The sequence below is a fragment of the Nelumbo nucifera genome, chromosome 5 (assembly GCF_055504915.1).
Source record: "Nelumbo nucifera cultivar China Antique chromosome 5, China Antique-T2T, whole genome shotgun sequence".
Taxonomy (NCBI): domain Eukaryota; kingdom Viridiplantae; phylum Streptophyta; class Magnoliopsida; order Proteales; family Nelumbonaceae; genus Nelumbo; species Nelumbo nucifera.
This window is the reverse complement of record NC_142653.1, coordinates 33,060,637-33,132,725: the sequence shown is the minus strand read 5'-3', so window position 1 is coordinate 33,132,725 and position 72,089 is coordinate 33,060,637. Positions and strand designations below refer to the sequence as shown.

At 38.4% G+C, this 72,089-nt stretch overlaps 3 protein-coding genes and 1 long non-coding RNA gene across 6 annotated transcripts; 1 reads left to right on the top strand and 3 right to left on the bottom strand.

Moving 5' to 3' along the window:
• Positions 1–3,055: 3,055 nt before the first annotated feature.
• Positions 3,056–4,195, bottom strand: LOC104599931 (uncharacterized). The gene is made up of 3 exons (XR_016076670.1): positions 4,139–4,195; positions 3,953–4,031; positions 3,056–3,550 (listed from the first exon to the last, which is right to left on the bottom strand). It is a non-coding gene; the product is annotated as an uncharacterized LOC104599931 (long non-coding RNA).
• Positions 4,196–5,520: 1,325 nt separating this feature from the next.
• LOC148791384 (uncharacterized) lies at positions 5,521–6,590 on the bottom strand. The gene is made up of 3 exons (XM_088889026.1): positions 6,495–6,590; positions 6,309–6,387; positions 5,521–6,137 (listed from the first exon to the last, which is right to left on the bottom strand). The coding sequence occupies exons 1-3, from the start codon at positions 6,498–6,500 to the stop codon at positions 5,677–5,679; spliced, it is 546 nt and encodes a 181-aa protein (XP_088745152.1). The 5' UTR covers positions 6,501–6,590; the 3' UTR covers positions 5,521–5,676.
• A 29,323-nt stretch (positions 6,591–35,913) lies between these two features.
• On the bottom strand, positions 35,914–40,834 carry LOC104599933 (uncharacterized). 3 transcript variants are annotated; one of them, XM_088887338.1, is made up of 6 exons: positions 40,690–40,833; positions 40,209–40,300; positions 37,508–37,603; positions 37,270–37,366; positions 36,395–37,121; positions 35,933–36,293 (listed from the first exon to the last, which is right to left on the bottom strand). In XM_088887338.1, the coding sequence occupies exons 3-5, from the start codon at positions 37,520–37,522 to the stop codon at positions 36,919–36,921; spliced, it is 315 nt and encodes a 104-aa protein (XP_088743464.1). In that variant the 5' UTR covers positions 37,523–37,603; positions 40,209–40,300; positions 40,690–40,833; the 3' UTR covers positions 35,933–36,293; positions 36,395–36,918. The 3 variants fall into 3 exon arrangements, 2 of the variants coding, with proteins under 2 accessions (XP_088743464.1, XP_088743465.1); XM_088887339.1 differs by lacking the exon at positions 40,690–40,833 and adding an exon at positions 40,373–40,655; XR_016076092.1 differs by having other exon boundaries at positions 35,914–36,293; positions 36,615–37,121; positions 37,508–40,300; positions 40,690–40,834.
• A 16,731-nt stretch (positions 40,835–57,565) lies between these two features.
• Positions 57,566–63,098, top strand: LOC104600155 (terpene synthase 10-like). Its single transcript, XM_010262998.2, has 7 exons — positions 57,566–57,806; positions 57,905–58,169; positions 58,293–58,680; positions 59,628–59,846; positions 61,756–61,894; positions 61,993–62,244; positions 62,378–63,098. Exons 1-7 carry the CDS (start codon positions 57,570–57,572, stop codon positions 62,669–62,671), a joined length of 1,794 nt encoding a protein of 597 aa, XP_010261300.1. The 5' UTR covers positions 57,566–57,569; the 3' UTR covers positions 62,672–63,098.
• The last annotated feature ends 8,991 nt before the right edge of the window (positions 63,099–72,089 follow it).

Genomic DNA, 72,089 nt, shown 5'->3' with positions numbered 1-72,089 from the left:
TTTACAATGAGGGTTGCAATGTATGACATCATGATACATGTAAGGGGACTGAATTGGAAACATAACCTTGTTGGGAATAAGTTGGAAACATCTCACAATCACTCCATAATTGTAGGGGTGTGTTTAAATTTGAATTTTAATTGAATAATAAGGAAGATTTAGGAGAGGTGATGGGATTTGAAGAGATTTTCTCTCAACTAAATTAGGAAGTTCATCAATAGGATGAACTAATTAAGAGATGGGAGAAATAAATGGAATGTTTTCTCCTTTGAGTTTAGCTAATGAGCTTATTCATATGGTAACGTTCAAGAAGGCCCCAATCGGTCCCTTGAACATGAGAGCTCTAGAGTGGTTAGACTCGAGAGGAGAAAAATACTAGAAGGAAACCAAGAAAAATAAAACTCCATACTAGTACACTGATCTTAAGCAAAAAGGCGCACCAGAAACATATATTTTTCTGTTGATTAAGAACATGGCTGCAAGATAACTGATTTGGTTGGATTTCTCATCAAACAATAAGTAAAACTCATGGCTAGGGCTTCTAGAGGAGGTAAGATGATTCACTATATTTATTTACATACTGTTTTAATGGTTCAGTATAACCAGAGATAGATTGGACTGGTTCTCACTTGGACCATGTCGAATTGTCCTTCACATCCCTCAGATCTAAACAATTGGGTTTGGACCTTTTTATTATTTGTCCTTAAAAATCTACAGACAAACTGAACTGCCAAAGCTAAGATTAAAGAGAGATTTGTCCTAGTAAATAAATAACACGAGAAGAAAGGGTATTCTTAGATATCTTTACTGTCGAAGATGAGAGATTTGGGTTCCTTAAGGTTTTGCTAGAGTTATTTTCAGTTCCTGCTTGGCAGCAACCTTTCTTTTGGGCTTGGAGGCATTCTTGGGAGTTTCAAACCTTTTGACGGGTTTAAACCCGAGGCCCGAGCCTAAGCCCGAAATTCGACAAGATCATCAAATGAGAGAGAGAGAGAGAGAGATCTGGAGTTTTCTGAACGAGAGTATGGGACATCGCCGGAGAGATGATACCTGGGGAGACTATCCAACAAAAGAAATTAGGCTTAGAAATTTAGGATATATATTATTATATTTTTTTAATATATATAATATTTTTGGGCTGAGCCAGGGTCGGAGCAAACTTTTATGTGAAATCCCATGTTGGGTCCAAAATTGAGTAAGGTTTAAATAATAGGGCCCAAATCCAGGCCCATGAGTCTAATAATACATCCAAAACCAATCGTAACCGGGCTGTTGGATTACCAGCCGCGGCTAGAAGGTGAAAGGTGAACAATGTTTTTCTTGTCGTCCGTTTCATTAGTCGCTGAAATGACTTTTGTTTTGGTAGAGAAGGGAGGGGACAGTGAAAGATGAGTCGATGATGTTTTTGAATAAATTTAATTTTAATGTTTTTAGAAGTCCGCCCGTTAACTGCATCATTAACGTTAAATTTTAAATAACATACGTTTTTGAAGTGACGTGTTGACTTTTGAATGGAAGTTGCTGATTTATGCAAAGACCACGGATGTTGCAGATGCTCTCTCCTCCCTTTTGGGTCATTTTGCCGAGTTCCTTGGACATGGTTCTCTCAAGCGCCCTAGTATACTCTACACGCTAGGTGGGTAGCTTATCTACTGAGTTTGACCAGAAACTATAGATTTGCGTCGCCTATTTGCTGAAAGTACAAATGGAATGGTTGATCATTCATTGGATGAAGTTTATGATACACCAGATCCGGCTCGACCCCCTCCTGCATACTTTTAGCTCCCGCCCTCTTCTTCCAACCAATGCTTGCCATGGCCAGTGTTGGGTCGAACGGTGCAAGAGCACGTAGAGACACCGGCTAGTGGAAAAAACCTAAGTAAGCGCTTTAACCCAATGTTTTAAAAAATGATCTAGAAATAGAATCGTTCTGTTCACTGGTTTTTGGGTTGATGATCCAATTGTCTGATTTGAATAGATATAACAGTTTTTTATCAAAGACCGGATTTAGGATAAAACGGAATCAATTACCTAAACGATTCTTAAGTCAAATGGTCCAACCGTCCAAATCAATGATAGTTTCAAAACCTTACTTTCACCAATCAACCACCTTTCTCCCTACAATTTCTTGCCCTAACTGTTATACTCTTCGAAGCTCTCTGAACTTCTATCAACGAGCAAGTAAACGCCCGGATCCAATTCTGGTAGAGATATTTCTCCTCCAAGTACTGTTTTAGAGATTCAAGAGTCTCCAGTGCAAATGTTGGATGCTGAAAATGAAGAAGAGAAAATTAATAGAGGAGATGATGATGATGATCGCCCTGAATTTAGATTTGTTGCTTGTGTACACCATCTGCTTGGACTTTCTGTATGTCATTTTACTTTTCAAAGTCCAAACAAGTTAAACATCAAATCTAAATCCTGGAAAACATGAAATTATTCAAATATAAACAAAATTAAAAAAAAAAAAAGAAAATGCAATTTCTCATTAAACAAAAATTAAGATCTGAAATAGTCTAAAGAAAGAGACGTTGACGATAGAGAGTTTTCAGTACGGGTGCGAATGGACTAGATCTTGATTATAATTCGTCGAATTTCTATTTTTCCTGATTCAGATATCCCTCTCGGATTTTTGAAATAGGATTCATTTAAATACTGAAACCTCCCTCCTCTCATTTTGAAAATAGACTAAAACTTCTGCCATCAAATAAAGACCTCCCATCCTAAGACGTCAAATGTGTTAGGATGTGGTTTGGACGGTTTTCGGGCTGAATGGTCTGACCATCCAAATCAAAAGCGGTTTGAAAACTATAATTGGAACAAATACATATTTTCCAAACATAACCTAGGTCCAATTTGATTTATTGAAATAATAATGAAGATATATCATATATATAATAATGAACAAAATACCTGTTGCCAATGAAATGGACTGAAAATTTTCAGTTGGTATAAATTCAACCAATCTACGGTATTATGTAAGTGATGGTAAGGCCCTTGATAATTTGAGGAGGAAGCATGCAAACATATTCAACGTATTGTTACTTGACCCGTGAGTTGATTCAAAATTATAACATCAAAAAGTAAATACCAATTTAGCAAAAACATAACATCACCACCACCACCACCACACCACAGTTATTGAATCAACACAACTTACCTTACATGATGGAGCAAGGAGTTGGGTTTATTTCGTTAACTGTTACTTGGACTTGATAAAAACAATACCCTGGTGGACATCTATTACAAGGGCAATCTGATGGTGGTGGTGGTGGTGGTGAACATTTCTTTTCTTTTTTATCTACACAAATAATACAACAGCATCCTGGTGGACATACGATGGCACAAGTACAAGCACAACAAGGGTGGTGTGGGCATTTCTTTTTATCAGCTGGCTTCTTAACTTCTTCTATCTTGTCCTCTTCAATGGTTACCAAGACGGTGTAACCAACTTTCTTCCTCAACATGGTTGTCAAGCAGGTGGTATCAACTCCATCCCCCACTACCACCAATTTCTCCTTGGAGTCATCCAGCGACACCGAGATCACTCCTATATAACCATATGTTCACATCACTTTATTAAGGGTCCATTTAGTTCGTAGCTGGAATCAGAATCGGAATTGAATGATCTATTTTTATAACCCACTTAATTTAAATAGGAATGAACATGAGAATTGGAATCATCTAGAATGGGATTTCATTTTCAAGGAAGAAGGAGAGAATAGCCTTTCCCTCAAATGGGGGAGTAACATTCCACTAAGAATGGGAATAGGGTTCTGATTCCACCCAACCAGATCACCATTCCTATGAACCAAACGGGTCCAATTCTGCTTGTGATTATATTTTAATTTCCTACATGTACAAGGCGAATTCTGACGATTTGGTCCAATGAACAGCCCGCCTTTTGATATGCAAAATTCAAAAGTGGATCAAGTTTGGAAGTGATACACACCGTATGCTTCTGCAGCGATCCTCATGGCCTTGTGCCGGCAGTCGTCACAGTGCATATCCACCTTGATAACGATCTTTTGCTGTTGCACAAGCAAATCAACACCACAAAATTAGCACAGAATAATCGACCAATTCAAAAAGCAAACTGGGATATGATAAAACATCAAACACATCCGTAGACTACTACTTTCATATTTGCCCGTCTCAAAAGAAAACCAGCCTGTTTTTCCAGTGAAGTGAAGGTACTTAAGCAATCTAATTAAGGGAGTTAATTCAGTTTATATAGGGAGTTGTAGTCTTTATTTTTTATTTTATTTGTTGCTTCAAGGGGTTAGACAACGGGGGGGTATATAGCCCATTCAATCCCAAATCTCCACGGCAATCAGCAAAAGAGACCTTACCAACCAACCGATTGTCACTTTGCTATCTGTTGAATTATCAATTAGATTCTTTCTTACACTCAAATGCGGTGCCAAGATATAGGGTAGTATTATTAGCCACTAAGATATATCATATGGTACACCAAACCCAGCTACCAATTAGGACGTACAGTTGGATGTTGGTAGCCTCATCTCATGCTCAGTAAGCCGACACCAAGTAGCTAGTGCAGATATAAATCAGCCATTTCTTCTGTAAAACACTTGTATATATAGACATGAACAAGGCCTAGGTCATGTATAGCTAGATATAGTGATCAACCATCTGCTTTACGCCTTTAACACAAAAGATATTAAAAAATAATAGTAATTAAAAATGAAGAAATATAGAAAAGATCATGTAATATTATTTGAAAATCGGACCAGAAAATTGGGAACGGGTCCGTTTTTCTCCAAAACCATTGATTTTAGTCAACAAACCGCTGAACCGTCCAGTTAATGGTTCGAATCGTTCGAATAGTTTTGACCGTTTTTTAAATTTTTTAATTTTTTTTAATGTTTTTATCAGAACGGGCCGGGTGTTTGGATCGAATGGTCGGACCGTTCGAACCAATAACCGAACCCCTGACCGGTTCAATCACCAGTTGGGTTTCAAAAACCATGATAATGGCGTTCATATTATATTTTAGCGACAAATTAAAACGTGTCTGGCACTGGTGGCATTTTTAAAATACGCCATTAAAGATGATCTATAATGGCATTTAGAAAAACGTCACCGATATAATCGAAATTTGTTGTAGTGATCCTACCGACCAAACAGTGGGGTCTGGGGCTTTTATAATTGCAAATAGATTAGAGAGGAAGAGTAGTGTATGCGTAGAAAGCAACATGCAGCGACAGGAATCGAAATGGGTATCCCTTGATCTGAATTTGATCTGCTAATGATATCTGGTTTGAGTCGAACTTTGTCGTTTGATGGTTTCAGATCACACTCGACTCGGATCAAATTCCAATATTTTCCGGCATCATAGCCAGAAAACTTAGAACCAATCAACCGGCGGTGTTATAAAGCGGCAAAAAGTCAAAAGAGAACTGCGATTATTAAATGCTGTGTGATTATCAATCATATTAGAAAATTACTTACTTGACCTATATATCAATGATTTATTCTCTCATCACATGTCCAGCTATAAATGGCACATTATTCAAGTAAAATGTTACAACATAAACAAAAAAAAAAAAAAAACAGGTACATTACAGACATCCCACCGTCACAACCACAACCACCACCTCCTCCTCCACCACTACGGTTATACAAGTGAACAGAACAACCCCCCAGTTGAGAATATTACATGATGGAGCAATTAGGTTGGGTTATGTCGTTAACCGTCACTTGGACTTGACAATAACAACATCCTGGTGGACATCTATTATAAGGGCAAGGTGGGGAAGGCGAGGGTGGTGTGGGTGCTGGTTGTACCTTTGTATGTATACAAATAATACAACAACAGCCTGGTGGACATGGCTTAGGGCAAGGTGTTGGTGTTGGTGGTTGTGGACAAACCTTTTCCTTTTTACCAACACAAATAACACAACAACATCCCGGTGGACATACGATTATACAATTGGGGCAATCGTCTGGTTTTGGTTTCGTTTCCGGTGGCTTGGGGGGCTTGACCTCCTCAATGGTGATTAAGACTGCGTAACCAACTTTCTTCCTCAGGATGTTGGTCAAGCAGGTGGTGTCGACTTCATTTCCGACCACCTCCAATTTGTCCTTGGAGTCATCAAGCTTCACCGAGATCACACCTACATAGTACATATCAATCAACGTCCGGACATGAAAAGCTTACTGTTTTTTGCTTTTTAAGCACTTGTACTTGTGATGAGAGCATATATATGAACAATTTAGTCTTTTTTAATCCATCTACTTTGATATATAAAACACAGAAGTAGATCAGGTTTGGAAGTGATACACACCGTATGCTTCTGCAGCGATCCTCATGGCCTTGTGCCGGCAGTCGTCACAGTGCATATCCACCTTGATAACGATCTTTTGCTGTTGCACAAGCAAATCAACACCACAAAATTAGCACAGAATAATCGACCAATTCAAAAAGCAAACTGGGATATGATAAAACATCAAACACATCCGTAGACTACTACTTTCATATTTGTCCGTCTCAAAAGAAAACCAGCCTGTTTTTCCAGTGAAGTGAAGGTACTTAAGCAATCTAATTAAGGGACTTAATTCAGTTTATATAGGGAGTTGTAGTCTTTATTTTTTATTTTATTTGTTACTTCAAGGGGTTAGACAACGGGGGGGTATATAGCCCATTCAATCCCAAATCTCCACGGCAATCAGCAAAAGAGACCTTACCAACCAACCGATTGTCACTTTGCTATCTGTTGAATTATCAATTAGATTCTTTCTTACACTCAAATGCGGTGCCAAGATATAGGGTAGTATTATTAGCCACTAAGATATATCATATGGTACACCAAACCCAGCTACCAATTAGGACGTACAGTTGGATGTTGGTAGCTTCATCTCATGCTCAGTAAGCCGACACCAAGTAGCTAGTGCAGATATAAATCAGCCATTTCTTCTGTAAAACACTTGTATATATAGACATGAACAAGGCCTAGGTCATGTATAGCTAGATATAGTGATCAACCATCTGCTTTACGCCTTTAATTAGGGTCGTTTGAAAACATGAATAATTATCCTTAAATATGTGAACGCTGAGGAAATAAGAAGAAATTCAACCTCTTTTGTTTTCTCGTTGTCTTTTTTTTTTTTTTCTACATCATTCACTTAAAATTCTCTCTCTTATACGTCTCCCCTAGCTATTAGTATGTATTAAATATACAAAATCACAGATTGTGTCATGGCCTAATTGGCAACTTGTGACCCAGAATCTTCTGAAGGGAAAATAGTGTAACACTGAAGTAAATGATTTGAATTAGGACATTACATGCATTCTTCTTTGAATTGATTTGTGTCTAGATGTTCAGTATATTTTTGGCATTACAATGGCATCATTGAGCTGGTTTCTTCATACCTTCTTGGCCTTTTGTATCATTGACAGATCTGTACCAACCGGGCAATTGGAATTTGGGTTGTTAGCGCTAGCCTATCAAGTTGATTATCATAACAACCTTCTATTAATTCTCTTATTATATGCGCATGCATGGACAACATTTTTTTTTTATATTACTTTGGAATTAATCATTCTGGAAAAGTTCATCTTAATACAAAAACAATTCTTAGATGACCGACCCTGCATGACTTAATTATTAATATCCCATGTGGTGGTTGGGATTTGGGATGAGAGGGAGAGAGAGTAAGTCGATGTCACGTAAACCAATTACCATGGTGATTGGTGAATGAGGTGACTTATAAATTTATACTAATTTTATTGAAGAATAGAGACGTTAGGTTTGTTTTATATTGTTTATTGTTTAAAACATGCCTTGCAATCTTGCAGATAGGGGTGTCAATTGAACTGGATTTGGTCCAATCCGATCCAGTTTAATGGATCAGATCCTATCTAATCCATTGAATATTTTGGATCAATTTGGACCAGTCCAATTCAATGTTTGGACCGTCCAAATTCATTTTGATTTAGATTACCCAAATTCGGTTCATTGATACATATATTTTTATCTTATACTAAGGGATCAGATACTGGCTTAATCCAACCCAATTCAATATAAATTTATTATGAATTGATCAAGTCCAATCCAATCTAATAAATATTTTGGACCAAATTGATCTACTACAATATGGTCTTGTTAGTCCATCTAATTCATTCAAATTGATTTTAGACTGAACGGGGTCCAATCCAAAATCGGTCCATTGACACCCTTACTTGCAGATTATTGCACTGAAAACGAAGTGCAGAAGCCAAAAATAAGAGTGTGTGATGTAGATGCTATGGATCTATCAAAAAAGTTGGCTATGTGGACCGGTTTAGTATATTTTCTATTCAATATTGAAATTGATACTTTACAATATAGTATATAAATATTGAAATTGGTATTACCACCCATCCAAACTAAGAGTGATTAAATATGAATTGAGCGGTTGATTAATTAAATCGACTAAATCAGTTTTATAAGCTATGAATTATTAGTCATGTCCCAATTAAGGGCAGAATATTTGATGGATAATAACTCTTTTAGGCTGTGTTTGGTTAGAAAGAAAAAGGTGGGGAGAAGGGAGGGAAAGGTACTTAGGGAGGTTTGTAATGACAAGTTGGTTTCATTACTTTGATACAAATTAAATAGAGATAAAAATACAGAAGATGACAAAAGGGGAAGAAGAAAATGTGGATTTGTTGCCTCAATTGTGGCGACCAAACCTTTGCAATGGAGCATTTTTGCCGCTCTTCTGTTGAGAAAATAGAATCTAGGAAGAATTTAATTCTTGGAAAATTTCCATGTTTGTCAAACGACCTTGAATCACTGGATGAAATTCAGAAAGCCCATGAATGGTTTGGATGGGTATAGGTTTCCCTACCGTTTTCTTCAAATCAAACACCACCTTATAGGTTTCCCTACCGTTTTCTTCAAATCAAACACCACCTTATAGGATTTGCATGGTGTTGATGTCATAAAAATTGCTAACTTGGGCTTTGGTTTTGGTTTGGGCATTAAAAAAAACTCCATTCAGTCCATTCGGTTGAGGTATCGGAATCGGATAGCCCAAACCTGAACCTTACCCTTGCACCACTTCCATCGCCATTCAGTTGAAAATTGAAATCAATAATCTTCATAAAGATGGGCCCAGTCAGTCAGGTGCACATTATTAGGGTTTTCAACCTGTTGCTGACCCGGCCAGTTGAAGTTCAACTGTTGAACTGCACAATATGCATGTAAACTTTTTTTTACCATGGTAACTTTTTGAGATCTATATGTTCAAAGGCGTCTTTTCCCGCTATTTTCACTTAAAAGACCCCTTTTTAGTCTCAAATCTTAATTTTACATTTTTTACAAATAAAAATTTAAAATTAAATTAAAAAATATAAACTAAAGATAAAATAATATTTATATATACATATATAAAAAATAATTATATATTATTTTATTGATATAATGCATGTTGATACAAACAAAGATTGAACCAGGAGGTAAATTGGTTCAGCCTCCGGAGCCGGTTTTAAAACATTTCACAATAAACAGATCTGGTTTGTTATTCCGTTGACAGTAATGCACACCAGCAATCTTAAGGGGTGTCCCACATGCTTGAAAATTTGTCCCAATTTTTTTCAGCAACTTTAAATTAGGGTACATTGTTCAAACCACCTCTAAAATTTCTGATAGTTACATCCTGTCAATTTGGTTCAGTCAACATATAATATGTGAAATGACTAAAATTGCCCTGTGCATATGCATCCATTTGTTTTCTTTGAGAACAGCTGAGAACCTTAATTATATAAATGTAAAATCGTTGTGGTTTCAACTCGTCAATGACCTTCATTTCTTGAGAACAAGCTGAGAATGTTAACTGTTTCAATGACGTTGTAGTTCCGTCTGTATTTAAGATCTAATGTGCATCATAAGTATTTTTGTTAGAAAAAAAAATCCTATGGAGTCAATTAAGGATAATTTTGGTATTTGAAATATTAATAGTATGATATTATAATTTTTTGGGTTTTTAAAGTTCAATTCACTTTTAGAGTGGAGTTAAGATTTTTAGGGGTGGACTGAATCCTGTCCGTGGATTGATGTTAAATTTATGAATAAGATGCGATTTATAGGAAGGCTCTTAATAGATTAAAAGGGAGCTTCAATTCAAATTTCTGAGGTGGATTGCAGTCCACTTATCCCTATAATTTTAACGTCATCGTTAATATATACTGTAGATGCCACCGTGTCAGAAAGTTTAGGGAAAGAGTATTATCATTGGCACAAAGTAGAATATAACTCCGTAACTATCTGAAACTTTTGGGAGATTTCATCAATTGAGATTAAGCCCTAATTAGTACTTTGCACTGTTTTGGGATTGGGTCTTCGCTGATTCCAGTTTCTCATCCTGCCCAAGGGTCTCAATGGCATATGGCATTGAAAAAATCAGATATGATAAGTTCGGTTCCTAGTAAAAGTTAAAATTCAGAGATTCCAATACTGAGGAAGCAATTTCCATTACCCAACTCCATAAAAGAAATATGGAATTTGCGTAGCAATCCTATCCGAATCCGATGGATAGTCCGAATTGGAAATGGCAACATAATCTTAATGCATATTTCACCCATTCTTGCAGCGAAATCAGTCCAGTCCAGACCCTCCAATCTGAATAAAGAACACCTGATTCGAGAGATGTTTCTAATAAATGCAGAGATATGTATATAGGTGTTGATGTAGCGTTTATTTGGCACTGATACCTGATGGAGGGTGATTTGGCCCGATCTCGTAGTACGGGAACATGTAGGTGTGACTTTGTTCAAGCGATGACTCAGTGTGACAGCACAGCAAGCGTAGCCGCAACTCGGAGGGAAGGTCCCATCGAGTTCAGCCCGACAACTTGGCGGGATAAGCTACTCGTCGGGAGCCGCCTAGCCTGCACCTCCTCCCCGAGGCTAAGGCACCCCAAGTTGCCTCCGAGCTCGGGGCCCCCTGACATTTCTTAATACCCGAGCTCCTCCCAGTCAATCTCAGGCCACTCCTAGACAGGAACACCTCGGTCCGCCTCTAGGTACCCCAAGGTGAAGACACCTCGGGTCATACAGCTTGGCATAGCTTGCCACAGGTAGCTCGCCACTTAAGGGATAGCCCGGCATAGGGTAACTCGCGAAAGAATAGTTCGGCATATCGCAGGAAGATCCCCTGCCCGACCACCGTACCCGAAAAATCTGGGGACAGCAACCACGTCCCTCGTCAGACAGTGTCGCGCCTGTCACCTTTAGAGGGTGTTTTACACCTGACAGGCACGTACCCTGCAATGACGGCCCGGCGCGTGCCACCTCAGCCCTGCTTGTAACGGCTACGGTAGGCTGACAGTGGCGGTTATACCTGCCCTGTCAAAGGCTAGTGGGCCTGATGCAACGGAATTCTATTATCAGGAGCCTACTCTTAAAGAACAGAGGTAACTTCTATCACTCGCGCTATTTGCACTCTTAGGCTTGGCCCTCTCCTTGCTTCTTCCACAGAATACTAACTTAACTGTCGGAGTGTTCTCGTCGGGCAAGCCCCCAGGAATTATTCTTCTTCCCCATCTCAGGTACCTTTCAGGAGCCACGCAAGTTCCAGCTAGGAGTGATCGGATCGCACACCATCATTTGGCGTCGTCTGTGGGAAACGCTTCTAAAAGACTTCCTCTAAACCTTCACAGTTCATTTTTCTCTAAAAACTCAGCGTTCATGGCTTCTTCAAGTAATGTCGAACGTAGCATGGAGATGGATAACACCAGGGAACAACCCCAAGTCCCCATGGTCTGCATTGGGTAGTTCACCATTCCCCTCTCGGTGGACGGAGTCCCCAGCTTGAACGTGCCGCAAGCAGCGGCGCCTGTGGGTGTTCCCCTTCCCTCCTTTGTTGAGACGACCTTTGTTGAACCGACTGTCATCCCTCTGGTGACAAGCCAGGACCGGCTCGATGATTTGATGCAGTGCATGCGAGCCATGCAAGACCAAGTGCAGCAGCTCCAGCAACACCAGCTTTACCAGCAGCAAGTGTTGCACCACGTCTCCCAGTACCACTACCAGCAGCAATTCCCTCAGCTGCCTCAGCCTCAGCTTCAGCCATAGCTCCCTCCTCGGCACCCAGCCTCACAACGAGCTAGGTCCCGCCGCCAGGATGAACACCCTTCTCGCCAAGGAGAAGCCTCCCAAAACCCTCCTAAGAGCCAGGCCTCCTCCCGCGGCAGACAAGAAAGACCGGCCACTCTGGTCTCGCCGCGGGCAGTCAGGTCGGGAGGACCCCAGCTCGCTTGGTCTACATCACCTCGGCAATCAAAGTTCGAACCCCGCTTCTAGAGAACCGGTTTGAGGTCCTGGCTGCAGATTCCAACCAGGATCCCTCTGTCTGCAGCAATCACCAGTGGCCGAAGCTGCTTCTTGCGCAAACCATTCCTGACAGCACGGAGGTGAGCAACACCAATGCGAAGCCCGCCAAAAAGCAGAGACGTCGCCATCGAGCTCGCCGATCCACCACCCGCAACCTGCCCGAGCTCGGAGGCAGGGAAGAGGTAAGCTCGGGTGAAGTTAAAGCTCCCCTTCTTTCTGTTTCTTCCCCCCTGTCTCCCAAGCTCCTGGTTGTTCCAATGCCTAAGGACTTCAAACTCCCCCCTCTCGACAAGTATGACGGGTCGTTCGACCCAAATGATCATGTAGATGCCTTCTAGTCGCAGATGCACCTGGCGAGGGCCAGTGAGTCTTGCATGTGTGTGGCCTTCTCCACCACTTTCAGAGGAGTAGACCGCACATGGTACTGAAACTTGGCGCTCGGATCGATAAGAAGTTGGGTGCAGTTCGCACAAGCCTTCACGTTCCACTTCGTCACCAGCAAGCGGTGCTCGCGAACTGAGGAAAGCCTTCTCAACATAGTCCAGAGAGAGGGAGAGTCCATCCAGGGCTATATCAAGCGGTTCAACGATGCATGTATGCAGTTACCACGCCTACACCCCGCTGTGCGCCTTGCAGCAGCCAAGAAGGGCGTGACGCACAAAGAATTCAAGTGGCACATGGTTTCAACCAGTCGGTGACCATAACTGAATTTCTCAAGCTTGCGGACAAGTTCATAGCCACGAAAGAAGAGATCAACCAGAAGGAGAGAGCCGAAAGAAGAAGAACGTAGCTCAGGGGGCAAAGCCGGGTCAGTCGTTTCGAGCTCTTATAGCGGACCGAACTGATTACACCCCACTGAACACGAAGCGGGCCAAAATCCTGATGACAATCAAGGACGCCCCGTATGTGAAGTGGCCACCCCGCCTGAGGGGGAATTCCAATGAGAGAAATAAGAACTTGTACTGTAGTTTTCACAGAGATCACGGTCACAATACCGAAAATTGTAAGAACCTCCACGACGAGATACAGGAGCTCATCCGTCGCAGATATTTAAGGAATTTTGTACAAAATAATAACAATAATAATAATAAGGCAGGTCAGCAAGGGGAGCATGGTAAGGATGCTCCCGAGTCCAGCAGCAGGCCAGCCGAACAGTCGTAAAGGCAGCCTCCGGAAGAGAAGCCTGTTCGGGGCACCATCCACGTGATCGTGGGAGGCTCAATCGTTGCGAGTTGTACCTCAGCAGTAGCTCAGACGTCAGTTCGCGAAGCTTCCAGGGAAGAACAAAATCCTCCGAAGCGGTCGAAGACAGAAGAACCAATCTTCTTCACGGAGGACGATGCGCGAGGGGTCCACTACCCTCACGATGACGCGCTTGTCATAAAGCAAAGGATCAACAACTTCGAGGTCAGGCGCGTCCTTGTTGACTCAGGTAGCTCGGTAGATATTCTTTTGAAAGCCGCGTTCGACCAGCTTCAGTTGTAGGGAAGTGACTTGATGCCCGCGAACACTCGTTTGGTGGGCTTCAACAGAGAAGAGGTCAGGCCCCTTGAGAAAGTGACAGTACCTGTGAAAGTTGGCACATGGCCCTCCGTAGTCAGACTCAACCACGACTTTCTGGTGATCGCGACCCCCTCCCCATACAACGCCAAAATAGGTCGGCCGATCATCCATGTTCTATGGACGGTGGTCTCCACTTATCATTTGGCAATGAAATTCCCTACAAACCTCATTGTGGGGGTAGCGCAGGGCGACCAGCTCGAGTCCCACAAGTGCTATGTCGCCGCCCTAAAGGGAAAGACCAAGGTGGCCGACAACCTCGAACTGGAGCGGCCTACAGAGCAAGGCGAAGAACGAAACGCACCCACGGAAGAAACAATCGTTGTTCCAACTTCAGCAGCAGACCCAGCTCGGACGCTTCAGATTGGTGTTTCCATCCAGGAACCTCTACGATCCGAACTAGTATGTTTCTTACTTCAAAACTTAGATATTTTTGCATGGTCCGCGACAGAGATGCCCGGTATAGACCCTGACCTTATAACTCACAAGCTCAATACTGATCTTGTAGTTAGGCCCGTTAGATAGGAGAAACGCAACCTAGCCCCAGAGCGGTGGAAAGCGGTCGACGAGGAGATCGCGAAACTCCTCACAGCTGACTTCATAAGAGAAGTTCATTACCCGAGCTAGGTAGACAACCTCGTTCTGGTAAAGAAGGCTAACGGCAAGTGGCGCATGTGCATCGACTACACCAACCTAAACCAAGCATGTCCAAAGGACTGCTTCCCGTTCTCTAGAATCAACCGCTTGGTGGACGCGACCTCAGGGCACGAGTTGCTGAGTTTTCTAGACGCCTATTCAGGCTACAACAAAATCAAGACGGACCCGATAAACGAAGAAAAGACTGCCTTCATCATAGAGTTCGGTCTATATTGTTACAAGGTTATGCCCTTTAGGTTGAAAAACGCTAGGGCAACCTTTCAAAGGTTTGTAAATAAATTGTTTGAGCCATTAATTGGCAGAAAAGTAGAATGTTATGCAGACGACATGGTCGTCAAAAGTCAATTCTCTCACGAATTAATACAAGACTTGCATTCTGTTTTTCAAATTCTGAGACGGTTTAACATGAAGTTGAATCCAAACAAGTGTGTCTTCGGTGTTACCTCGGGTAAGTTTCTTGGATACATTGTTAACCGGCGCGGCATTGAGGCCAACCCGGATAAGATTAAGGCCATCTTAGATATGACACCACCCTGGAAGTTGAAGGAGGTTCAGAGGTTGAATGGCCGCATAGCCGCCCTGTGCCGCTTCATGTCCAAGTCGGCGGATCGCTATCTACCATTCTTTAAGGCGATTAAGAGCATAGGGTTCGAATGGACCCAAGAATACCAGCTCGCGTTTGACGAGCTCAAGAAAAACCTCGCTAGTATGCCAATCTTAACTCGGCCCGAGGAGGGCGATGTTCTAGAACTGTACCTCTCGGCAAGCGACGAAGTGGTCAGTTCGGTACTAATAAAGGAAGTAGATCGGGTCCAACGACCCATCTATTATGTTAGTAAAGTATTGTAGGGAGCAGAGACGAGATATCCGGAGATAAAAAAGCTAGCATACGCACTAGTAATCACAGCTCGGAAGCTCCGCCCGTACTTCCAGGCTCATATTGTTATCGTCCTCATTGACAAACCTCTGAGGCAAGTCTTACTTAAGCCTGAGGTCTCTGGTCGACTGACAAAGTGGGCCATTGAGCTCAGCGAGTACGACCTTCGGGACAAGCCGCGAACTGCTATTAAGGCCCAAGCCTTAGCAGATTTCATCGTCGAGTGCACATTCAGCTCCGAAGTCCCCAGGCCGGTAGAGCACGAGGTCCCCAGTTCGGGTGAGCCCAAAGCTCCCAGGCCGGTTGAGTTCGAGCCCCGTGAGGTAGCAGCCGGTGTGGCATCTCTCCTACTTTGGCCAAGCACGAACTGGGATGAGGAGCCCTGGATCCTTCACACAGATGGCTCCTCGAACCAACAGGGCAACGGAGCCAGAATAGTTCTACACGGCTCAAGTGGCACGAAATTGGAGTACGCGCTACGCTTCGAGTTTGCGGCATCCAACAATGAATCAGAATACAAGGCGTTGATAGTTGGACTAGCCTTGGCCAGAGAAGTAAAAGCCAAGCATATCGTCATCTGTAGGACTCCCAGCTCGTGGTCAACCAGGTCACTGGCGAATACGAAGCTCGTGAGCCAACCCTGGTCACCTACTTAAACAAAGTCAGAGAGGCCTTGCTCAACTTCCAGTCACACTTCATCTGGAAAATCCCGAGGTCGGAGAACGCTAAGGCCGACGCCCTGTCCAGGTTAGCCAGCACCAGCAATATCACCATGAGAACCGTGTACATAAAAGACCTGCCTCGGCCTAGCATTCTTGGGGGGGCAGAGGAGGTCGCTCCCGTCGTTCTAGCAGAGTCGAGCTGGATTGACCCGCTCGTGAGCTTTTTGCTACATGAGATCCTCCCTGCACATCGCAATGCGGCCAGAAGGGTAGAGCGCCAAGCATCCAAATACGTCATAATAGACGAACGACTGTACCGGAGATCCTACACGCTCCTCTACCTGCGATGCCTGCGACTTACCGAAGCCGAGCTCGTACTCTACGACACTCATGAGGGTCTGTGCGATGGACACTTGGGGGCAGAGCCCTCGCCCAAAAAGCACTACGACAGGGGTATTATTGGCCAACAATGAAGGCATATGCCATCGAGCTTGTCAGAAAATGTGACAAATGCCAGAAGCATGCCAATATCCACCACCAACCTGCTGTTGACCTCAAGTATCTCACCAGCCCGTGGCCTTTCGCACAATGGGGCATCGACAAACTTGGACCGTTCCCGCCAACGGCGGGCTAGAGGAAGTTCTTAGTAGTAGCAATGGATTACTTCACCAAGTGGGTAGAAGTTGAACCTCTTGTAACAATCACAACCCGAAATGTCCAAAACTTCTTTTGGAAAAACATTGTGTGCCGCTTTGGGTTACCTCGGTTGCTGATTTCTGACAACAGAAAACAGTTCGAGGACATCAAAATCCAGAACTGGTGCCAAGACATGGGAATCCGACAAAATTTCACTTCAGTCGCACACCCCAAGCAAACGGTCAAGCAGAAGTCACAAACAGAGCCATCCTTCGCGGACTGAAGGCACGTTTGGACCGGGCTAAAGGATTGTGGGCAGACGAGATACCCAGTATTCTATGGGCTTACCGAACCATGGAGAAAATTGCCACAGGAGAGACTCCCTTCAACCGCACCTACGACATCGAAGCAGTTATCCCGGCAGAAATCGAAGTACCTACGCTGCGACTGGAAGCATACAATGATAAGACGAATGAGAACGAGCTACGTACCAACCTCGATCTCCTCGACGAAGTAAGGGACCTCGCGTACATCAGGACTGCAGCTTACCAGTAGAGAGTAGCTCGGTATTATAACGCTAGGGTCAAGAAGTGGAACCTCGGCGTCGGTGACCTGGTCCTGCGTAAAGTTATGGTACCTGAGCCCGGCGCCGGCAAGCTCGGGTCCAACTGGGAAGGACCTTACCGAGTGAAACGAGTGCTCGGGGAAGGAACATACGAGCTCGAAACCCTCGAAGGAAGACAGGTACCTCGGGCATGGAATATTGTCAACTTAAAACAGTATTACCTATAACAACTGAGTAGGCTACGAGCCACTCCCAGAGCCTAAGGGCCAAGATGCCGGGCTAACATGGTCTCGGCACTATAAGACCCTGTCGCCTCTTCGGCACAGGTGAACTCAAGGAGAACGGACTATAAGCCACTCCTCCAGCCTAAGGGCTAAAACGTCGAGCTAATGAAAGACCCCGGCACCACATAAGACCTAGCCACCTCATCGGCATAGGCTAAGTATTTATAATGCCTAAGGTGCATGCAACTTGGGTACGAACCTTGTGGTGCATTACCCGCCCCGGCATGCAACAGGTTGAACCCGCTAAGGACAACCGATGTCAACTCAAACCGGGCGCAGATAGGTCGGGTGCATACCCTACTATGTTACTCACCTCGGTGTACATAAGGCTACCCCTACTATGTATTGGAATATAGTTCGGGGTCACGAAAGTTGAGGAACCCTCACTTCGGGTAATTAGCTTGATAGCCTAACAATTCAGGATAAAATGATCACTTCATCAAATAAAGAAAATTGCACAAGTGTTTAGCGAAGTGAATTCTTTATTATGAAAATTTCATTACAAAAGGTTTTGTTACAAGAAAAAGAAAAAGAGAAGATTAAGTTTGCAAATACAAGAATTGAGCTATTTTGGAGGCTCGTTGTCTTTGCCAAGGACCTCCTCGGGGGCGGTAACCGGGCCAGCAGCCTCTACTTCATCGTCGGCGCCTTCGTCCTCAGAGTCCAGATCATCCGCCAACTGACGCACTATGTCATCGGTGATTCGGGAAGTGGTGATGGCGCTTGTGTCCAGACCGGGGTAGAGGTGTCTAATCAGTCACCGGCTGAGCTTGAAGCCCTTGTGGTAGGCCTCGGTCATCACATCATCAAATCCTGAAGACTGGACATAGTCGATAACTGCTTGAACATTAGTCTCCTTGAGGGCATCCTCGAAGATCTCGGTCTTCTCTTTGAGGTCGGCTTGGAGGTACTCCACCTCACGTTCCAGCTTCCCTTTTGCTTCCTTGAGGCCCTACACCTCGAGCTTCAAGGAGTTCCGGTCTGCCTTGAGACCATCCCGGTCTGCCTTGAGACTGTCTCGGTCTGCCTTGAGACAATCAACTTCAAGCCTCAAGGCTTCTTGGCCGACCTTAAACCCGTTCACTTCAGCCCTCAGTCTATCCTTGTCTCGGGCCAGCTTGCTCTTCTCCGCTAACAGCACTTCAATAAAGCTCTTCTGAGCTAAGGCATCGTTCTGCAGGTAGTGGATCTGACCGCGAGCTGCCCTCAGCTCGGTATGGGCTGCGCAGGATGACTTCTTAGCTTCCAAAGCCTATTTCAGATGCCGATCTGATTGAAAGGTCAAGGCACGCACGACTGAGTTCACCTACAAGAAGGAGACCAGTTAAAAAAAAAAGAAAAAAAAAGAGAAGAGAAAGAAAGAGTCTTTCACAGGGAACTCACCACCATGGTATGAGAAGCAGCCAGGGCACCGAGCTGACCAGGAGTGAGATCAGCCCATTCTGTAACCTCCTTCGGGTACGCGGCCTCCTTGCTCTTCTGAAGACTGCACGGGGTTCAAAATACTTTCACTCCCTGGCTCTCTGAGCTAGACACGGTCACCTCCACCGCATGGGCAGACTCCTCGGAAGCCTTGGCGGTGATATCAGCAGGGCAGGCCCCGGCTGTAGCCTCTATAGGGCGTGCCTCAGGGGCGGCTCTTGTATCACCCCAGCAATGGTCTCGGCAGGCTCAGTGGTGGGCTCTGCTGCTATCTCAGGACCCTGAGGCGCCGTGTCCCCCTCCAGGTTGATGACGGGTTGAGTACAGGGGAGCTCGGGCTCCGGAGCTGGAGCCTGTGGAGGCTGAGCCTCGGCGGAGGCCTGCGGAGACTCAATGCATGCCTTCTAGGCTATGCGCTTCTTTCTCTTCATTTGGCAGAAGAGCCTCTGACCGTCAATCTTCTCCGCTTCCATGGGACCTAGAGTGAAGCTCGGCGTTAGTAATCCCAAAGTAAATATATGGACAAAAGAGTCGAAGTGAAGAAAAACCTACCCGGGCTCAAGCCGGCCTAGATGAGCTTCTCCTCGGTTGTGAAGTCCTTGTAATTTAAACCGAGCTGAGCCCACGACTGGAGTGACTTCTTGGTCTTCCCATCGAGGATGACACCGGGGTCTTGAACGGCCACCCTCCAATCAAGAGGGAAGGGCCACCCCGTGCTGCTCCGAACTACGAAGTAGTCCTGCTTCCAGGCCAGGACTTTACTCGGGAGCTTGTGCATGAGTTTAAAACCCGAGCGGGGAGACAGGTAAAAAGCCCGTCTGTGCCCGGGGAGAGCGCCCGAAGCACTCTTCTTTATGGCCAAGATGGTGCTGAGGATATCTAGGTCAATAGGGAGAGAACGGTCGAAGCAAAGAGAAATGGTCACAACCACATTCTGTATGGAATTCGGGTGAAGTTGATCCAAAGTGATGTTAAAGTGCACCAACACCTCAACAATCAGGGGATGAAGAGGAAGTCGGAGCCCGTCAACTAGTTGCTCCCTGAAGACCACGATCTTGTCAGGATCGTGCTCCCATGGAAAGCTGCCAGTAGGAAGACTGTATGAGTACTCCCCGGAAAGTTTGAACCTTTGTATGAGGTCCTGGAGTCTCTCCAAAGTCATGATGGAAAGGCCAAACTGATCTGGCGCCCGACCTCGGTGGGAGGTGGAGGCCAGATGACCCAAAGCCGCCCGTACATCAGACGGCTGGGCGGCAAAAGAGCCACCCTGAGCCAAGGTACCCACCTCGGGCTCGTCAATGAGGCTATCTATGCTAGACGACATTACAAGGCGAAAAGGAAAGAATATTCAGAAAAGAAAAAGAAGATCGGAGACTCACCACAGGAAACGCGAATTGAACTAGGGGAACAAATCGAGCTAGAAGACCCGAGCTAGAGACCTCAGATGCGAGCTCAACACTGGTGTTGGGGACTTTGTGGTGAAGAAATGACCAAGGGTCCCCCACTATTTATAGCCGCTGCACCCGGGTGTTAACGGTTAGGATGGAGACGATCCAACGACTCTCAAAAAAACCGGCTACGGGTTCCTCGAGGTGAAATTAGTTTAGCGCATTTTTTGGCGTCCGCGAAGACCGAATCGCGTGACGTCCCCACGTAAACTGAACGCGACCCGGGTTCCCTTTGACTGAGCCGGGAACTAAACTAGTTCAGCTGGACGAAATGCGTGATGAAGCGGCATGGGTACCAAAGCCAAATCCACCCGGTGCAACATGAACTCCCAGCGCTGGGTCAACACCGCCAGCACAGAGAGTGGGGGGCAATTGATGGAGGGTGATTTGGCCCGACCTCGTAGCACGGGTACTCGTGAGCGTGACCCCGCTCAAGCGATGACTCAACGTGACATCACAGCAAGCGTAGTCGCAACTCAGAGGGAAGGTCCCACCGAGTTCAGCCCAGCAACTCGGCAGGATAGGCTACTCGTCGGGAGCCGCCTAGCCTGCACCTCCCCCTCGAGGCTAAGGCACCCCAAGTTGCCTCCGAGTTCAGGGCCCCTTGACCTTTCTTCCTCCCAGTGAATCTCAAGTCACTCCCAGACAGGAACACCCCAGTTCGCCTCAAGGTACCCCGAGGTGAAGACACCTCGGGCCAAACAGCTCGGCATAGCTTGCCACAGGCAGCTCGCCGCTTGCTGGATAGCCCGGCACAGGGTAACTCGCGAAAGAGCAGTTCGGCATATCGCAGGAAGATCTCCTACCCGACCACCGTACTCGACAAATCTGGGGACAGCAACCACGTCCCTCGTCAGACAGTGTCACGCCTGTCACCTTTAGAGGTTGCCTTACACCTGACAGGCACGTACCCTACAATGACGGCCCCGCGCATGTCACCTCAGCTCTGCCTGTAACGATTGTGGCAGGCTGACAGTGGCGGTTATACCTGCCCTGTCAAAGGCCAGTGGGCCTGATGCAACGGAATTTTGTTATAAGGAGCCTACTCTCAAAGAACAGAGGTAATTTCTATTTCTCGCGCTATCTGCTCTCTTAGCCTTGGTCCTCTCCTTGCTTCTTCCACAGAATACTAACTTAACCGTCGAAGTGTTCCTGTCGGGCAAGCCCCCGGGAATTCTTCTTCTTCTCCATCTTAGGTACCTTTCAGGAGCCACGCAAGTGCCAGCTAGGAGTGACCGGATCGCGCACCATCAATGCCATTACTCTGGAAAATAGTAACACATCAGTGCCACATCGGAAAAAATGGTGTTCTAGGAAACACCAATCTGTTTGGAACTATTTTTTCATAAAAAACGATGCTCCAAGTCACGCCTTGGAAATCAAAAATGTGTATTTTTGAGCAACACTGAAATTGACGTTTTCTCATATTGCAGCTCGTTGCTTCCAACGAGGACATGATGTGGCAGTTACGTAGACTTCTTATAAGTACTGGTACTGAAAACAGATATGGAGCACTGGCACTAAACAGAAAGTGTTGTTGTTGCTCCAAGAAACATCCTACCTGGCAGCAATGTTTCCAAACAGGAAAACAAAAACACCGATTCTTCCAACCCACACATCAGTAGCACCATCTCCAGCATTGATGCCAAACATATACATGCCTATTAGGTATCGATGTCGTTGCTCCAGAAAACGACAACACATCAGTGCCACGCTGGAAAAAATGGTTTTCCAAGCCACACCTTGGAAATTGGGAAGGTGTGGCTTGGAGCAATGCTGAATTTGACGTTTCTTGGAGCTGCAACTCGTTGATGCCAACAGGGACATGATGTGGCATTGGATAATAGGTACCAGTGCTGAAAACGTTTCTTGGAGCATTGGTATCAAGCAGAAAATGTTGTTGTTGCTCCAGAAAATGTCCTACCTAGCAGCAACGTTTCCAAACAAGAAAAAGGTCCAACGACCACCGTTTTCTCTACACCTAGCAGAAAGTTGACCTAACACGCGAACCCAACCCAACCCAAAAAAGCAAGGTTAGGGTTTCATATTTAGCTACCTGAATGTGAGAATGACCTGATCCAACCCAGAAAAAATGGGTTGGGTTGGGTTGGGACATGGGTCAACCTGCTAACTCGATTGTCAAGTCTAATTGGGACTATTTAGGCATTGATAAAAGTTTCCACTCTTTAATTTTTTCTATTTTGTCTTTACTCTGTAAATTATTAAATGTTCAAGTTTTTTTATTTTATATTTGAAATTTTAAGGTTAATTCTTTAAATTTTGATATTTTCATATAGTTTTTCTTTATTTTTTTAAATTTCAATTATTTTTTAGAATGACTCCAATTGACACATGAGTCAACCCTAACCCGAAAATTTAGGGTTAAGGTCTAGTATTTGACAACCCAACCCAAAATTCAACCCGACCTATAATCAATCCAAAGTATCTTGACCAAACCCAAACCCGACCCATACAACCCAATTGCGAGGTCTAGTTTTCTCAGAATGCCAAACATATACAACGTGAATTCCACGAAATCGGCTTCAGCCTTCAGGCCTTCAGTCACTGCAATGCCCAATTGCCCATTTCAACAGCCTTTATATAGCCTTGTATCGGAAATATCTCCGTACTTATAAACTTTATTTCATAGTGAACAAACTTGCACAGACTGAAGCCGAACTCGGATTAAAGATCGGTCCAGTGTAATTTAGTAGAAATTGGAAGGGTGAAATGGTCTATTTGTGCAAATCTGTGGAGTCCTCGTTGTCATTAGCCGGGCCACATACCGTATCATCTAGAGCGACACCTATCACATCAACAAATCCGACGGACAAAATGGGAACCCAATCCAAGTGCTCTCGTTCGTTCCACTTCTATCGCACCCACCCAGTTTGGGTTTGCCCTCTCTTCCCTCTCTCCATCCCCGAAAAGCTGTCTCTAACTCTAACCCAAACCCTTGAAAACGAAACCGTCGTAACCCAGAAATTCTCTATTTCTAATTCCAGTGGCCTTTCTCCTTTGAATCTTTTCATTTCAATGGCGGAATCACTATCTCCTCATGGAAACCTGAAAGAGTTGACAGACTCGGAGATGGAAGCAGCTCAGCAGCTGATGCAATTAAGCGCAGACACCGAAGAGAGCAGCAACAAGGAAGAGAAGAACCAGAGCCAAGATGATATCTCATCCTCATCCAGAATTAAAGAAGACATATTCAGAAAGGAAGCAGTTGTTTTCCGACGCAAGGAAAGGCGGTTCCGATCCCTTACGTCCATTTACATGTCGACGGAACCTTTACAAGTCGTCGTCCCTGCAGCCAAGAAGATGAGATACTGACTGGGAATGGTTTGAGTTTAGGAAGCAAGAATTAATTCGCGTCTCTAACTCCAATCACCCCCCCCCCCCAAATTTGCTGCGTTGTTCTTTGCTTTTTCTTTGCTACTGATAGACATGACAAACGTTTGATGCATACTAAAGCTGATCAATTAAGTAAATTTCTTACTTAAAAAGTTAAAACCTCTCTCTCAACGAACATAGTCTATATGGGTTTATTACAAGGATCAATAGTCAATCTTTGTGTCACTGGTAATGACTTGACCATTCGTTTATATTGACCATGTAAAGACATCATCAACAGTTTCGTGTTTCAACCTTTTCTCGTAATGGTGTTTGGACATTGGAAAAGCCATACATATGAACAGATTTGGTGAATCAGACAACTTGACCACTTACTCAGACTATGCATGGTAGGCGCTAGAGTTTCAATTCAAATTCAATAGCCAGGTGATCATGGTAGATCAAACCCAAAGTAGATTAAGGTAGAATAAATCCCCGAATTTAAATCATATATGGCCATTCATCTTTAATTTCTTGTTGTTCTTCTGTAATCGATTTTGTGAAGTTAGAAATGACATAGGCTCCCATGCATTTGCTGATGAATTCCCATCCAAGTCACCATTCTTCATCTCTGAAAAACTGATGGATTAGCATCCTTTGATGATGAATATCATCTAATTACCTACAACTAATAGCTTCTTCATTAGTACCTGTTCAAGTACAGCCACTTCAGAAATACCAGTCCAAGGTCACCAACAAATTTACAGAGCCATGTTTAATCACTCATTATTTATTTTATAGATAAATGATTCAATTAGAATAAGAAAGGAAAAGGAAAACCTTACGAAATTTTGATGGGATCTGGACCCAATTTGATTCGGGCTCTATTTCATATTTAAGGAATAATATCGAAGCGCTGGAACAGTTTGGTGGTTACAAGTTGCAAGTTTGTTTGCTACTACACACATGGCTAGAGGGGTTTCAATTTCCTGTATTCATAAACTTCATTGAACTTGATTCGTTCAGTGTTCAAGCACATATAAATTGGTTAATCCTTTTTGTGATGACGACGAAAAGATATTATTATCAGTAGAAGATCCAGGAGAATTCCGGCACGATCAATTTGTGATATTTTTCCAAATACTGATTTCCGTGGTTGCTACTTATCTCTGACTCAATTCACAAAAGTGATGAACAACTGAAGGGTCAAGTCAACCAGTTTCAATCACTGACTTGGCCATCATTCAAACACGTATAGAGTTCAGTCCCCCTCAGATTTTTCTTGGTTTTAAAGCTTTCCCAGTTTCACTTGGGTTTGTGACCAACCAAAGGCCGGAGACTCGAGCATTGTCGAACTAGTTCTGCACCCTCATATATACACGAGCTCTTCTGATCCAAGTCATGAATGAGCTTGGTGATTGATATGGGACTCAGACCATCCAAACATGCAAATTCACAGGGTCTGGTCTCTCAATTAGCACTCCGCAACTGAAAGCATTTGTGATCTGGTTAAGCTACATAGGATATAGATAGGAAATTTGGAATCTAATGGGCTAAATGCACTTAATAGGTGACGCATTATTTCTGATTCATATGGCAAATTGCAATGCAACAGCCTTCGCAATACACACAGCTAGTGACAAAAGAGGGTGTTTGTTTCTGTTAATGTTTATTCAGTAAATGTTAATTGACGGTGTCACATATGCGTTACTTCAGCATTTTCTCTCTCTTGCTCTTCTGCATGCATTGAAAATGAAAAAAGCCAACTTTGGTTTTTGTGCATGCCAGTCATTTGTGAAAGTTATTTTTAAAGTTTCGATAAACGACCTAGCATTTTTTAACTATTACGTTGATGTGGAGCCTAGTGGCGCACGGAATCAAACACATACAAAAATGTTCCAGCTGGGTGGTTTTTCATCTTTCTCAATGATCATTTGTTTCAACTTAGGCCCCGTTCGCATTTTGGTAAGTTATTTATCTAGGTAAATGCACTTGCCTAGGTAATTGTTTCCTATGAAAGATTTACCCAGGTAAATGTACTTACCCATGTTCTTTTATTTCCCATGTAAATAAGGTATTTACTATTTTATCCATAAAAATAGATTATTACAGGGGGCATTTTTGTCCCTTTCAAGTGTTGGCAACTTTCCACAAGGTGGCAACTTTCCCTCAAGCGTTGGCAACTTTTAAGTGATAGCCAGGAAAATAAAATTTCCCTAATCCCCACACAAATCTGAAAAAAAAAAGATTGAATTTTTTTATCAGTGGGAATCAAAATCCCATTGACCAATTTTTCCCCCTCTCAAAATCCAGAAAAAGAAAACCCCCCTAACTTTTTCCTCCTTGGGCTCTGTTCATTTGCCATTATGTAGTGGGGTAAGTTGGTCAATTAGTAAGTTGACCACAAACGTCACTATAACTGAGGATATCGGAAAGTATCAGTTATACAAATAACATACTGATATCCTCTTACAACGTGGATAAACAACTTATGCGCATGCCGATAAGCACTCTCTCCCTCCCAGTTATTTCTTTACTCCAATAACTTATAACATACAAAAATGCTGGAATATCACTGAGAAACACTTGTTCAAATAAACATCCTTACGCACGTAAGTAAAAACAGGAAGGTCCCTAGGAAAACTATTTATTATTTACCCTTCTTTTTATCTTCTTGCTAGTTGAGAAGCCATTGAATCCAAACTGTAAGCTCCAAAATAGAGCTATGTTAGGGCACTGTCTTCTGGTTTCAACGAACTGAAGATATTCTACAAAGAATCATGAAGATTCATAAACTTCGTAAGCATACAAGAATATATAAAATAGGAGCTTTTTTTTTATTTGTTTCATAAACTTCCAAATATAGAACCTATGAAATTAAAGTCACTAGCGGGTTCAGCATACTAGGATTAGTAGGGAATTTGATAATTGGGCCGGGCTTTGCCCCACAACGAACAATTCCCACTGATCGCCATTCTTTACCATCATTCTACTTTGTGGGCCTGGGATATCCGGATGCTACCAACCAAGGGCTATTGTTGGTCCTATTTGACCTATTTGCAACCACATGGACCGGGTCACAATGTTCCTCTATCAAGGTCAAATATTTTATGTTAATGGATGGTCATAGATGGGGACGTTAATGTCTCAGGTTTGATGTGGTTTGGTTCACCCCAATTATATAAAGGGTAAATTGCTGAAACCTCCCCTGGAGTTTTTGGTTATTGCTAAAATCTCTTTTCAAGTTTGATAATTATAATCATCTCTTTTGAACTTTCTGACATCGTTGCAAGTAGACCTCCTCCGATAGTTGTCTCTTCTAAATAGAGGCATGAAAATGTCTAAAATTCTTATGCATTTGCTTTTGATAAAAATGTTTATTTTTCAAATTTTCTCTTTGTATGAATCATTACTCCAAACCCTTCTAATCTCTTTTCTGATATTAATTTTTTTTTTTTTTCAAAATTTCCCATCATATCATATCAGTCACTTGAAGGGCTGCAAGTGTAGAAACCAACCTTAATAGTAATTGTATGGGTATTTTGAGCATTTAAATGCATTTTTTTGAAGATTCTATCAGAGCTGCAACTGTATCAAAAAGTTGAGGGGAGGTTATTAGAGTAACTTAACTTCAAGGGAGGTTTTAGAAATTTACCTTTAGGATACCGTTCCTGTAGGCACAAAAAGGTTATATTTTTTTCAAATGTTTAATCGACACTATATCAAAGGATCAGGTTTATTTAGCATGAACCCTAATATGATTAAAATTCTGAGTTGGGCCAAGCCGGGTTTATCACTGACATCCTCACATCCCTAGCGATGGAGTAAAGGGACCGACCATCATGTCCCTTCGACCGACCAGCCATGGTTGAACCGGTTCAATTTTGGGCGATGCAAGCAACATAAAAAAGTAGATATTCAGGGGCGTTTTGGTCTTTTTGTCAATATTTATTTGGCTAGGAAAGGATGTCGCGCAGCACATCGACCTCAAGCTCCGAAATTTGGAATACCATTACGTAACCTCGGTCAACGAATCTAACGGATTACCAGCCACGTAGCGTATTATATTAAGATGGAACTGGGTGCATATCAGAGAGGCCTGTCCGTCATCCCAATTCTTTCCTACTTTCACGCTGCAAATTCTCTCTCTCTCCCTCCAAATCCCAAATCCGAAAAGCAAAAGGCCTCCGACTCTCCGAGCTTAAAACGCGCTCCACGCCAAACCTATAAAGCAAAAAACCGCCCAACACAATTCCAGAATCTAGAACGACCAAAACCCAAAACTGAATAAAGGAAAAGGTCTCTACTTCCCTCGATCCTCTCTTCTTCTGAATTGACTTTGTGTGCGCCTGCTTGTTTTCAATGGCGGAATCACCATCTCCACACAGTACAAAGAAGGAGGCAACGGACCTAGCAGATGTGGCTGCAGCTCAGCAGCTCATTCAGCTTAGCGGAGATGAGGAAACCCACAGCAACGGCAACGATGAGAGAAACCAAAATGATGGCGATATCTCTTCAAGCAACAAACAAGAGATCATCAGAAAAGATGAAGTCGTCGTTTGCAGGCCGACGAAAAGGAGATTTCGGTCCATCGTCTCTATCTACAGGGTGACGAAGCCCATACAAGTCATCAGCGCCAAGAAGATACGACGTCGATGAAAGAACCCACGAGCCACGAATTGGGTTTACAGGTCGGCTTTGAATGGGTCGAGAGCTTTTTTGGGGTTTCTTTTATTAATTGAAAGACCGGAGATTGTTTACTGTTTTTTTCAGTTCAATTCGATACTTGATCTCTCAATTTTCATGTAATCATGAAACGCTTAGTTAAGATTCAAGAACGCTATTGAACTTTGCCGAGCTCTCTCTCCATTTGTGTAACTTAATTTCCTCTTTCTTTTCTTTTTTCTTAAAATTGTTCATTTAATGGCTTGGATTCAGTCTTTATTTGAAATTTCAAATGCTCTACGAAGGTTTAAGAGTCCAGACAAAAGCCTAAGGCTAGCTCTCTGCAACTTTGTTTCCATACAATGGACTTTGAAGCTCATCGCCAAGCTAAGATGATGGCAATTTACGTCTGCTGCAATCATAGTGTACACATGAAGATAAATGAAAATAGTGGATGGTCTGGTTAATAAGGGAAAGGAGATGATAGCCCATATGGGTTCTTCAATGATCACTGGAGATTGTCATCTGCCTTGTTTTACAGCTTACAGGTCAGTAGGCCACACACTTTGAACAGATGAAGCTATCATGATGATCAGTTCCAGCTTTCCCAAGGAGGGATTCCTGAAACTAGGGGTGGTGTCTGTCTCTCATCACCAGATCCGTCAACCGACCTGGTTTTCTATTGTCTCTTATTTATCTATTTTTCAGATTAGGCTTGATGTCGGTGATTTCAGGTTGTCTTCCTCCACCCGATTTGAAGTTGGGTTGGCTCAGCGTTGGCATATCAAACGAGTTCATTACTGATAATAATGAGCTTTGCTTCTGATATTATAGCCTAGGCATATATTTTTATGAAGAAAGTAGAAAGGGAGGATTTTGATTTTTGGGCTGTGGTTGGTTAATTGGTTTTGTAGAAAATAAGAGACAGAGAAAGTTGATGGAAAAGTTGTTAAGGAATTTCCCAATAAAACTCATTGAGAACTTTCTGTTTCTCTTTTATTTTGTATCAAACCAAAGATAGAATTAATACAGATTCAGGTTGCAGAAGCCTGTCAATCTCAAAATATGGGTGTCACGAGTCATGACCCATTAGTTGGGTATCCTTTACCCGGTTGATCCACCAGGACTAGTAGTTGGTTCAGCATTTTGACCATTCACTCGGAGTTGTGCATGGGACCAGGAAAGCATGAAATCAGAGAATAAAGTTAAAGAAAAAGGAAAAAATAAAGTGAGAAAAAGAAAACAAAGAACTGAATAAATAACCTTATCTGTCTCGTGGACGATAAACACTTAAAGTGGAAAATTAAATCTTCAAACAAATATACATAGACCCAGGCACCCATATTAAGACTTCATATATATAGACAGCCTTAAATGAAAAACCAGTGAGTTTTATTGACAACATCTTACTCGTTAAAATTTTGGCCAAAACTTTGGTGAAGTTCAATTAATAAAATTGGACTTTGACTATATTTTGTCAAAACTGAGAATTTGAGGAAAGGTCAACTAAATTGGTCCCTATCATTGTCTTGCTCAATGTTTTTAATCGAACCATTTGAACTATCACCCTGCCAGGATTTCAAAAATCGTTGTGATCTGGCCGGTTTGATCACTGACCCATTCGACCTGATCATTGGGTTGTGAGCTGCACATTCAATGTATGCAAATTTTCAGAGACCATAACTTTGCATTCCGATGTCTGATTAGGGTGATTTTCTTTATTTTTTTTTATTTTGGGTAATTTTTCAAGATTTATGTGTTCCAATGAGGCATAGGCACCTTGCACTGCTATTTTTGTAAAAAAAAAACTTTTTTGGTCTCAAATTGCAATTCTTAATATTTTTTATAAATAAAAAGAATTAAAAACTAAACTAAAAAACATAAATTAAATATTAAAATATATATAATATATCTAAAATATCTAAAATATATTTATACATTATTTATTGACCTGGCCAATTGAACCGGTGACCCGCAACCCAGGGGCAAAAACAATTCGACCACCGGATCGATTTTTAAAATACTGGTCTTGCTCATCACTAAAACACGATTAGTTCTATATTAGGGAATATAGAATTGATATTGGACATGAGAACATGATATAATCTTTCCTTAATTGAGCTATCATTGTAACCCTTCCGAAGATTTTGTTGCCTGGACCCAGGCTAGAGCCTCAAGCATAGGTGCTGAGCCCGGCCCATGATGAACCCTATTCGTTACTAGGGTCCTTTAATATCATTAATAAGCTTCTCTAAAGTCTAAACAAGGTGCGAATGAGTCGGATCTACTTGAAAATACTAAGCAAGTGTCATATATACATCTTGTTTCTAGCATATGAGGATTCTCTGTTAATTTCCCACCATGCAAAATAATTCTTCCTTTACGAGTAATGGCAAATTATAAAACAGAACCACTTATATTACTTGTAAAAATCACCACCTATGGACTCTGCTATTCAACATGTGACCACTTTAATGGGTCCTTTAGGTGTCAATGGAATGGATTTCATCATGTTTAGAACTATGATTTTCACTCTTTTTTTAGCCTCAGTTTGGAAGGAGTATAAATACAAATATGTAAATTGCATAACATTGTATTTTGTATTATTTTTTATATATTTGTATTTGTATTCTTTCCAAACTGAAGTACAAAATCTTGTATTTGGTATTATTTTGTATGTATTTGTACTGTATATATTAGTACAAATACAAATATGTAAATTGCATAACATTGTATTTTGTATTATTTTTTATATATTTGTATTTGTACTCTTTCCAAACTGAAGTATAAAATCTTGTATTTGGTATTATTTTGTATGTATTTGTACTGTATATATTAGTACAAATACAAATATGTAAATTGCATAACATTGTATTTTGTATTATTTTTTATATATTTGTATTTGTACTCTTTCCAAACTGAAGTACAAAATCTTGTATTTGGTATTATTTTGTATGTATTTGTATTTATACTCTTTTCAAATTGAACCTTAACCCCAAACTTTACACCAAATGGACGGATGAACATCTTAAAATTTTATTAATCATTTTCTAAAAGAAGTAACAAGGATAATACAAGGGAGGACATAGTCTGCCTAGCCCAATACCCAGAATACGGAGTACTTTCCCTCAGACTCTCAACCTCCTAAAGAAGGAGCTGATGAAAGTCCCTTGAAGTTTTATAGATGGATGTGTATTGGATATATCTCGCTTCGTCAATACCTTTGTTGGCCAAGAAATCAGCACATTTATTTCCTTCTCTTAACGTGTGAGAAAACTGAATTGATGCAAAATTTGCATCTTTTGTCTCATTTGTATCCAAAAATTGAAAAAAGATTTGTACTTCCTACCCAAATTCCCTTTCATGTGAAGTGAGGACTGCATCAATTTTATTTGTACCTTACACCGCCCAAAATAAATTACCTTGGTTCCTCACCCTCATTTTCATAACAAGGTCAAGCCTGAAGTAAAAGTAAACCAAGATTTGCATTGATGTTGAAATGGATGAGCAATAAACAAAATGTCCTAATAAAGTTGAATGGGTTAAACAAGATTCAATGACCTACACATGTAGAAGGTCAAGGCCCAAGGTGGTTCCCTAAGGAGGAGCAGTCCAATGCTCAAGCCATTGAAAAGAATGAAGAGGTTGTCTAGCCAGCCAATATAGTTAAGATGAGTTAGGTAGCAAAGTTAGGGAGTTCAGAAAATTAAAGAGCAAGAGAACTAGAAAGTAAGTGTAAAGAATATGTTACCTTGGGTGGCATGCCCTTAAATACGGAACGGGATCTGCTCCTCACACAGGGGCGCCTTATAGGCACATCCACCGTGCATTGGAAACATCTCCCGTGAATAATAACTTATAAATACGGGAGATATTCCCAAACATTGATAGGATGTGCGTGTGAGGCCAATTTGAATTGATCAACCCGAAAAGTTTGTATGCTAATTTGTCTAACATAAGATTGGGTCTAACAATATGTTTCAATTATAAACAGATAGCCTCAAATTAATAACAATTGCATGCCAATTTGTATTGATAAACCTAATTGGAGGTTTGGACCAATTGGCAGTGGCTCAATGGGTAAATTCTCTTACTGATTATAGCAGACTTGGAACCAAATCTTACTATGGCAAGGTTGCGGGTTATGGGTATGAATAGGGGTGGCAATTTTTTACCCAACCCACTGAATCCACCTGACCCTCCCATTTACTTGGCGGATTGTGTGATCAACCCTTCACCCAACCCACCCATTTAAATGGGTTGGGTTGGGTTGGGGATAACCATTGGGTTAACCATTATAGACACAAGTATTAATTCCCTAGTCATTTTTTTTAATTTTCTTCATTTGAATTAAATAATTTAGAATTAATGCATTAATTTTCTATTAATTATTGACTAAATTTAGTTTTGTCTTGAATCAACACACTTCACACAACATAAATCCAAAGCAATTTGACCCGAGTCCGAACCAGTTCATAATTTGAATCAACACACTTCACACAACATAAATAATTTATGCGATCTAACCCGATCCAACATATATCGATCTAGGTCGACCCGAATCCGAAATAGACCCTGGGCGGGATGGTTCGGTACTGTTTGCCCTGCCCGGTTTGGGTTATCCAATCCAACCAGCATTCACACAGCCCAACCCGACCCTATAAAAGCCTATTAGGTTGACCCGAATCCGAAATGATTTCGGGAGGGATGATTCAGTGTCTGCGTGCTTTGCCTGATCTGGATCGGCCAACCGGCCAATATCCACACAATCAAATACAAAATCCGAACCAACCCACTTTACTTACGTTGACCCGCATCAAGTCAGTCAGTTCGGTCCCAAACCCATGCACAAACCTAATATGGCCCGATCCAAGTCAATTCACCATTGACTGAACCGGTCTGGTCTTATCCGACCAAACTGATCTAGATCTAAACGATTCAACCACCCTTGATGTGATTAGCTCAAAGATATGAAGGAAGGAGAAATCCATCATATGGATGGCCGAACCATGCAAGATGGTTGAGCAAAATTTTAAAATTTTCTTTTCATCCTTCCGGGAATTGTATTTCCAATTTTAAAAAATTGCATTTTTCAAGGATCGTTCTTGCCCCGAATCGGACCAAATTTGAAACCAAAAGAAAAGGAGAAGAATACCTGATATGGATTCCACACATGTAGATCCCAAAGTAGGTGTTTACGCCCAAAGGTGGTATCAAAACTAGCTTCCACTGAAAATGGCGCAGCTTAGGGTGAAATCAGTTCAGCAACACAATCCTTCAGCAAGAACTGCAATTCAACAACTTGGATCAAGCAAGGGAGATGAGTACGAAATAAATTTGATGTTTTCTTGCAAAATCAGATATCAGAACTTATTTTTATCAATTCAAGAATGGAGGTCAAGTTAGGGTTAGGGCGGCAAAAGCAGGAGAGAGAGAAAATTGAGAGCAGTGTATAAACCTAAAGTAGTTTGCCTTCCTCTATTTAAATACCTTAAAAAGCAGCTTTCCTAATCCAATTAAGAGATTCCTAATCTAAATCTTTTTTGGGATTTAGACTCTTTAAGTGTATAAAACTTATCCTCTTATCCTATCTGCTAATCTAAGCCCATATCTATATCTAAATTCACCCATGTCACATCACTGCTTTAAATTGTTATGTGACATCTTGATTAGTCCAATAAATCATGGGTCATAGGCCTATTAAGTCAATGGCTCACGTCCCCTTTTAATTGCTAGCTAACTTGATTCTCTTTGTATTGCGTGGAACCCTAACATTGACCTCACAAAAGCCCATTTGGATTCAGCCTATCTTCTGTGACAAATCTTGGCCGAATTCACTACTAAGCACAGTGAACTCCTAAGTCCATCAATATAGGCTCTTAATTGGCCCAACATTTACACTAAATGGTCCTTGAGTCCAGCCATCCTATGAAAGCCCAAGGACAATAGTCTTAAGTGAGATTAGCATATCAAGTATAACAACCCTAAATGATCTTATACTTAATCTCTTAACCCTTAATGATCAAACACTGTCCGACAAAAGGACCTCTCACTCAATTGCAAGGTACAGTGTTACACTCTCTGCTCAGATGGATCCCGGGAATGAAAACCTTTTGCAAACATTTTTCTTAAAACATAATATATATTTTGCAACACAAATTTTAAGCAAGTTTGAAATCAACTGCCGACAATTTTTTGTTTCCATCAGAGTGCAGTCTCTAATCATTCACTATGTCTGACAAATGAGTTGATCATGTCACTGTAATCACCCAATCGAGTGAATTCTCAGACTACCTCAACATACCCAAGTTTTGATCCCTTCTAAGATCTCACTAATTGGCATATTAAAGACAACCCAATCTGACACTCAGTGCAGTACCATAATCGAGTATAGAGGTTAAGTGTAACTTTATAATTTTGCCCACCAGTCTCGAAGGTCCAAAACATAACTGAAAAATAGTTTGAGTTCAATGTTCCAAACAAACACACACTATATGTGCTTCAGGTCACCCTAGCAGCTGAGACAAGCTACCTCAACCAACTTGGCAGCACATTAATGTTAGTCTTGACAAGATAAATTTCACCAAGTCTATCTAATGACCGAAAACATTCTAAGTTAACACAAACCTCGCAAGTGTCCAGTTTAAAGGTAATTACACAGAAACACACAAAAAATAATCAGACTTCAATTATGCACTATCTAAAAGCTCCCACTTGCACTTAAATCCAATCTGGTACAAGTCTCAGTCCTATTCTGTCCACGTATTTCTCAAACACTTTCTATGTCAATGACTTAATCAATGGATTTGTTACATTCTCCGTTGATACTACCTTCTAAATTTAGATGTCCATTTTACCAACAATCTTCCATAGATCCAATATTATCATATAACAGTGGAATGGGTAATATGCACTACGAGAAAATTGAACTTTCGCAAAAGTCAAAAATTGTTCCCAATACAAGAAAAACCACTGCTAATGTTCTACTTACAATTAAACAATTAATAAAAATTGTTGCCCATATAAATTTTTAACAACTGATTATATGTTGCTCAATAGTACCTTTGACGACAATCATATTAACTGAAGCTAATTATAAATTTGCAACAATTGAAAATTTATCTCTAAGCACCTTAGGCAACAATCAAGCAATTGTTGCCGCAAAGTTTCATATACAACAATCATGTTAATTGTCATATACAATTGGCAACAACTAGACAATTGTTTCTTATGCTTATTTATGGCATCGGTTTTTCCAAAATGTTGTTAAAGTAGCAACAATCAAACAATTGTATCTTTAACTATTGCCAATTATCATTTTACTTGTTGATATTTAATTTAATAAACTTTTGTAAATATTATAATAATTATTGCCAATCATCTAAATAAAATACACATGTAAAATGTCAACGAACCCATTGATGTTATAAAAGATAAAAATTGCATTCCAACTGTAATTTATATGCAACTATGTTAAAAATATATTACAATTTTTAAATTCATATCATATAAATAATACAATTAACAAAAAATTTCTTGATGGGCTAGCTCCTCTCTCTCTTCTATTTGAGAATGTAAAGACTTTGTCTGTCTTAAGAGTAAATGTACTGGCATCTCTCTCACATCCATTCTTACCAAAAATCTTTACATTGAATATTAGATTTCCATTATATCGAAATAGTAAAAATTCATCATCCAATATACATCTACTAAAAAAATCCTACCAAATATATGCCACTTGAAGTCTATCTTAATTTGACGAACCAACGCTAACCACTACGATCCACTAGGATTGCTCTTCCAACTGCTTTTTTTGAAATGTGCCTCGTAAAATTTGGATGAATCCGCTGCAAAAAACAAGAAAAAAAAAAGGTCGTTATTTAATTTTAGTAAAGCATGTTCACAGATTAAAAACCGAAAAGGCCAAGAAAAGAAGAAATGAACTAACAAAGATTAAAGATTGACAGTCCCAATTATTGGGTGGGGAGTCCCGATGGCTTAATCATGAAGAAGTAAGGCTTCATGTCTTGACATGAGCTATTTTCACTCATCTTCACCATCTCTGTCTTGAAGAAGTGGAGGTGCAGACTGAACGGTAATAGAAATTGGAAGAAGTAAAGCAAGAAGCAGGATGACAGGAACTGAGAATTTGTAGAGGCGGTGGTTACTGGTATAATTTCTCCGGAGTAAACGAGGGAAGGAAGCTTATTGGAACGAGTAAGAGTCCTGCCTTCCAAACAAGAATAAATTTCCTAAAATTTCGTGTACTTGAGACTTGACCGCTCGTTATCTGGACCAAAGATTTTGGTAATCTAATTTGGCGGGAAACCTTGTATTGACCTGGGCATTATTCACCATGTATTATGTTACCCATTTCACTTCTTTCAGCTCTACAAACTTCTTGTCGTTTTCATTCTAGGATGGACATTAAGGCTGTCTTTGGGGTTGATGGATTTCAGAAGTGGAAATTCACTAGCCTCCTGCAATTTCACAAGTCATCAAATTTGACACGAGCTCCAAAATCACAATGCAGAACCCAGAAATTTTGGACTTCGGAAGCATCATTGCACAAAAACATTGGCACGTTTTGTTTTCTTTCTTCTTTCCCCTTAGTGGGTGGCAACCTTCAAGCACAAAATCTAGCCCTCCAAGGCTGAACCATGTGGCAAAGAAAACTAAAAGAAAAAGAAAAAGAAAAATTTAGTACAAATAACACAGAATTTCTGGGAAAAAAAAGTATAGATACATGAATGCATGCATATACATAGAATATCTGCAGGTATCTAGGGAAACTCAGATAGACAATTGGCCTTGGACGCTTACCAACCCATCTAGGATGCTTCTGCATAATTACAGCAAATGCAGTCATCTGTTCTAAAACAATAAAATCTATCATGGAAGTATAATTGGCCACAAAAACCTGTTCAAGCCATAAAACAGAAATTCAGATCCATAAGCATATGTATTACAAATTAACAATATTAAGTAACCACTTAGAGAAACATCAACTCACACCAAGAAGCTACAAGAAGCCTAGAACAAGGCTGCTAACTAATAATACCTGCTTGGGTCGCATGCTGGGCCGTGGCCCATGACATTTGACAACCCCGGTCCATGATGCAACAAAGAAGCTGCATATTAATTCCACCAGATATCTCTGAAGAGAAAACAATTTACATTGTATGAAATGCATAACTAAACAAAATCCAAATAACATTAAGAACAACAATGATGATTAAAAAGATGAACTATTCCTTAGAATTAAAATAAAATAAACTATACCACATCTGATGCATGTTGGTCTTAGTAACATTAAAATAAACTACTCAATTTGTAATACATAATATGTATTGTACAGCATGCCCTAAATTTTTAAAAACCAAAAAGCACCATTATCCAATGTTGGTCCTGGTCATCCAGGACCTTGGGAAGAGTGAACTAGATACCAACCTAACCTTTTATGCTCTCTTGATTCATGGCTACTGCTCCATGATCTATTCACTTTGGAGGAATTAATGCTGTGTTTTGTTTGAAGGAAAAGGTAGGGAAAGGAAGGGAAAGGTAGGAAAACCTTTACAAGGTTTATAAAGATTTCCCTACCTTTCCCTTCCTTTCCTGTCAAAGTTGTTGATTTTCCAAATTAGGATACAATTGAGTTATGAACTAGGGAGATATTTAGACTAATTTATGGTGTTCTCTCCATGCAGAATAATTGACATGTCCACCATCTTTTGGTGATGATCAAGACAAGATGTTGGTTTGACTCTGTACACAACTTTCCTTTGATTTAAGTAGTGACATAAATCATTGAGAGAATTCAGAAATACTGTTGGATCTTTTTCTGTAATCCTTCTACTGATTTCATAGCCAAAGGTAACTGACACCGTGATGCAACTTAATGTGAGGAGTAAGGAATCATCTATAATTGATTAAAAAGAAACTAATTTTAATTGATTTGCCAAATTTTTTGTCAGTACTGGTTTACACTCATATAATTTGGGTAGGTCACTCCAAAAGAAAGATACAACAGACTGCTAAAGATAACAACAAACATCTCCCATCTAATAAAAAGAAGAATTCCAAAACAGATGACTGATAATGCTAATGGAAAAACTTCAATGTAGATACATATGCATGTACCTAAAGTTTGTAGTCATAATAAAAAAGAGTATTTTGGAATTCATGGTTTTATACTCAAAGTGAAACTTACAACTCAATCAAATATTTTTTTCTTCTTTCTCCACCCTCTCGATTCAAACTTGAGTTCTATTATAGGTGTTTGAATCTCACAATTTTTTACTCACAATGGGTCTCACACTTGTGAAGTTGTGATCTAGTATTATTTTCCAAATTTTCACTTCTATGAACTAAACCACAAACTATAGCATTTTAGAAACATCAATTATTATGTCATATGCAGCTGAACCCAATTCTCCCCAAATCTAAACATATTATTTTTTGGTGTTATAATCAATTAATATTTTTCTGTTACCATATAAGTACATAGCTGGTAGCATTTTTATCTTTCAAACTTTGGGCTTGACAAGTTAATAGCATTCAATTACTCACAAATACCATTCAATAGATCTCTTCAGTGATGGTTATCCAAGAACACTTAAAAAGAATTTATAAATGTCTGCTTATATTCCTGCATGGCTGGGCTTCCCCATACTATAATCAGATTTGAGTTTCACACCAAAACATCAGAAGTTCTGATATCAAAGTAAAAAGGTGAGCCCCCCCCCGCGGTAATATCTTTCTATTGTGGACTACAGTAAAAATTGAGGTTTATAAAACTAAGAGGAGCCTTTTTTTTTCTATTTCGAAATTCAGGTTTGCAGTTGAGTAGGGTCATTAGATTATTTAAGTTTTAGTTCATGAGATCTCCCCACTAGCCGTAATTTTTGGTTTGAAATTCAGGTTTGCAGTAAAGATTCCTCAAGTGTTGCGGTGGAGGAATTTGTTTGCTGGACTAAGGTGGGTGGGTTATTAGCTGGCAGCATTCAACTGTTGTGCCTGAGTGAGAGTTCAATGCAATCTCCCCACTGGCCGAATCATCCAACTGGTTGCGCCTAGTCTGCCTTTAGGATTCCTATATGATGATCCTGGGTTGGGTCACTTTTATATGTCTTTGTCGGTTTGTCCCCCAGTTCTCCTTGAAGAAAAAAGGATGTATACCCCAGGCTGAAGCAACTACTAAATCAGAAGATAAAAAATAGGAAGAGTAGCTTTTAACAGTTTTTGAAAAGACTGTTAAATGATGGGGACAGACTGTGGTACTAACCCAGACGTACTTTTTTGTCTTTTTGAACTCTGAAATCTGGGGTGTGCAAATGGAATGGTTTGAATGAGCTTTTTCTTTTATCAGATCTAGGTTTTGATCCTTGCATCTGTAAAGTATACAACTCTTAATATAGAAGTTCTCAAGTAAAGAAAGAAATTGAAAACTTATTGATAAAAAAATTAATAATTAATAATTATTATTTGAGATGTTGCACACTTTCTGTATATGGAATGGCATTCATGTTTGCTTTCATCCTAAGCTCAACTCTATGCAACATATATTGTACATATGTTTCTAAAACATATTCTAAGCCCCAATAGAGTCATGCAAAGAAATTTTAAACTGTAAAATAGAAACCTTAAGTTGGCAATCAAGAAGTAAACAAGAAAATACAAACATACAATGCCACCAAAGGAAACAAAGCAAAAAAAAGAACTTATGGTAAAAAAAAGGGAAAAAAGCTTATGCAATGTTGCACTTATTTTATGCAGTTGACCGGTGGTGAGCACGAACAATCAGCAATGGCATACACCTATCAAAACCTTTATGACGACCCAAGATGAGCCTCCCCTGCCAAAAAAAAAGAAAATAAATAAGGAAAGAAATAAACAATGGAACGAACAACAAGAGCTTGGTACGTACAACAAGAGCCCCAAAAACTTATCAGCTACGTTCAATTTGTTCTTTCTAAAGAAACCCTAACAGAAGAAGGGAAGGGGGCCGAAGAATGGCGATTCAACTGAACCATAAAAAGTGAACAAATCATAAAAAGAAAAGGAGATGTTGAAACGAAGATTTGATGCATTGACGAGAAAGAGATGATGGTTGTAAGAAAACAGGCATAATAGAGTTTGGAAGAAATTTTTATTGTTTTACTATTGACAAAAAAGAGATGCACTATCGAACATGATTCGAACGTCTCAGCTTCGATTTCAAATTGGAAATGGAAAATAACTCACCTAGAAAGGTTTTCTTCTAGAAGAGCACTCCCCCATTTGGACGGAGAAGATTTTGCGCGCATGGTGTATGTTGAGCGCCAAAGCTAAAATGGGTTTGGGCGGGTTTAGAGTTTTGGGTTTTTCTTTTCTATATTTTTTAATCTCCATATTACCCTTCTAATAACTATTATAAAGAAAAACACTGTTCATTTTCCCAAAGTCAGGATGCGGCTCCCGCTTTCCTCTGTTTTTCCGTTACTCTCGACCATAACCGCCACAACTTAGTTTTATTTTGACAAGTGAAATGTTTAAACCGACATTTAGCGAGTGTATGCATGACTCCAGATATCAACTGGTAGGATTGTTCATAATAAGACCTAAACCGATTAACCCGGTCCGATTTAACCCGAGTTGGTTGGTTTTTCTTTAGTATCGGTCGATTTTGGATTGCAAAAAAATATAAACCGATAATTCGGTTCGATTTTGGTTTTTATACAACCCATTTAGATATATATTATATATATATAATATATTTCAGATATTATATATATTTGTGGAAATATATATATTTCAGCTTTATTTCAGAAATATACATATTATATATAAAATATTAGTTTTATTCCATCAAATCATTTTTAATTTTCAGGCATCCAGCCTTTGCTTTGTTAGACTTGAATTCTTTATTGTTCACACCGAGAGAATCGTTCACAAAACTGACCCAAACCGATTTAAACCGATCAGGTCGGTTTTACTTAGTACTGGGTCGGTTTTGGTTTTATTTCTAGGTAAATCGACCAGATCGGGTCGGTTGGAAAAATGCCAATAAACCAACCCAACCCAACCCGTGAACAGCCCTTTCAACTGGGTTGTTGTTTTTTCTCCTCCCCCCTCCTTGGAAATCAGTTCCTTATTATTCTACTTTTGGTTTTGGTTGCTCTTGACTTTCTTTCTCTCCCTCCTTGTGCTCTGCCAAACAACTAATAAGGACAGAGTTTAATAGCAAGAATTTCATAAACCCAGAACTCTAATTCTTGAGATGCAGATACAGAACAGTAGAACAAAGACAAAGATTGATAAAAAAAAAAATGAGAAAAACGCGTTAACCCATCTTTGAAACGTTGGATGGAAAAGTTCTTGGGTGGGTCAAGAGTCAGACAAGACAACTAGAAGGGAAAGCATGTGGTTATTCTATTGCTCGCAAATCGCAATGGTGAATGAGGATTTAATTTTGGACACTGTAATTAAATTGGTTCTCACCTGCTCTCTTTCTCTCTTCCTTCTTTGGCAACGCACATCTATCTGGCAATAGTGACCTTAAACTGGTGTCTCTTCTGGTTGAAGACTTGAGAGCTTTCTCTCTCTCTCTTCTCCCCTCTCAAACCAGCCTCTTGAAGCTCTGAAAGTTGGAATCTATCTTGGTTCCTCAATTCAGCTTTGAACAAGGAAAAGAAAAAATTGCCGAATCTTTGTTCTTCCTTTCTTCTTTCTCACAGATCCAAGAACCACTGCGGATTGTCAGCTTTGTGCCAATCGGAGGTTCAGTTCCTGTGATTTTTCACTTTCAGTTCGAAATACAAACCCGAATGACTTTAAAAATATACAGTACCCTGGAAGATAAGCCTTTCTTTAGAAACACAGTGAAAATAGCAATTTCATTCATAAAACAAAAACCAGGAAATAAGCTGGCAGTTGTAAATTGTAAGGAGTAATGGTAATAAACAACTTTCTACGACTCTTTTATAGTTTTATTATTTTCCCTACACTAAGATGACCATAAAAAAGCATGTCGGACTTTATCTTATTACTGTGTATGGTGTTTTGGGTTTTACACAACCAAGTTGAAAGCTTAAACAGAGTTGAGTTGGAGTTATTTTTCTCCTACCATGATCGGACCAATGCGTTAATAGGAAAATTTTCGGTTGGTTTTAATAGAAATAGGTTTTAAGAGAAAAAAAGGCAAGAAAAATAAAATAGAAAAAGCTTAGTGGGGTATTTTGGTAATTTAGTGCTTTTCATAGTCTGACTTAACGGCCAAGGGGGGTCTTTGTCTAACGGTTAAAATTCATGGGGGTCTTTGTTGCAAAAAAAAGTACAAGGGGGACTTTATCACTGACCCCATAGAACAAGAAGGATCTTTGTAATTTATCCTTATTTTTATAAATGAAGTTTTTAGTGATTGTTTTAAAAATCGACACATAACCAGACATGGTTTTCAAAACCAGACCGGATTGGATGGTCAGACTGGAAAAACTGGGAACCGGTTAGGGGTCTAGTTCCGCTTTACCCTAGAATCGCCATTTTGCCAAATACCGTTGATTTGGTCAGCAAACTGCTGACGTCAAACCGTTTGAACCGTCCAATAGTTTTTAGCCATTTTTTATTTTTTAATTTTTTTTGTCAGAACGGGCCGACCATTCGATTCAACCCGGGAACCGGACCTTGAACAGTCCATTGTCCTTGGAAATATAACCATTTTGGCCATCGATTTTTGGGTCAATGGTTCAACTATCCCATCCGAATAGGTGGCCCATTCTAAATTAAAAAAAAATAATTAAAATAAAAAATATCCAAAAACCGTTGTGTAGGTCCAATAGGTCGACGGTTTGACTGCCCGAGTCAACGGTGGGTCATGCCGGGCCTGGCATAGCCCGCGGACCATCGTGTCGGACTGGGCTAGGCTAGACTGGTCCAAATTCATGCCAGACCGATTTACACCTTTAGGCATAACAAAACACCTCTATGACAAAGAAATAATGTTGCCTTCTTTAATGTGTTATAGAAGCATTTTTTTGGGACCACCTCTACCAGGAGCCTCTAAATCTATATATTTTAGTAGTGTATATATAACACATATATATGTTATTTATTTATTTATAAATATATTATTTATATTAAATTCTTACAAATTTGTTATATTATATAATTTTTTATAAAAAAACATGTATATAAATGACGAAAATAGTTGAAATATACTTGCATTTTTTGTTTTTGTTTTATTTAAATTGTTATATTTAATTTTTAATAACTTATTAATTTAAAAAAAAAAATCAGATCGGATCAGATCCCAAATATCCAATGTCTTGCCTCTAGGTGATACATTTGTTTGATCATTTGGGTCAAACATGTCAATTACATGTATACATATAAGTTTTATTTTTGTTTAGTTTATATTTATATTTATATTTATATTTTAATTGTTTATTTAGACAAAAATTCTAAATATTAGGATTTAAGTTAATTTAGTGTGTAATTTGTGACCCAAGGATCATGATTGGTTAACTAATTTGGTTAATGATGTTCTTTGATGGTTAAAAGTTAAAAACCAAAAAAAATGTTGGGATATTTCCCATATATGTTGATGTGGCATAGTCTAACGTACTCGACCCAAATGGTCAAACTGGTGACTTGTGACCTGGATGCAAAATTAGTTCAACCTCCCTTTGAGTCGGTTTTTTAAACATTGATAAAAACCAACTAAGAGGTTAACCATTCTTGCCCCAAGGTCTCATTACTAAGTTTGTTATCATAGTTGAAGTTCAAAAATAGAAATAAAAGGTTAAAATCCAAAAGCATTGAGTTTTTTCCCTTTGTGCAATTTTCTATATTTTTAAACATCTCAATCATTATATTTAAATATTTAATATAATTTTTACATGTTTTCTTCAACTTTTTATATTTTATTATCTTGTTTAATAATTTTTTGTATATTGTTATTTTAATTGTGATGTCAGAAGTTGATCCTATTTTGATTAATTAATTACTTGGTTATCAAATATTCAAATATGTTTATAACTACATTAGTTTCCAATTCACTGATTTAGTAGCAATTGGATATGCAATAAGCAAACGGTGGTAAGCTTTGTTTCCAATTCTTTGCTTTAGCAATAGTTATAGATAAAATGAGCAACAATTAAGTAATCTTTGTTGCCAATTCATTTGATTTAGCAACAACGTTGATCAATTGTTGTTAATGCTTATCTTTTGGCAACAACCATCTATAACTGTAATGAATTGCCCGTTGTCAAAGGCCAATCTTCTTGTAGTGATGGTAGGATTCTAAATTCTATGATGAACAGCTTCATCCATTAGGCAATCTCACTTACAGTAATGTGCTTGGCCTGGGTCATGGAGTGTTTTTTGCTACACAGGACCCCATCATGAAGATGTAACCAAATTAAGCTTGTAAGCAGATGGAATTCGAATCGAATTAGTCTAGATTCGAATTCGAAATCAATTATAAAAAACAATATTTGAATTCGATTCGATATTCGACGGATATCGAATGTTTCAATTCGAATTCGATTATTAAATTGAATATTTGAATTCGATCAGCATGAGGGCCTAGAATATTAAATGTTTGAGTTTGCAAAGAAAAGCAAGTGATTAGCTTGAGAAAAGGGGCAAGGGATTGACGGCGGTAATCGTAGGTTCCCGGTAGTGGGCCAAGTGTGAGTGTGTGACAGCGACAGTTGTGGGTTTCCGACAGTACAAATGCGATGGTAGTGAGCAGTGTTGGCCGATGATGCTAGATTGTTGCAACACAACAACTGGTGATGCTGGACAGTTGAGGACCTTGAGGCGTTGAATTTGAGTTTGAAAAGTGGCGAAGGAGATGGTTGTGGCCAGTGACCAATGCTTGACTGCTATCATAAATATTGTCATCGGTGCTTACAAAGATTGGGAATAAAAAGAGAGGAAGAAAAGAGGAATGTGAATAGAAAAGAGGAGGGAGAGAGAGAGAGGAAGAGAAGAGAAGGAAGAAGAATGAAATTAAAACTTAAAAAAAGAGGGAGATGAAAGGACAAGAGAGAGAGGGGAGGAGAGGCCCGAAAGGGCGAGAGGGGAGGGAAAGTGTCATCAAGAAGAGAGAGAGAGAGAAGGGAGAGGCCCGAGAGGGGAGGGGAAGGGTCATCGAATAACCACTCGAGTAGGTTAGGTGTAGGTGACATCATTGCATGTTAGCTTTTTTTATGAGGGACATGACCCCTCTTTAACACTTTAAATCTTTACAATTATTATTAATATATATTAATGTATACAATTAATGGAATCGAATGAACGTGAATGCGAATTCGAATTTGATAAATTAATCGGTAAAATGTGTGTAAATTTGAATTCGACCATTAAATTTATCGAACTATTTGAATTCGATTCGATTACGTCGAATATTGAATTCGGAATCGGATAATCGAATACCGTTTATACCCCTAAACCAGATGTAGACATTCTATCATCTGGGTCTGATTGGAAGTCAGCATCAATATACCCAAATATCTGTAGTGAACTACCATCAAAGACTAGACAAAACCCTTTTATCATTCGAATGTATTTGATTATGTTCTTACAGCAGTCCAATGCTCCTGTCCTGGATTTGACTGGTATCTATTTACTATACTTACAATTTGGGCAATGTCTGGCCGAATACACAATATGGCATACATGATGCTCCTACAGCAGAGGCATAGGGAACCTCTCTTATGCCCTCAATCTCATTTGGAGTCTTGGGAGACATACCCTTTGAGAGAGTGACTCTGTGTCTGAAAGGGACAAATCCCTTCTTGGATTTCTCTATGTTGTATCTGTTGGTAATTTTTTCAATGTAAGTAGATTGGGATAATCCTATTATCCTTTTCGATCTATCTCTATAGAGTCGAAGTTCCAAGATGTAGGAGGCTTCTCCAATATCTTTTATGGAGAACTACTGTGAAAGTCATACCTCCACCGTAGTCAACATTCTAACATCATTCCCAATGAGTAGAATGTTGTCTACATACAGAATCAGGAACATAATCTTATTTCCCAATAATTTTTTGTAAACATAGGGTTCATCCAGATTCTTCTCAAAGTCAAACTATTTGACGGTAGAGTCGAATCGGATGTTCCAACTTCTTGAATCTTGCTTAAGTCCATAAATGGATCGATTAAGTTTACACACTGTGTTCTTAACTAGCAGCAATAAAACCTTGCGGTTGCTACATATAGATGTCTTCAGTAACATATCCACTCAGGAATGCGGTTTTGACATCCATTTGCCAAATCTCATAGTCATAGTGTGCTACTATAGCTAGCAGAATCTATATGGATTTAAGCATGGCAATTGGAGAAAATGTTTCTTTATAATCGATTCCCTCTATTTTAGTGTACCCCTTCGCTACAAGACGAGATTTGTAGGTCTTAACCTTCCCATCGGGGCCATTCTTTCTTTTGTAGATCCATTTGCAACTAATTGCTTTTACCCTGAGGGTGGATCTACGAGAGTCTAGACTCCATTGGTTTCCATTGAGTCCATCTCAACTCTAATGCCATCTACCCACTTCAATGAATCTATGTCCAACATAGCTTCTGTATAAGTCAGGGGATCTTCCTCACAGATCGTGTCTTCCATCAAGTATCTTTCTTAATCATAGCCGTAACGAATTGTAGGTCTAGAAACCCGGGTAGGTCTTCTAAGTTGGGTGTTATTTGGAAGTTGTGGGACATCTCCCACTACTTCTAGGCTCTCATCATCAAGAACAATTTCTGACGATGATTGTCCAGAATGTAATATGCTTCCAAAAATAAACATTTTGACTACAAAACAACTTTGGTTCTCTTGGGTCAGAGAATAGGTAATCTAAAGAGCTTTTGAAGTAACCTACAAATAGGCAACGATTTTGGATTCCAATTTGTTAGTACTTATTCTTTTAACATGTGCTGGATAACTACAAATCTTCAAATGTCTTACACTTGGTTTCTTACCTGTCCAAAGCTCTAAGGAAGTCTTAGGAACAGATTTGGTTGGAACCCCATTCAACACGTATATCGTAATCTCCAATGCATACCCCCAAAAAAATATAGGTAGTTCTAAGTGAATGAGGAGTGATCAAACCATATCTAATAGAGTTTAGTTTCTCCTCTCTGACACACCATTTAGTTGTGTCAGAGAGTTAGCAGGAGGAGCTAACTATGATACAATCCCATTGTCCTATAAGTAGTCCCTGAATTCGTCGAAGAGATATTTGCCTCTTGATTTGATCGAAGGGCTTTGATTTGTCTCCCCAACTGTTTCTCAACTTCTTGTCTAAACTCTTTGAATTTTTCAAAGGATTCGGATTTATGTCTCATTAGGTACACGTAACCATACCGAGAATAATCATCGGTGAAAGTTAAAAATAATAGTGCTGGTTGCCTGTCCTAACATTCATGGGACCACATACATCAGTATGTATTAGGTCAAATGTGCCCATAGATTTTTCAGGCTTTCCCGCAAATGGTCGTTTCGTCATCTTACTCTGAAGGCAAGGTTCTCAAGTTGGAAGATCTTCTATAGTTAGAAAATCCAATGGACCATCATTTACCAATCTTGTGATGCAATTTATATTAATATGGCCAAGTTGGTAATGCTATAGGCATGTAAGATTAACGGTATCACGTGTTCTTTTCTTGGAGACAATTTTCAATGTAGTTTCGGTTATGTTTGTTTCCAGAGAAGGATAGAGGACATGGAAACCGTTCTCAAGTTCTCCGTGAATAAAGAATTTGTTATTCAATTTAATAGTAATTGTGTCACTATACAAAATACAATAGCCATCCTCGCACAATTTTGAAACAGAAGTCAAATTTCTTCTCAAAGAAACTACATAAAGACAATCATTAAATTTAACATTTCCTTCTCTGAAAACTAGATCTACAATTCCTATACCTGTAGCTGCAACTGTTATAGAAGTCCCAAGTAAAGGATCATCTCGTCGTCACTCAGCCTTTTGCTTTATTTGAACCCCTGCAACATGTTACATGCATGAGTAGAAGTCTCGGAGTCAATACTCCAGGATGTAGAAGTGACCAACATATTGGTCTCTATGACAAGAGATTTGAAATTACCTTCTTTGTTCTTGGTTTCCAAATATTGAGGACAATTCCTTTTCTAGTGCTCGGTCTGTTTGCAAAAGTGACACGCATCCGATGCTTTGTCTTTTTTCTGTTTTTTTGGCTTGCCTGCTTTCTTTTGAGGTTTCTTCTTGCCCTTCCTCTTTCTTTTGTCTAACTTGCCACCTTCAACAAGCATGGCTTATTCTTCTTGATCAATTCTTCGGACCTCTACAACATATTGTTGAGTTCCTGAAGGCTAACTTTTAGCTTATTCATGACAAACTGATTGAAGGAGGGAGGCAGAGAGTTTAAGATGACATCAGTTTTAGTGTCATCATCTAACTAAGAACCAAGAGCCTCCAATTCGTTGATACAACCCATCATTTTTAAACAATGGTCATGTACCTGTTGGCTCTCGGTCATCTAAGTTGTCATCAACAGTTTGAGGACCTTTTGACAAGCAAAACGATTCTACTCCTCATACTTCGTCTCCAGACTATCCAAGATATCCTTGGACACTTCGATCTTATCGAACTATCTTTGGATTTGATTGTCCAAAGATGCTATGGTGAAACACCGGGCAAGAGAATTATTCTCCTCCCATTCCCGATACTCTTTCTTACGTGCCTCAAAAGCCCTATCACCCGGATGTTCCGGAGCAAGGTTCTTAGCAACCTTGTCCAATTTCTTGGACGTCATAACCAGATTAAGGTTACGATATCGGTCAGCATAGTTGGGTCCCTTAAGTTTGTTATCATCCAACAATTTGGCGAGTTATCCATTTGTCATTTCTGATAAAAGCCAATACATATTAGTCCACAACTTAAAATTGATTCATGTTATTTAACAAAGAATTGTCATTTATCTATGCTCCATCTTCATTTATTCATCTCTAAGATTTCCCTCCTATCCCAGTGACAGAGATATGGTCCATGTCTCTGGAAATGTGGGAAATCACATAAGTGCATGGAGCCAACTGTTTCATCTGCAAAACCCCACCACTTTCTATGAAGGATCATATTCACCCATCAAATGATCCTTCAAATCGTGGACATTTTAGGTTCATTGCCATTTTAGGTTAAACCTTTTCTGTCTAGTAAGTACTAACCTGTCATATCGTGGACCCCAAGGTACCGTGAAAGAGTCTTCCATTTTAGGATAGGCCTCTCCCACATCAGTCTATGATTCCTCTATCATCTTATGAAACAATCCAACCAACTGGACCAACAAATGGATAGCCCGATTTTATGGTGCATTTTCTCATTGTTGATTCAGCCCGCTTTCATGCTAATGACGGAAGGCCTTTAAAAAATTCATCATATGAAAAAGTTAAAATAGTCCCTAAGTTTGATTTAGGCATACCAAAGTGGCACCCACTGACTTTCATAAAGTCAGATTCAAATGGACCCTAAAAGAGCTAGGGTTCTATGAGGTTGCTCTTGGGGAGGAATCTGATCAGGGTGCCTATTGAAAAGGGAGATCATCCAATGATCTGAGGGCATCATGACAATGATGTGCATTCAGCCATGATGTTCATAGAGAGCCACATACGATTAAACATGGGCCAAGTACTTATGGCCCATGTGCTAATCACATTTAGCGCATCACATACATTCACATCCACAAATTGATCCAATCAATTAATAACTTGTAAAAATTATAATTAATTTAAGTTAACACACAATCAACCCATTAAGCCCATGTATTATTAAATAATAACATCTATGTATATGGGCTAAACTGCAAAAAGTAGTTCGACCCATATAGCAATTATGTAGAAAATTGAGTTGATGTTGCTTTAACTTAGCAAAAATTAGGTCTTACAAGGGAGGGCTGAATTATATCATGTAATGGGCCATCAAACCCTTGGCCCATAACCGAATTTAATTCACTTAAAACGTGACTCATGGGGCTGAGATTAGACCCCATCAAACCATGGGTTCAGTCCAACTAGTTTGGACCAAATTGGGTCAATTCGGCCAAAGGTTTGGTGTCCAAAACATGTTACAATTTTCAAGATTTTGGTCTGAAATTATTAGCAACCGAAATTGACATTCAATCACAGCAAGGAAAACACATATCATAGGGCTACAAGTGTGACGATCCGAATCTGATTCGGACGAACTGCAAACCTACAAGAAAAGGGTTAATCACAGATTGTAGATTTCTTTTCTGAAAAATTTCTTCTTCTCCTCCACACGCTCCAACAAGTCTTCCAATGTAAACAAAATAGAAAAAACTAATTTTCTATTAATTACATCAGAATAAATCCTATACATTTTGTCTCAAATAAAAATAAATTATTTTCAGACCCAAAGTTGAATAAATAAAATTGCAGGGTGCGCAAATCTTGGCGCCAATAAAGAATTCGACATCCATCACATCAACAGCCCAAGAGTTCAAGAAACAATAATACAACAATTTTAAAATCATTGCAGAATAATGTAAAATTAATTTCATATCAAATTGCCCAAAATTGAGAACCGACTTCTCAGAAAAACTGTAAACTGCACATATTGAGTAGAATCATTCTACCGATTTCGATTTGCTTCAGATCTTAGCTAAATTTGATTCAAGATTGAACCTGGCTCTGATACCACTGAAGGAAGGGGAAATCCATCATATGGATGGCTGAACCATGCTAGATGGTTGGGTGAAATTTCAAAAATTTCTTTTCACCCTTCCAAGAATTGTATTCCTAGTTTTAGAAAAACTGCATTTTTCAATGATCATTCTTGCACCAAACCGGACCAGATCTGAAACCAAAATAAAGGGAGAAGAATACCTTATACGGATTCCACACGTGTAGATCCCAAAGTGGGTGTTCACACCCAAAGAGGGTACCAAAACCAGCCTCCATTGAAAACGGCGCAGCTTAGGGTAAAGCCAGTTCAGCAACACAGTCCTTCAGCATGAACTGCAATCCAATAGCTTGGATCAAGCAAGGGAGATGAGCACAAAATAAATCCGATGTTTTCCTAGAAAATCATATATCAGAACTGATCTCTATCAGTTCAAGAATGGAGGTCGAGTTAGGGTTAGGGCGGTAAGCACAGAAGGAGAAAGAGAAAACTGAGAAGAGTGTGTAAACCTGGAGCAATTCGTCCTCCTCTATTTAAATACCTTAAAGAGTAGCTCTCCTAATCCAAATCTTTATTTGGATCTAAACTCTTTAAGTAGATAAGACTTATCCTCTTATCCTATCTGCTAATCTAAGCCCATATCCAAATTTGCTCATGTCACATGACAGCTTAAAGCAGTCATGTGACATCCTGATTAACCCAAAGCAGTCATGTGACATCCTGATTACCCAATTAATCATAGACCCTAGGCCCATTAAGCCAGTGGCTCACGTACCCTTTTATTGCAACACAAATCTCAAACAAGTTTGAAATCGACAGCCGACAGTTTATGGTTTCCATCAGAGAGAGTGCAGTCCTCAGTCATTCACTTTGTCCAACAAAGGTGCTGATCATGTCACCATGATCATCCACTCGAGTGAATTCTCAGACTGCCCCAACATACCCTAGTTTTGACCCCCTCTAAGGATCTCACTGGTTAGCATATCAAAGATAGCCCAATCCGACACCTAGTGCAGTACCATGATCAAGTCTAGGGGTTAGGTGTAACTTTTCAATTTTGCCCACCAATCTCCAAGGTCCAGGGCATAATTGGAAAATGGTCTGGGTTTAGTGTTTCAAATAAACACACACTATTTGTGCTTCGAGTCTCACCCTGTCAGCTGAGACAAGCCACCCCAACTAACTTGGCAGCACATTAGTGTCAACCTTGATAGAATAAACTTCTCCAAGTTTATCTAACGACTGAAAATATTTTATGCTAAAACAAGTCTCATAAGTGTCCAGGTTAAGGGTAATTACACAAAAACACAACAAATATAACATGAATCAATTATGTATTTTTATTCATTTACAATAAATGCATCATTACATCAATCTAATTGGAGCTAAGGGCATACACCGTCTAATAAGATAATCCAATTAGATAGTTTAAGTTGGTCTGACCGGTTTGGTCCTAAGTGGTTCGGTCAAACCCAAAATCCGGACATAGTCAAATGGCTTTGGCCGCTTGTGTAAAAATAACATGCATGCAATGTGATTTGAACCTTCACCACTTATGCAAACAGTAACTACAATTACCACCAAGATATGACCAACTTATTTGTTAAGAGAGAATTAGTTTGTTTTTTAAGTCCATAAATATAAAATTAATGGGTTTGGACGGGTTGGATTGGGTTAAAACGGGTTTCGGTTGAACCCAACCCATTTAATTTTATATAAATGGGCCATTAATGGATTGGCGGGTTAGATGGGACCCAACCCACCCAATTGCCACCGCTAGGTATGGAGGGATGGAGCACCCCCATTCTGTAGCCTCATCAAGGGAAAAAGAGTTTGGCAGTTTTTTTAAAAAACATGGGCTGTTTTAAAGCTTCATGAGTAGGGGTGGCAATTTACAACCCGACCCGATCAATCCACCCATTTATTAGCGGGTTGGGTTGTATTTGTTAATGTGGGTGGGTGGTTGGGTGGGTTGGGTCATGGGCATCCAAGGGGCATCCAATAAGGCTACTTTCTTTTATTATTTGGAAAGAGCTTTACTCCTCCCGTTTTCCACGATTTCCTCTCTCTCTTTGTGCCAAGACCTACATTTTTTCTTAATTACTACAATTGTTAGAGAAGATTAGAGTGCATCATTGATTCTTATGGTGATGTGAATAGTATTGGGGCTCTTGCCTTAAGTCGTGGTCGGTGAAATTTGGATTGAGTACAAGGAGTTCGAGACTAACGTGACAGCGTTGTTTCTTGAAGTCACAGTTCATGCTGGAAATATGATACTGGTGCGAAAACTACTGGTAGATGTGTAAAACGGGTCTTGCTAGGCTGGCACAACACGACCTGTGGGCAGTCTGTGCAAAGTGTGGACAATGTTGTTCCGGCCCGCGAGTCGTGCCGCCCTCCCCTGGGATAACTTAGGGGGTCAGCCCGGCATGGCCCACAGCCTAGGCCCGTGCGGGCCCATTCTGTGCTATGGGCCGGGTTGGCCCGTAGACTGAGCCTTGGGCTAGGTCAGGCCATGCATCGGGCCAAAGTTATTTATTTAAAAAATTTGGCAAAAAACTTAAAATTTTAATTTTATATGGATTTTGATGTATACAATTGCTTATATATACAATAAGTAAATAAATTAATAAAATTAAATTAAAAATTTATTTATTTTATTAATGCATTATATACTATATATTATTATATAATTATAATTTATATAATATTATATAAATATATATATAATATATAATATATATGGGTTGTGTCGGGTTGTGTTGGTCCGGTCCAAATTCGTGCCGAGCCATGGGTGGCACGGCTTGATTTACACCTCTAACTACTGGTAAGCCATTCACATCTCTCAAACTCGTTGCAATTGTTCATTTTTCACTTGTATATAAGCAGAGGATTTTGGCGAGGTTGGAGCATTTCATTCCTTTTCTACTTGCTTTTTTTTTCTCTGCATTTTATTTTGATACTTTTTTTTGGACAAAAATTCATTCTTCACCACTACATAATTTTCTGAAATTAGGATTTTCAAATTTAACATTTTTAGTTGAGGTTTTCCTACTTAAATTTTAAAATCTTCTTTTAATTCCAAGAGGAATTATTCCCAACTCTTAAATCTGGAGAAAAGCTGGTGGGATTTGGACATTGAATAGAGGTGAAATTTCCTCTTTATTTTATGGACCTTTTTTTTTGTAATTTATGTTATTTTTCCGTGTATTTCTATGGTTTTTTGTAATTTATGTTACTTTTAATGTATTTATTTGTTTCTTTGTAATTTATGTTATTTTTCTTCACTTTCTAGGTTATTTTTGTGTAATTTTCATTAATTTATCTAAATGGGTTGGGTTCAAGTGGGTTTGAGTTGAACCCAACCCATTTAATTCTATCGAATTGGGTCATTAATGGGTTGGCAGGTTAGATGGATTGGGTTCAACCCGCCCAATTGCCACCTCTGTTCATGAGCATGGCAAGTAACATGAGTGTGGGAATAAAGAGTATAGTTGCAATGATGATGTGTGCCCGAACTTAATATTTTCGAATAATTCCTATTTACCATACTTAATATTTTCGAATAAAAGGATGTACTCAAATATTTTTCACAAAATATTTTGTATTTTTCATATTTTTTGTGTTTTTATTTTATTTTTTTATAATTTAATTATAACATCAATGTTTGAAACGTTGGACATGAAAAGTTAAATTATTAACCTGCCACTTTTTTTAACCCCAAACTTTACTCTCGATGGAGGGGGTGGCCACCGTAAATTTTATTAAATAATAATCAAAGAAAAACCTATGAGGGGGGACGTAAATACCTTACCCTCTAAAAAAGCTATACACAAAGGCCTGGTTTGCTTTTCGGTAAGTTACTTACCCGGGTAAATTCAATTATCTGGGTAAGTTTTTACTGGGAAACACTTACCCGGGTAAGTGCATTTACCAATGTTCTTTTATTTCTCAGGTAAATAAGATAATCACCATTTTAGTCATAAAAATCTATTATTAAATGGGGTATTTTTGTCCTATTCTAGTGTTAACAACTTTCTTCCTAGGTGGAAAAATTATTTACCTATCTAAGAAATACCCAAAAAAATAAAATTTCCCTAATCCCCACATACATTAATGTCAAAAATGAACATGGGATTCTTGGTCAATGAGAACCAAAATCCCATTGACCAATTTTTCCCCTCTCAAAATCCAAAAAGAGAACACCCCCCAAGATTCTAGCTAATAAAATATATACAATATAAAAACAAAGAGACGGGAATAGAAAAAAAAAAAAAAAACTATATAAGGCAAACCAAGTATGTCTTCCTATGAACATATATTCACAAAGGTAGGCAACCGAGCAGTAGAATAAAAAAAAAAAGTGGAAGCTCGAGTGTCACAAGCATGGTTGGCAAGGGAATTCGGAAGAATTTGAATCTCTTGCTCCCAATACCAAAGATAATGAGGCGAAGAATTATTTTTACATATTAACTGGACCAAAATATGAGAATTTGAAAAAATTTGAACCTTGTGCAACGACACTAATTATCATCTTGATGTGAAAGGGAAACACCACTGGATTGGAAAGTCATTAGAATATTATTATCAAGCTGATTCCCAATGTAAGAGAAGTCTCATTTCCCCTTCTTCATTCACCACATCCTTTAACCGAAGAGTTAAATCCGGATTATTAGGATCTAATGCCAAATCAATTAATGGACCAAGAGGAAGCCATTTATCTAACTATGACAAAATTTCACCTGAATTTCCTTGCAAGTGCTATTCTGTCTTTTCGCACCTGAATTTCCTTGCAAGTGCTATTCTGTCTTTTCGGCAAGGTATAGAACCGAAAATGATTTTCCTTCACATATTTGGCTCTAACGAAAAAGGCAAAAGAGACTTTTCAGTAAGGATCTGCCATATAGATTTTGTCGAAAGATCAAGGTAACCTCTTCCAGATTTATTTAAAAATCTGATTTTGAATTTGAGATTTGATAAAATTGAATCAAATTTGGATATATAATTTAAATATCTAATCAGTTGAATTTCATGCCGAATAGTTAATTGAATTTGAATTTGGATATGAACTGATTCGATTTGATAAATATCCGAATTTGACCGATTATTTATTTCTTATGTATAATATATAAAATACTTAAATGTCTTATATTATTTATAATATATAATAATTAAATTATATAAATAATTTATATATTTTATATAAATAAAATATTTATTAATTATCTAAAATAATTAATTCATCGAATTGAATATTCGAATATTTAATTGGATTCAAATTTGAATATTGATTTTTAATATCCGTCAGATATCAAATTTTTTAATCGAATTCGAATTCGGATATTTCTTGATCCGATTGGAATTAAATCCATTTACACCCCTACACCAGACGTCTAAACCCGAGGCCCCCCTCTTTGAAGGGAAAACAAAATCCTTCCCATCTAAGCCAATGAAACTTTTACTCCAACCCAATACCAGTCCAAAAAAGGAAATTTGCCATAAAAGACAATCTTCTAACAACACTTTCCAACAAGAACATGTTTAATGAATGTAATTTTTTCAGAGAAACTTACCTTTCCAACAAGCTAAACGCCTTGATATTTTCCCCAGCAAATTTGCAAAGTGAATAGCTTTAAGTCTTCCCTTTGAGATTAGAGAACCTAAGGTAGGTAGGTGAAGGGGAACTGTTTTTTGCTGAAATTCAATGGCCGCAACAGCAATCCCAATTCGGGATGGAGAGGCTTTCCCAGATGTGAGAAAGCAACTTTTATCAATACTGACAAGTTGTCCATAAACGCATATAAATAATGCATAATAACTAGGCAGCCCCTTCTACTGGAAAAAAAAAAAAAAGGTTTTCATCCCCACTAATTGAATTTGGCTTCCTACTGAAAACTTCCTCTGCCTACGAGATTAAGTTCCTGTTGAGGAATATGCAATTCAATGAATGAGCCACTGGATTTTCTCTCAAGAAAGAAAATAAGTTCTATAATTATATTGACATCTGATATAATTTAAGATTTGATTAAGTTGTTGTATATATATATATCCATGTGTCTACATAAAATTAACATATATTTTAATTTCATTTTATTGGTGTTTTTTTGTCAATTCATTTTATTATATAACGTCTAATTTATTCTAAAATTTCCATATGAAAAAAGCATACATATTTCCCAAAGAATTGAATAAAAATATAATAATGAAAATATGATACTATGTTAATTAATTTATTCTTAATTTCTAACACATGAAACATGTTGAGAATTATTGGACTGCTGATTTGATCATAACAATTAATTAATAAGGGGTCCATTATCTAAGTGGCTACTTTTTAAATCTACCACTTATGCATAATTGAAGACTTGAAGTGATGATATTTTGGGAATTTCTGTAGGATACATGCAACTGGATTAATATATAAATGCTCATAACCCTTAATTTCCACATACATTCGCTAACCTCAGCTCAATGGCTCTTTCTATTTCCTTTTCACACTCATCTCTTTTCTCCTCCAAGAAATTTTCACAAACATGTGATCCCCTGGCTAGGCCACTGCAAAATCTTCATGTGACGTCTCAGCATGTCCGATTATTCTTCTGTAGCTCTCTAGTATCCCAATTCACAGCAGCTGCTAGGCGATCAGGAAACTATCAGCCAAGCATATGGGATAATGATTTTGTGCAATCTCTGAAAACTGATTTCACGGTGATTATTATCATTTATACATTAGTTACTCTCTTTTTAACTATTTTTTGTTACTGAACATATTGTTTACATTAAGTTAAGCTTGATTATTTCAATAGGGGGAGAGATACGTGAGGTGGGCCAAGAAGCTGGGGGAGGAAGTCAGAAGAAAGTTCAATGAGGTGGCTGAGCCATTGGCACTGCTAGAGCTCATTGACACAGTTGAGAGGTTAGGAATGGGGTATCACTTCCAAACTGAGATCAAGGGGGCTCTAGAGACTATAATATCCATCAAGGACAACAACTTCTGTGCGGGGGAAGAAATATATGCCCAAGCTTTAAGATTCAGGCTCCTTAGGCAACATGGGTTTCAAGTCTCTCAGGGTACTGAGATCTCTTTCTTCACTTTTTTTTTTTCTTTTTCCCTTTCTTTCTTTCTTATTTTAGTTCAATTTTTGGGTCTCTCTCTCTAACCAGTAGATGTTTCTGAACAAATTGAATAATCAGATGTCTTTAAGAGCTTTAAGGAGGAGGTAGGCGATGGTTATTTTACTTTTGGTGGACCTGTTTGCAAGGATATAAGGACAATATTGAGTTTGTATGAAGCTTCTTATTATGCTTTCGAAGGCGAAAGCATCCTGGATGAGGCGCAACGCTTCACAAGAAGACAGCTCAAGAAAAAGCTCAAAGAGAATATAGCCCCAGACCTTACCAGAGAAATCAGCCATGCCATGGAACTGCCTTTGCATTGGAGGATGCAAAGGATGGAGGCCAGATGGTTCTTAGATACATATGGGATGAGAGAAGATATGGATCCCTTGTTACTTAAATTTGCTAAGTTAGACTTCAACTTGGTGCAGGCGACGCATCAAGAGGACCTAAAGCATGTCTCCAGGTATATATATATATATATATATACATATTCATTAATACATATATACTTCTACATGATCAGAGAATAAAATCACTTGGGACTTCACCTAACAACTTAAGCTTTTATGTTGAAGGGTTTCTTATGATGGCATTAGATCCTATTTGACCAACTGGTCTAGTGTTTGATCATTGCTTAACAGCTTAAGCTTTTATGTTTGTCCATACTTAAAGCCAAATAACCCTCGTGTGAAAAAACCTATTCAGAGACCTTGCTTAACAGTTTAAGCTTTTAGGTAGAATAACTTGAGACTATATATATATATATATATATAACATGTGCATTTATAATAAATAAAGACACAAAATATATATTACATGTAATAACCATTAACAAATATTATCACAATATCAAGTACTTGTTTAATTAGCAACGGTGGGTTCCAATTCAGTGCGGTTGCCCCAAGAAGAACAATGTAAGCTAACCAGTCCAACCATTTATTTCTAATGTTTAATCAATGTTTTTATAATCAGATCGGACTGGGAACCGTTTGGCCTAAGAATCATCTAGGCAATCGGTTTCGTTTTACTCTAAACCTGGAATCTGGTTAAAACCGTTGAAAAAGTCAACAAATTGTTGACCTGTTCAACAGTTTTTGACTGTTTTTTATTTTTTAATTTTACTGTCAGAACGGGCCATCTGTTCAAACTGGACAGTTGGACCATTAACCCAGAAACCAGTGCCTAAAACGGTTCCATTTTCGGATCATTTTTTAAAACATTAATTTGAACAGTTGGACTGTTCAACCCGGGAACCGGACCCAACGGTTCCCTGTTCAGTTGGGTTTTAAAAAACCTCGAGTTTAATCTTGTTTCGATGCATGACCATATCCAGACATATAGAAACTGGCACTTTCTTAGACAAAAATTAATGCTTCTAACTTTAAATTTCTTCCTTCACAATGCATTCAGGTGGTGGAACAACTTGGGCCTGGGAAAGGCACTAAGCTTTTCTAGAGACTGGTTAGTGGAGTGTTTCTTGTTTACTGTTGGAGCCATGTTTCAGCCTGAGTTCGGATTTGGTAGACGACAACTTACGAAAGCCGTTTCTCTTATAAATGTAATTGACGATGTTTATGATATTTATGGTTCTCTTGACGAACTCCAGCTCTTTACTGAGGCAGTTCAAAGGTTGGTATTTAGGAATTGGTCTCTCTCTCTCTCTCGTGCAGCTATAAAATGAGAAATGAGGTAGCCATCTCCCAAACCTATAACCAACCTTGGGTTAGAAAGGGATTTGATGATTTGATCCCAAGTTATGCTACAACTATTTCGGTTGGCCAAACTGATCACTTTAGTATTTTGGAAAAATCAAAGATACCAGTTTGGTTTTGGTTAATTAATGTGAAAAATTAGTTTCCAGTGGTTAATCGATCCAACCGGTATATATTTATATTATTTATATTATATAATTATATAATCATTTTATAATATATAGTATAAATTACAAAACTCAAAAAACTAAAGAACCGAATCAATAAAAAAATTGAACTGATTAATTGATTAGTTTCAGTTCACAATTTCCCAAAAACCGAAGGATCATCAGTTTGGCTTAGAAAAAAGGCCCACAGTTTGGTTAAACACTCATATATAGGATGTAAATGGATTGGATCAAATTTGAATTAGGGTATATATCCAAATCTTATCTCATACCATGAACAGAAGATCTGATCCAATCGGATCTCACAAACATTGATTTGATTTTGAATCTAATAAGGAAGTCGGATATTCGGATTGAATCTGATATGGTTTAATTTAAAAAAATAATAAATTATTACAAATTAACAATTTAAACAAAGAAAAACAAGAAAAAAAAATACAAGTTTCTTGTCAACTATTTTCATCATATATATATATATGTTTTTTATAAAAAAATAAATAATAGAACAAATTTACAAAAAAAAAAACAATATAAATAATATATGCATAAATAAATGAATAAGGGAATGGTTCGAATTCATTCCAATTTTTGATCAAATCATATCATCCAATTCGATCTGATCCAAAGGTCCAAAATAGAGATACTAAATCCAACAAAATAAAATCGGACTTGGTCCATCCATTTGCACCCCTACTCCTATGACAACAAATCAAAGATTACCAACTAGGCCAATTGGTATACTGTTAAGGCCTTTGCCTTTACAATTAAGGGAGTGTTCAGCACTATAATGCATGCCCATTCTCTTAGGTTCTAAAATGCACCATGTAAAAACATGTTTATTAACACAGACTGAGGATGGTTATATTTTGACAAAAGTATTTACTTCTCAATTTTCAAATTCCAATGCTTTGTAAGAGACCAAGCCACCATAGTACGAAACATTAATATTACTAAAGCTTTAATATATTCTAAAATGTATCATTTCAAACCACCACACTTTAAGTGGCTATAGTACCCACACCCCTAAGTGAACATCTTTGGTTACTCACTTGTTTGCAATTAGATACCTATATGGGAAGATTTTACATAATTGTTTCTGAAATTACTAAGAGCCTGTTTTTCAAGTCTTGTCAAAAGATATTTCAGGTTTCTCAAATATCATTAGACCTAAAAAACAGTTTTTTTTTTTTTTTAAATTAATGTTTATGCGACACTGTTTATGCCAGATTCGATCCAATCTGAAGATCTGATTGGATCCAATAGGACTTGATTTTTACTCAAATCTTATCGGTAAGTCAAATCTGATCTAATCCAACTTGTTTTCTTTAAAAATTAATAAATTATTAAAAAAATTAAAATATATTAATTTAAATAAAATAAAAACAAAAATACAAGTATTATTTTCATTATATATATATATATATATTTTATAAAAAAAATAAATAATATAATAAATTTAAAAAAATATAATATAAAATTTTATTTATAAATAAATAAATAACACATATATATATATATATACTACAGAACCTCAACAGATGAGGATAATTAAATAAAAAGAAGGGGGAGCAAGAACACCAATATTAAAGAGCTTAAAACTCAAACTTCATGTAGATGAGGAAAAAGTTTGAATTAAACTCAGCAACACTGGATTTGCAGGTGGGATATAAATAACTTACAAGATCTTCCAGAGTACATGCAAATATGTTTTATGGCTCTCTACAACACAACCAATGAATTGGCTTACGACTTCCTTAAAGAGCATGGCCACGACATATTAAAATACTTGAAGAAAGAGGTACTCTATCTCTTTAATTTCTTTCTTCCATGTTTTTTCTTCATCATCAGTTCTTTTTTATTTGTCTGTAATTTAAATGGCTCTCTCTTATATTATAGTGGGTGGACTTATGCAAAGCATACTTGGTGGAGGCAATGTGGCACCACAATGGATATAAACCAACACTTGAGGAGTATATGAACAATGCCTGGATTTCAGTAGGACTGCCTCTCGTTCTAACTCAGAATTATCTTTGCTCATCGAGAGACAACATCACAAAGGAGGCACTGGAGCAACTGGGAAAATACTCAAATATCATACGGTCATCATCCTTAATTTTTCGATTTGCTGATGATTTTGGAACTTCATCAGTAAGTGTGAAGCAAACCAAACTGCCTTATTAGTCAGATCAACTCCATATATCATCTTTTTCAAATATAACTCAGTTTAAAACTAGATGACAATTCATGAGATTTGGATTGATCTCTGTTTTTCCTCTTTTAGGATGAGTTGAGGAGAGGTGATGTTCCAAAATCAATCCAATGTTACATGCATGACACTGATTGTTCTGAGGAAATCGCCCGTGAACACATCAGAGCTCTGGTTGCTAAGACATGGAAGCAGATGAATGAACATGCCTCTGCTCCTTTCCCACCACTATTTATAACTAGTGCAGTAAATTTTGCACAAACAGCCCTCTTCATGTACCAGTATCGAGATGGGCATGGAGTTGCTGACTGGAAGCTCAAAGATGGAATTATGTCATTATTGGTTGAACCCATTTCCCTTATGGTATAGTTATTAGCAAGGTTTTTAAAACTGAAGCGGACAGTAAACTGTTCAGAGGTCCGGATCCCGAGTCTAATGGTCCAACTGTTCAAACCAAATGGATGGCCTATTCTGACAAAAACAATAAAAATAATAATAAACGGCCAAAAACAGCTTGACGGTTCAAACAAATCGATCACCTCAATCAGCGATTTACTGACCAAATCAATGGTTTCTGGCCAAAATGACAGTTCTGAGATAAAACGGAACCAATCAAGTGTCCGATTCCTGATTTTTCCAGTCCAATCCGGTTTTGAGAACCATGGTCACTGGTAAATCCGTTTTAATTTGGGTTGGTTAGGGTTTTATGATAGATTGTATATTTCAATGTTTATGGGGTTATATAACATGCATATGTCTTAATATCTATTGAAATTAAATATCTCTTCCTTTTTCATTTTTTCCTTGTTTGTAATTAAGGCTGCCTTGGTTTGAAAGAAGAAGGTAGTGCAACGAGGGGAATGGTAGGGTTCCCTACATTTTAATTCAAACCAAATACATCCTAAATGCTTGACTAATACTCAAGTTACTATATTGCCACAATTCAAGCTGCTAAGTAATTAACTTAAAAACTTTGGGGTTTATCAATACAAATATTTGTTAAAACAGGCTATTATTTACGTAAACAAAATCTATTTTTAGTATCAAATGCAGGTACAATTGCCACTTTTTCATGAAATGCCAAATTTGATTTTAAATGCCAACAATAATCTATAATTTTTTTTAATAAAAATAGTTATTGATGTGATGTGATGTGATAGGGAAATTTTTCAAAAAAAAAAACCAACTGTATTGATTAACCCCCAAAACATTTCTACCAGAAACAGATATCAAATACAACCTTAGAACGAGCCCAATCCTAATTTGAGTGGAGGTGATTTGACTGATTTCTACTTATTTTTAGTTGGTATGCGACATTGAAAAGCAATTCCGTGCAAAAGTCTACAAATTCTCTCTGTTACCATCTTTACTCTTTGGACCAAGTGGCATCTACATCTAATCTCTGCAACTTTGCTTCACCCAGAAGAAGAAGAAGTTCTGATTCAGATGAAGCTTCCATGGGCGCGCGAAGCTGCCAAACAGAGACGACGGTGTTACTTTGGGTCAACCAACAATGTCTTAAATGTACATACACCTATGTACTCACGCTGATATGTGCTTTTCCTATTTGGCCAGAAATGGAATGCATGGTTTTTAAAAACGAACCGGTCAGAGGTTTGGTTATTGATTCGAACGGTTCGACCATTCGATCTGAATGGCCGGCCTGTTCTGACAAAAAAAAATTAAAATTTTGAAAAACGGTCAAAACCGTAACGATTAATCGGCCAGTTCAGTTTGCTGATCAAAATCAACGGTTTTAAAGAAAAAAATGATTTTGGAAAAAAATGAAACCGGTCAGATGACCGAATCCTGATTTTTCTAGTCCAACCGTCCTGTCCAATCCGGTTTTGAAAAGAGTAGTGGAATGAAAGGAACCTTAATTGCATATTTCTGAAAAACATCGAAAATGGAAAATAATTAGAAAGTAGTAAAAAAAAAAGCGAAAGTATCTGCTTATTCAAAATTAAACTCAAACCCCATCTGATTAATATTATCCAAATTTGTTCATAATTAGATTGAATATGGATTGGATCTACCCCAATTTGGTCCAATATGATCGGATGCAGTACAATAATTATTAAAACATTCATGTTTATGTTGATATTTATGTAAAACCAATATGTATCTACTAGTAAAATTGGGTTGAATGGAGTATGTTTACTGAGTACTCGTTGGCTAAAGTCTCATAAATGGCCATGTTTAAGTCATTTTGTTAATGATATACAATATCAAATTCATCTTTTGGTTTATTTTATTTAAAACATAATATTTTTATCATTTTTAATTTGACTTATTAGTGGTATTTAATATTAGAATCATATATACTTGAGTCTGATTTGAATCCATTCTAAATCTTATGGATAAAATCCAATTAGAATATGAATATTTATAATCAAACTTGGATCCATATATCCAATTTGTTTTGATCCCTTTGTGGCCCTACTTTTAAAAGACATAAGTACGTACCATGTTAATGGTATTCGAAGCCATTATTATTATTATTATTATTATTATTATTATTATTATTATTATTATTATTATTATTATTATTATTATTATTATTATTATTATTATTATTATTATTATTATTATTATTATTATTATTATTATTATTATTATTATTATTATTATTATTATTATTATTATTATTATTATTATTATTATTATTATTATTATTATTATTATTATTATTATTATTATTATTATTATTATTATTATTATTATTATTATTATTATTATTATTATTATTATTATTATTATTATTATTATTATTATTATTATTATTATTATTATTATTATTATTATAAGTAGTAGTAGTAAATATATGCACATATAATTAGCTTAATTGCACTAAGAAGCTTGGGTTAATTATCTTATTTTCATTAAAATCTAATAAAGTTCAAGTCTTATTGAATTTATTTTTCAGACCGTTGCTAAAACCTTCCTTGAACTTTTTGATACAGTTGCAAGTAAGACCCCTTCTGTTAGAATCCTTTAAAAAGAGACAATAAAATGTCCAAAATACCCATACAGTTATTATTGAGGCTGGTTTCTACATAAAAAACAACACAAACCTTATAAAAAACCAAAGAATTTAAAGTTACAATTTTACTTTTGAGCATGGGTATGAAAGGAAAATTTGAAGGATAAATCAATTTCAGAAAAGATATTGGAAGGATTTGGTGCAGTTATTCATATGTAGAAAAAAGAAACTTGGAAAACAAACATTTTGGTCAAAATAATTGTATGGGTATTTTGGACTTTTTTGTGCTTCTTATTAGAGAATTCTAAGAGAAGGCATCTAGTAGCAACTAAATTAAAAAATTCAGAAGAAATGATTGCAATTACCAAACTTGATATTGAGAGGATGTTTCAGCAATTTATCCTCATTTTTAATAGGATTGGATTTTTTTTTTTTTCCAAAAGGCAAATTGCATTCATTAATGCTATGTTTGGTCTGAAGGAAAATGTAAGGAAAGAAAGGGAAAGGTAGGGAAACATTTACAACCCTTGTATTGGTTTCTCTGTCTTTCTCTTCCTTTATAAAATTGTAAAAGTGTTTTTCATAAAAGTACTTTTAAGTACTTTCGTAAAAGTATTTTATAAAAGTGCTTTCATGAAAGTATTTTTATAAAAATGTTTTTATAAAAGTACTTTCATAAAGGTATATTTTGAAAATTAAAAGAAAATAAAAGACAGAATAGCCACAAATGGCTATTTAAGTGCTTATTAAAAAAAAACTATCAAATAACCAATATAAAATATGAATGCCACTTGAAAAAATTGGGTATCAAATACAAATAAATACTTATTCGAATAAACACTTGTTTTTAGAATTTATTTTTAACATAAACAATCCCAAACATGGCTTTAAATTCTTAAAGATGCAGAGTCTCCACACGCCTTAGCACGCACCACCCCAAAATACACACATACAAAAGAACTGAACAACCATTTTGAGCAAAATAAGTATTCAGACAGCAGTGAAGTTTCAACTAGGTTTCCAAAAGGTAATCTGTTTGGGCCTAATGCAATAAATGCAATAAAGAAAGAAGTCATTATCATTTGCCATGACTGATCCTGCTTTGAAAGCATATTGGAGTTTTAAATTGGAACTGTAGGCAGCTTTAATAATTAATACCCCTCTTCCATGCAAGTGATCTATCTTGACTTGTGTCGACTATTGCTATGGTTGGTTGGTAGCTCAATTTCAATGCACTTTCTCTGTATTTTATTTCTTTTCTGAATTAAGTTCCTTCGTAGCAATGGGGCAGGGACTATACTCCATCCCTATCCCCATGCCAAACTCTACCTCCAATGGAAATGGCCTCCCCATTGAAGATTCAAATACTTAAACTCTTTTTTTTTTAAATTAAAATTTTATTTTTGGCCTCAGATATCATATATGGTTGGGAAAAAGATTTACTTAAAAGAAAAAAGAAATACATCAATATAAATTGGTTTAGCACTTCACCAACATCCATTTGAAATCAACTGAATATATAGCTAATTCTCACATATATAACACCAAAATAGCTACCATTGTGGAGCTAGGGCTGGTTTTTTGGGGCTAAGAACATATATCTGCAGTAGCATTAACGTAATTATATAAAACTATTTTTAAATTTAAAATATAAATAATAATTTTAAAATATTCAAAATATATTTCATTTGGGTTTGGAGTGGGATGGGATTTCACCACCCCCATCTCCGAATCTGACCTGGCCAGTATCCCAATTATTCTCCATCCCTACCAGCACGGTCTCCATACCCAACCCGATCAGGCCTAGCAATGGAGATGGAATCTAGATTTCGTATTCACTTTCTCTGCCTGTACACTGTCCACAGTACATTGCAGCCACAAATCTCATAAAACAAGATGGCAATGTGTGGCTGCAATTCAAGGTGGGTAGAGAGCAGTGGGCAGAAAATCCAGCTTGTGGGGGATGATGGGAAAATTTGTCACCCCTAATTATATGTATAATTCAGATTTTTTTAGCTCAAATAGTGTTTATTCTTTTATTTTAGGGAAAATTCTAGATTGATACCCTGTATTTTGGGTCTATACCATTTTAATTCTGAAACTTTAAAATGTAATAATTCAGTACCCTAACGTTCAAACATGTTAATCCAGTTCCTGTCATCCTTAAGTGACATTTGAAAGGACACAAATGCCCTTCAGATGTAACAACAGTAGTAACAGAGCATTGTTTCAGTAGTGCCAGTTGAGGATCATAAGAACAAAAAAATCTCAATTTCATATAGACTGGAAACCTCTTTGTGAGATTCTATCCCTCTGCTGGAAACAACGGGAGATTCAACACATTTGAAATTTTTTGATACTAAATTATCATATTTTAAAGTTGAGAACCAAAACAATATTAAACCTAAAGTACAAGATAGAAATTTACCCTGGCTCAGCCAGACAATTCATCTGGTGAAACGATCAAACGCATCCAGTGACCCCGGCCCAGACGCAATTCGAGAAAAGAAGAATTTCGAAGCATGTATTTAATTCTATTCAGATGTAGAAAAGAATTGAAGTAGGATAAGAATCCAAAACTAATAAGAGAAAATTATTACACAAGCATAGATCATCAAAACCTAATTGACCTAAGTCCTTGGTAAGAGAAAATATTTAGTGCCGGCTATGCATGCAAATTATTATTTAAAGGCATGCAAGTTTCACACTCCTTCCTCTATGAGACCTGACCTCTCACTCCCACCTAAACCCAGGACAAAGCTGTAAAATGCTGTCATCACGGTCCCTTGCTTAGTTGCTTATGCCGCCTCCCTATGTCTTAACTTATAACGTGGTTTCATTTAAGTCAAAAAGTAGATTTTCGTACTGACTTTTGGGACATCTCTTTTTCTTTTTCCATGAAGATTAGTGGAAAATACCCGTTGAGTCTAGTCTGTTTTTCTTTTCCAGCCCCAAAAAAAGAAAAATCACGTCATGATTTAATCGTTGTCCTTCAGAAGTTAGGAACAACCCCACTTATGTTGAACACACAACCCGAATTGTATCAAAGTGTTTTTTATTTACTTATTTATTTCGGACCGGCATCATTCGATGCCGCACTTGCATTATTCTTGATTTAAGGAGTGAAGATAATTAAACGTGACCCTCGACTGAGTTCGGATCTGCTAGCTTCTCACACCAATATCACCGCATGTTAACAATTCCCATATTTATTATTCATGTATGGGAGATGTTCTCAATACATGGTGGGATGTGGCTGTAAGATCAGTATGAGAAAAATATTCTAATTCTTCTTTATTGGTTTAATGATATCGTGCCAATTCATTTAAGTTAAGATGGTATTCATTTGAATAATAATTCAGATCTGAATTTATTCTGCATAGAGTGCACCTCTCACTGATCTCACAGTCTCATTCCTCCATGTATTAGGAATATTTCCCCATAAATAACAACACAAAGTACGGGAGATGATCCCAATAAATGGCTGGGACACATTGTGATGTTGGTGTGAGAACCCTCTTCTCACTGGCCTGAAAAGAATTTGAAGGGGGTGTACTAAGTTTAGAAAAAAAAAAAAAAAAATTCCAGGCTTATGTTCAATTTGATTATCCAACAGTGGAGTGCTTAAATGTTTGCTTGTGTCGTTAGTATAATTCAAGGAGCAAAAAATAAACTCATTGGATAATAGCTTTTTTTTTATTTAGAGAAAAAAAAATACCAATTGTGAGAATTCGCATTGGCTCCCCACAAATGTATCTAATGCACAGTTGGGATCTGATGTACGGCATGTGTGGGATGCGTTTCATGGGAAATCAATCCGAACCACATTTGAGGGAAAGGGGGTGAAGGAAATTAGCTTTATTGCAACCTATTATATTAATGATATAAGTAGAGAACTTTGAGGCATGGGAGACAAGGGTCCCAACTTCCCGCCCGAGACCGGATCTGCTCCTCACACGCACATTTTATCATGCATTAGGAATATCTCCCGTACTTATTAGTTATTATTCGAGGGAGATGTTTCCAATGCATGGTGGATGTGTATGTGAAGCACCCATTTGTGAGGAGCAGTTCCCATCACCCCTGCCCCCCCCCCCCCCCCCCCTAAAAGTTGTCAAATAACCAAGACCTGGAAAGTTAACTCACGCTGTACACAGTCCATTCCAACTCTGAAAACATTGACTTGTATGAATAAATAGGGCAATTGGAGACCAGACTTGCTCCCAACGAAAAAGCATGCCAGCATGTTCCGACACGATCTGTGTCCACACATTTCATTGATGGATTGAAAGCATGTTGGGACAGATTTATTGGGAGTAGATCCAATTCGAGATCACATCTCCGCCCCACAATGCCTCACAGCACATCCCCACCGTGTATTGGGAATATCTTCCGATGATGACACATCGGGACTGGTATTATCATCGGGAGATGTTCATAATGCACAGCAGGAATGTGCTGTGGGGCGGAGATGTGAACTCGTCCAATTTGTACAATTACAACTGATTTTCGGACACGTGATAAGTGCTTTTACATATACTTATTGGCCGTAACCACAAGCCATCTCACTTTTATTTCTACAAGTTCAAATCATCCTAATTGTGATCAGTACATGAGAACTTATTAGGTTTGAGAACTGGAATTATACTTTTTATTTATCTAAGGTTCAAAGTATCAATACATATCACATCATACATATCAGGACAAAACTTGGAATTAAGTCATGTGGCCACCATGTTCATTGGTTAATATTCTTTCTAGAGATTGCCATGTTCATAGCTTGACAACTTGGAACCATTGTTCTCAGAGAGCATCACCCCTTTGAATTTGAATCACGTTTCAATACACTTAAACGTATTCATAATTCATCCCTTTCTCTATAAGACCGGATTCAGTCCTCATACCGTCTTCGCAATACTTATGCATTTGAAACATCTCTATATTTGTATTTTTTTTCATACACGGAGAGATGTGACGGCAAATGTCGTAAAGATAAATTTTGTGAGGACTGAATCTAGATTCTCTATGTCTGAAAACAATTAGTCAAGACTCAAGAGAATCACATGGGAAATTCAACCTGTCACCTGCGAAACTGTCTTCAGAATCCTAACAATTAGCAATTAATTAAACTCCTGGGATCAATGCTAATTAATGCATTTTCAAACAATGGGACCAACGTACCATGGGTAGAGATGTGGAAGCAGATTGTGGATAGCAGATCCAAGCCCTAATCCAACAGGCGTAACTTATTTTTGAGCTATTGGCACGTTTATTTATTTGGCTATTGCTATTGCTATTGCCCGGTGAGAGATCAAATGATCAGCCCCCCACAACGTCTCACATCACATTTTCGCCTTATATTGAAAACATCTCCCGATGATAATACCAAAAATAATGATACTATCATTGGAAGATGTTTCCAATAAACGGCAAGGATGTGCTGTGGGACGTTGTGGGGGCTAATTTGAACTCGCTGAATGGTGAATACTCCATTTAATTTTTCTGATTAATGTATCCACTAAAATGGAATTTCAACTTTTTTTTTCAAAGGTTCCCATCTGTTCTGATATGTGTCCACTAACACCATTTTTCACGATACATAGATAATGACCAATATCGGAATTGACTGCTCTTTCATTTTTTTTTTTTCTGATATCATAAATTTGTCCTTAAAAGATAGCGTTAATTACTTATACATAACCCTGTGGTTTTCAAAACTACTTAAATATAATTTGATAATTGGATAACTCATTGTATTGTTAGACACAGTCTTATCATCTATAGAACCAAATCCTGGTTGGTTTGTCCTCCATTTTTATGTGATTGCATTCATCGCGATTCTTTGTGGAGTTAAATGTTAATAATTTGCACCATCAGGTTTAAAAAAAAAAAAATCCTTGTTAAAAAATAAAAGGACAAAAATGCCTTTGACTGTTCATTAAATTTTCAAAATCTGCGCTAGAATTCTTTATGGATAGAGGGATGGATGAGATGAGTCTGATATTTGAGATAGAACATAGAAATTGCAAGCAGCCATCCGCGTCCCTTTTGTACACCAATCCTAGTTGTAATGCCCCAGATAGTATCATGGTAGGGGTGATCATGGCCAACCTGGACGTGTTCTCGGCCTGAAACAGTAAGGACTAGCCTGGGCTGGGCCTGATTCCGTGCTTATAACTTTTACTATAAAAAAACATTAAATATATAATATTTTATTTATATGCATATAATGTGTCAAAAAACTATTTTATATATTATATAATATAAAATATGAAAAATAGATAATATATAATATAAAAAACACACATAAATATGTATAAATACTAGTAAAGGGACCTTTGGGAAATAAGAGCAAACGGAAAAATGAAAAATTAAAGAGGAGTGAGATGACATATGAGAGGCGGAGCTACTTTTATGTATCAAATTTTACTTGTCTTTTAAATAATGGAAAATTTGTTGTTTGTTTCCTCTCAAAAATGTTTACCATCTTTTAAATGTATTGTCTCAAACCTCACCTATGTTACATTTAATCCCTCCTTTCAAATAGTAATAGGTTACTTCACTTATCATTGTTGGGAGTGACATGACATATGAGAAGCAGAGCAGAGTTAGTTTTTTGAGGGCATTGTTAGTGGTCAGGTGGCGGTTCAAAAGGAAAAAACTATAAAAGAATTGGTTGGAAGCCTTAAGAGAAAGAGGGACAAGGAAGCCTCTCAAACATTAACATGTAAAACTCTTTAAGGGACTCACATTTATCCCACATGCAAAATGATTAAGTGAACTAAGCTAATGGAAGGGAATTCG

Bases quoted from the DNA above. Each gene is read 5' to 3' on its own strand.
- LOC104599933 (XM_088887338.1), bottom strand. The intron at 37,122-37,269 runs GTAAGCGTCCAA...TTTTTCTTTTAG, and splicing joins GAAGCATCCTAGATGGGTTG to TTTTCTTTGCCACATGGTTC.
- LOC104600155 (XM_010262998.2), top strand. From the start codon at position 57,570: ATGGCTCTTTCTATTTCCTTTTCACACTCATCTCTTTTCTCCTCCAAG. The intron at 58,170-58,292 runs GTACTGAGATCT...TTGAATAATCAG, and splicing joins TGGGTTTCAAGTCTCTCAGG to ATGTCTTTAAGAGCTTTAAG. The intron at 58,681-59,627 runs GTATATATATAT...CAATGCATTCAG, and splicing joins GACCTAAAGCATGTCTCCAG to GTGGTGGAACAACTTGGGCC.
- LOC148791384 (XM_088889026.1), bottom strand. The intron at 6,138-6,308 runs GTGTGTATCACT...TGTACTATGTAG, and splicing joins GATCGCTGCAGAAGCATACG to GTGTGATCTCGGTGAAGCTT.